Source organism: Muntiacus reevesi, chromosome 7, assembly GCF_963930625.1.
Source record: "Muntiacus reevesi chromosome 7, mMunRee1.1, whole genome shotgun sequence".
NCBI classification, from domain to species: Eukaryota; Metazoa; Chordata; class Mammalia; order Artiodactyla; family Cervidae; genus Muntiacus; species Muntiacus reevesi.
Window position 1 is genome coordinate 48,938,030 of NC_089255.1, and position 72,089 is coordinate 49,010,118.

The following is a 72,089-nucleotide window of genomic DNA, read 5'->3' on the forward strand; positions in this document are numbered from 1 at the left end:
TTGTACTTCAACTCTAAAGATGCAGAATAAGTTGTTAATGCTTTGGTGAACAGCAGTGCTGTATCTAATTTTGTGTAATCTCAATGCAGGAACTACAGTTGGCTGTGGGACAGTTCACTTTACTTATCAATTCCCACTTTTGGTTACCCAGCCCAGAAAGAATTAAAAAATCATTAACACTGGTAAAAATCATCATTATCATCATTAATCAATCAAACTCTGCATTTTTAATTGAAGGCGACTAGTTATTTGTATGTTTCTAATTTTGATGGTCATACTGCTAAAAAGATTTCGTATGTTAAAGGAGAGAAGGAAGAGTAAAATCTACTTCCATCTTCAAAATGAGTCTGTATTTTAGTAATAATCCAAGCATAGTAATACTATGTCTCATATGTTTGCAAAGGCATTAATTAATAAGTGGAGTAATACTTTGGAAATGACTCCTATTCCGGGTAGATGGATCTCTGCCCATCATCTTCCCAGATGACAATCATGACTCCCAGTCTATTTGTTGCCATGATTTTGCCAAAGTTTGTGCTTGTATGTTATAAAATATATCCCATCTGATAGTTTTAAACTCATTTGCCATTTCCTTTATGAGACTGCATCTACATCTTTTAAAAAGCACTTATTGATGTGACTGGACCCAGTGTTAGTTGCAGGGTGCAGGATCTTTTAGTTACAGCATACAAACTGCTAGCTGTGGCCTGTGGGATCTAGTTCCCTGGGATCAAACCAGGGCCCCTTGCATTAGGAGTGAGGAGTCTTAGCCACTCGACCACCAGGCATTAATATCTTCATATAGGACTTGAGTAGGGACTTTAAGCTTTGTTCAGTGTTAATTTTGATAATAGTCTAAGGTGTGCTGTGCTTTAGTTGCTCACTCATGTCCGACCCTTTGAGACCCCATGGACAGAGTAGCCTGCCAGGCTTCTCTCTCCATGGGATTCTCCAGGCAAGAATACTGGAGTGGGTTGTCATGCCCTCCTGCAGGGGATCTTCCCAACCCAGGGATCAAACCCAGGTCTCCCACATTGCAGGAGGATTCTTTACTATCAGAGCCACCAGGGAAGCCTAAGAATACTGGAGTGGATTGCCTATCTCTTCTCCAGGGGATCTTCCTGACCCAGGAATTGATCTGGGGTCTCCTGCATTGCATGAGTATTCTTTACCAGCTGAGCTACCAGGGAAGCCTAGTACTATTCCTTCCTAACTTCTATTGAATGAAATGCACAGCCCTACTGTCCCCAGTGGTCATGTATGGATGAGAGAGAAAGCTGAGCACTGAAGAATTGATGCTTTTGAACTGTGGTGTTGGAGAAGACTCTTGAGAGTCCCTTGGACTGCAAGGAGATCCAACCAGTCCATCCTAAAGGAAATCAGTCCTGAATGTTCATTGGAAGGACTGATGTTGAAGCTGAAACTCCAATACTTTGGCCACCTGATGCGAAGAGCTGACTCATTGGAAAAGACCCTGATGCTGGGAAAGATTGAAGACAGGAGGAGAAGGGGATGACAGAGGATGAGATGTTGGATGGCATCACTGACTCAGTGGACATGATTTTGGGTAAACTCTGGGAGTTGGTGATGGACAGGGAGGCCTGGTGTGCTGCAGTCCATGAGGTCGCAAAAAGTCAGACATGACTGAGCGACTGAACTGAACTGTCCCCAACAAACATGACCACATCCAGATCTGAACTCTTATTCTCATATGACTTTAACCCATAACCTAGCTATTTCCCTGAATGAGTTGAATCCTTAAAATCCTGCAGACTGAAATACTCCAGTAAATCAGCCTAATTTTCCTCTTAAATGACCATATCCCAACTCTATGCATAGAAATATTTCATAGGAATGTATACTGATGCTTCCTTGTATCTATCCTGTAGAATGTGGCAGCATCACCCAATAGTGAGGTGTAATGTATGTAGGCAGCCCAATTTGAATTTTCTGAAATTGGGAAGCAGAAATTTTCTCTGGAACAATATCTTTTACTGGTTCACTGTAGAAAAGAAACTTGTCACCATACCAAAGACAAAGCTGCTGCTGGGTTTAGTTTTGAATTTTATAAAGTGAATAAGTGAAAAATATATACACATTCACTTCAGACTCAAGTTATGAATAATTAAATGAATATATAATTGTATCCAGTTTTACCCTCAAGCTCAACTAGCAAATACATCTTCAGCCCATGTAAAAAGGATACTTAATTTTTTTCAAAAATTGTTAGTGAGCTGCCAAACATCACTGAATTTATATGCTCATAAGCAACAATAACAATCTGTCTATAAAATTATGCAGTGGAGAGTGCAGCAGTCTTGAAGAGTTTTATGTAATGTACATATGTCTTCTGAATTTACACGCACATTTTCTTAGCATTGTCTCAAATGTCCTCTTTATCACCCCTCATCTCACCTCTGATGCAAGACTGAGGTGGGGGTGGGGAGTAGGTTCATCACTTAAGTCCATTTTGACTGAGTGCTTTTGTTTTGATGTATGAAGTATGACAAAGAACATGAATAATTTTAATATATACACTAGAGCATATATTCCAATGAGGACTATCCCTCTCAAAGTTTTCTCTTAGGGCTTATCCTAATGAAGCTGCCATCGTGCAGGTCATTTTCAAGCTCTTCTTTTGGAGGGTAGTTAGAAAGTGGTAATTGATTGCACTTCCAGTTTGCTCATCATATTTATTGGCTTGGATAAATCCTTGGTATTAAAGAAACATTCTTTTTTACTCTAAAAAAATTTCTTTGAAATATAGCTGATTTATAATGTGTGTGAATATAGTTGATTTATAATGTGTTTCAGGTGTATAGCAGAGTGATTAAGTTATATACCTATAACTGAATATATATATATAATATATGTATACTTTTTGTGTTCTCTTCCATTATAGGTTATTACAAGATACTGAGTATAATTTCCAGTGCCAGACAGTAGGTCCTTGTTGGCTATCTATTTCATGTATAGTCGTGTATATATTTTAATACCAAACTCCTAATTTGTCCTTCCCCCACCCCTTTGGGAGCCATAAATTTGTTTCCTATATCTGTGAATCTGTTTCTGTTTTGTAAATAAACTCATTTGTATCATTTTTTAGATTCCATGTATAAGTGATAATTATATGTTTGTTTTTGTCTCACTTACTTTACTTAGTATGACAGTCTCTAGGTCCATCCATGTTGCTGCAAATGGCATTATTTCATTCTTTTTAATGACTGAGTAATATTCCATTGTCTGTAGGTACTGCATATTCTTTACCCAGTTCTCTGTCAGTGGACATTTTGGTTGCTTCCATGTCTTTACTGTTGTAAATGGTGCTGCTATGAACATTGAGGTGCATGTATCTTTTCCAATTATGTTTTTCTCCAGAGATATGCCCAAGAAGGAGTGAGGTTGCAAGATCATATGGCAGCTCAATTTTCAGGGCAAAAAAAAAAAAAAATTCCCTTTTTTATCTGGCCTTTAACTACTTATTGTTACTATAGCCATTCATACTTGCTCATACTCCCATTGCTTGTGCTTTAGTCACAATGAACACCAGGTACTCTATATGCCATTCCGTCTGCTTAGAAGATCCTCCTCTTAATCTTTATTTTTTTTAATGTTTATTTATTTCACTGCACCAGATCTTAGTTGCAACACATGGATTTTTGATCTTCATTATGACATGCAGTGTCTTTAGTTGGGGCATGAGAACCCTTTAAGTTGCAGCGTGTGAGATCTAGTTCCCTGACCGGGGATAGAACCAGCGCCCCCTGCATTTGGAGCACGGAGTCCTAGCCACTGGGCCACCAGGGGAGGAAGTCCCTACTGCTCTTATCTTAAGCTTGATATACCTCTTGCAGAAAGTCTTCCTTTCTTGACCCCATCTGCCACCCCCCAATCTGGTTAGCTCCCTTCTGTTTAGCTGCACCTTAGAAGTACTAAGATCACTCAATCTACCAAACTGTTTACTGTCTTCACGTGCCCTTTTCTCTGACTAGTCTACGAGCTCCTTGAAGGCAGACATTATGTCTTTTTCATCTTATCCTCAGGGCCCAACCCTCAGGACTCACAACATTGTCCAGTAAAGATTTGTCTAAGATCTGTGAATGAATACAAAGGTTTGTCAAAATGTTTGTGAATGGGTACTTGAACAAAGTGGGTGACCTTAGATGGTAACTTTGAAGGCTAACATTCACTTGATTGAGTCCTAGTCAAGTTCCAAATTTTACTATATTATTCAATACATGATGTTGGGTAGAATATTGTGTCAATTTAGTAAAAATAAAATTCCTTACCTCATATCATAAGCCCATATACAAAATTCCAGTTGGATTTAATGTTCATATTTTTTTAAAAAGATGAACTCTAAACAACTATGACTACTTGTTTAATTTTAGAGTGAGGAGGGTCTATTTAAACATAACACCGAAACCAAAATACACAGAGGGAAAGACCAATGGTGGCACTGAGCTAATGTATTGCTTTGTGCTTAAGGTCTGGAAGCCACACATTTTTCCTTTGTGGACTTAAAAAAACTCACAAGGTAAAAATTGCAAGTAGACTTTATTCGGTGTCTTTCTAAGAACTATAGCAGGAAGACAGCATTTCAGATAGCTCTGATATACTGTTCCAAAGAGGTAAAGAGGGAGGGGAGGTCAGTATATCTGTGACTTTGGCAAAGGGGGAATGTGCAACCAAGCATACATCTCAGAAGTTTGCTGCTAGCCACAAGGAACACATCTTAGTTAATGGCTTTAGTGCTTTTCTAAATATGGAAAGACACAAGAATCCAGGTTCATAAAAAATTTCTCCTGAAAATATCTAACTACCTAAAGGCTAATTCTGCCAGTTTTCCCAGATCATAAAGGGCCTCAATCCGGATCTCCACCCTGAACTCCTTTCAGAGTCTATTAAAAGTCAGCAGCTGCACTTCTAAGGATTCAATCCCTGTAGTACCACATGGCTAGCAGCATTCTTTAGTTGGACCTCTGAATTATTTTCCAATTTTTAGGAGTCTAAAATCTACCTATTCACGGAACCACATAGAAAAAGCAAGTGATTGTCACAGTACACTAAAGATAATTTGAGAAGTTTGCAAACACAGGGAAAATAGTATATTCTTTTTTCAGATTAATAATTGGACCCATTGCTTCAAGTTATTTTACCTAAAAGTTGAGGGAAAACATATTGAATGTATAATTTAAAAATGTAGCCAATATATTGTTTGGAAAATAAGTCAGTCCTATGTTTCTGACCTTTTGGATGCTCTGTGCAGTGTTGTCTTTAACACTAGATGTAGTATCCAAAACTGAGCAGCCTAAATGTTCAATAAGGAATTGTCCATACATAAATTATCCATAATAAAAATGATGGTATTAAATATACTTATTGACCAGAAAAGGAATTCAGGATATATTTTTAAATGAGAAGAAAAAATTAGATTATAAACTATTAGATAAATTATTTCATTTTTATAAAATATGAGCTATTTTTATGGTTATTGCTCTCTCTATATATATATATGTATACAAAAATCTGAAAGGCTATACATAATTGTGTTAATAGTGCAACTATCCTTCTTGTCTTATCCATAGTTTGTAACATTTCAACAATAAGAATGGATAATTCATGAGATGGGGATAAAAAGTCAAATAGTAGAATGGCTTACTCAAAATCCAAAACAAATACTGACCAAGCATATTTAAACAATAAAGTCAGTGAAATGAAAAAGAAACTAAAGATTGTAAAACCACATAACTGTTTATTTCAAATGATTTTCTGCCACCCTGTGGAGAATATTACACATTGCAGGACATGGAACTGAAAAATCTGTTAATTGAAGATGAAATTATTTTCTAAGGAGCATCGTCCAAGAAGTTGTTTAAAGCTCTATTAGTTGATCAGTTTTATTTTTGTTGTTCACTCTGCCAACAACTTAACAAAATTGATAGGAAAATAATACCTAACATATACACAATTACAGCATACCATACACTTGTTCTAATATACATATGGCTTTATCTCACAGAAGTCCTATGAAGTATTACTTATCCCCATTTTATAGATGAGACACACAGAGTTTAACCCCCTGCCGGCTGTGAGTAAATGTTTCCAAAGCAATGTAAACCCAGGAACTGCATTTTGGGTAAATGACTTAAAATTTTGAGCTTTTCAGTTCCCCTCAAGCCCCACCATTCCATAGTGTACTACCCAAATTGTTGACTACTGGGCCTTTGCAGGGATTTAGGATTTGGGATTTGAGAAGGGTCATTACATTCTCCAAACTAACCTTAGTTCATTGAAGCTATAGAGCAGTGTTGCTACTCAGGCCACAGGGAGACAAATACTACAGAGACTGAGAATAAATGTTTAGAAAACTTTATAGCAACTTGGCAGGTAATTTTATGGCTGTTGACTCTAAGGATGAAATTTTCCTGATACTTTTATCTTACTAAAGCATGGTCCACAACTAAATAAGTTGATCATTCTCTGAATATAGTTTTGTAAGCAGATAGGGTAGTGGGTCCTCTGAGGAAGGGACCTAGGTACAGCGTTTTAACATAAGAGAAGCCATTTTAGGCCAATGCCATTTTGTGATCCAACCCTGGCCACGATGCTTGCCTTTAAATGGCTGTCAGTAATAAGGATCTTTTTTCTTTTTATTGTTTTTAAATTATTTTTTGTTTTTTAAATCACTTTTTAAAATTTATTTTTTAATTGGAGTATAATTGCTTTACAATGTTTTCGTTTCTGCTATATAGGAACATGCATCAGCTATAAGTGTACATACATCCCTTCCCTCTTGGGCCTCCCTACCACCCATCTCGCCCCTAACCCATCCACCTAGGTGTTCACAAGCACAGAGCTGAGCTCCCTGTGCTACACGGCAGCTTCCCACTAGCCACCTGTTTCACACATGGTGGTGTGTATATGTCAATGAGAAAGTAGCACTGACATATATACATTACTATGAGTAATAAGGATCTTAAAGAAACAGAAGAACAAATGACTGGTATCCGGCAAAAGAAGAAACAATAGCAAAGACAGTTGTAAAGACTCCCAGTTCTGTTTCAGTGGTAAAAATTAACCTGAACACTCATCCACCAGATCAATGGGAACCTAAGAAATGATGATATTGTCCTTTTCTCACCATCAAATGACTTCAGCCAACTAAAGCTTGGACTCTGTCAAACTTTGCCCCAATTCTATGTTGCAATATACTCTGCTCAAGCCCCTTCATGCATATGCATGAATCCTTGGCTTACAACTTCCTATATTTCTCTGTTTGGAAGACACTACTTTGGGAAAGATTCCCTAGCATACTCCTTGCTTGGTGCAAGCAATCCTTCCCGTGATCTTTAGCTTGGTTATCTTTTGGCTCAATCCCCACAAAGAGGTGAACCCAGTTTTCTGGTAACAATTTGAGAAGCTGTTCGCCCAGGACAATTTTACCAAACTCTAAGGATTCTTCTGAGGTTTGTTGTTGTTTAGTTGCTAAGTCATGTCTGACTTTTTGCGACCCCATCGAGTACAGCATGCCAGGCTTCTCTGTCCATCACCAACTCCTGGAGCTTGCTCAAATTCATGTCCATTGAGTTGATGATGGCATCCAACCATTTCATTCTCTGTTGTTCCCTTCTCCTCTGGCCCTCAATCTTTCCCTGTATCAGGATCTTTTCCAATGAGTCAGCTCTTTGCATCAGGTAGCCATAGTATTAGAGCTTCAGCTTCACCATCAGTCCCTGTAATGAATATTCAGAGTTGATTTCCTTTAGGATTGACTGGTCTGATCTTCTTGCTGTTCCAGGGACTCTCAAAAGTCTTCTTCAGCACCACAATTCTTCAGCATTCATTCTTCTTTATGGTCCAACTCTCACATCCATACATGACTACTGGAAAAATCATAGCTTTGAACACGGACCTTTGTCAGAAAAGTGATGTCTCTGCTTTTTAATATGCTGTCTAGGTTTGTCATAGCTTTTCTTCCAAGGAGTAAACGTCTTTTAATTTCATGGCTGCAGTCACCATCTCCAGTGATTTTGGAGCCCAGGAAAATACGCTGTCACTGTTTCCATTTCTCCTCCATCTATGGATCGGATACCATGATCTTAGCTTTTTGAATGCTGAGTTTTAAACCAGCTTTTTCACCTCTTGTTTCACCCTCATCAAGAGGCTCTTTAGTTCCTCTTTGCTTTCTGCCATTAGAGTGGTATCATGAGAGTATCTGAGGTTGTTGATATTTCTCCCCACAATCTTGATTCCAGCTTATGAGTCATCCAGCTCAATATTTTGCATGATGTACTCCGCATATAAGTTAAATAAGCAGGGTGACAATATACAGCCTTGACATACTCCTTTCTCAATTTTGAACCAGTCTGTTGTTCTATGTCCAGTTCTAAATGTTGCTTCCTGACCTGCATACAGATTTCTCAAGAGGCAGGTCAGATGGTTTGGTATTCCCATCTCTTTAAGAATTTTCCAGTTTATTATGATCTATGCAGTCAAAGGCTTTAGCATAGCCAGTGAAGCAGAAGTAGATATTTTTCTGGAATTCTCTTGCTTTTTCTATGATCCAATGGATGTTGGCAATTTGATCTCTGGTTCCTCTGCCTTTTCTAAATTCAGCTTGTACATCTGGAAGTTCTTGGTTCACGTGCTATTGAGGCCTAGTTTGAAGAATTTTGAGCATGACTTTGCTAGCATGTGAAATGAGCGCAATTGTATGGTGATTTGAACATTCTTTGGCATTGCCCTTCTTCAGGATTGGAATGAAAACTGACCTTTTTCAGTCTTGTGGCCACTGCTGAGTTTTCCAAATTTGCTGGCATATTGAGTGCAGCAAGCACTTTAACAGCACCATCATTTAGGATTTGAAATAGCTCAGTTGGAATTCTATCACCTCCACTAGTTTTGTTTGTAATAATGCTTCCTAAGGCCCACTTGGTTTTTCCAGTGGTCATGTATGGATGTGAGAGTTGGACTGTGAAGAAATCTGAGCACCGAAAAATTGATGCTTTTGAACTATGGTGTTGGAGAAGACTCTTGAGAGTCCCTTGAACTGCAAGGAGATCCAACCAGTCCATCCTAAAGGAGATCAGTCCTGGGTGTTCATTGGAAGGACTGATGCTGAAGCTGAAACTCCAGTACTTTGGCCACCTCATGCGAAGAGTTGACTCATTGGAAAAGACCCTGATGCTGGGAGGGATTGGGGGCAGGAGGAGAAGGGGAAGACAGAGGATGAGATGGCTGGATGGCATTACTGACTTGATGGACATGAGTTTGCGTAAACTCCGGGAGTTGGTGATGGACAGGGGGGGCCTGGCGTGCTGCAATTCATGGGGTTGCAAAGAATCGGACACGACTGAGCGACTGAACTGAACTGAACTGAAGGCCCACTTGACTTCACACTCCAGGATGTCTGGCTCTAGGTGAGTGATCATACCATTGTGGTTATCTGGGTCATTAGGACTTTTTGGTACAGTCCTTCGGTGTATTCTTGCCACCACTTCTTCATCTCTTCTGTTTCTCTTAGGTCCTTGCCATTTTTGTTCTTTATTGTGCCCATCTTTGTATGAAATGTTCCCTTTGTATCTCTAATTTTCTGGAAGCGATCTCTAGTCTTTCTAATTCTATGGTTTTCCTGTATTTCTTTGCCTTGTTCACTTAAGAATAATACCAAACTAAGGGTTTTTCTGAGTTTTACTTCCCCAATGAGACATCAACTATTTTTCCTCCCCTTTTTGCATCCATTTTATTATATAGTGTAAATCATAATGCTCAGTAAAGCCAACATAAAGAATATAAAAATGGCTTTTTGAGGCTCAAGGGCAGTGGCCCAGCGCAGGAAGAGAATGCTCCTGCAGATGTGTAAACGACTGCCAACCTAACAGAAACGCTTGACAGCTCCGCTGGCCGAGCCGCGGGAGAAAACCGAAAGCGGCGGGAGCGGTCGTTCCTCCTTCGCGGCCCCGCCCGCCGCCGCGGAGGGTGTGGGCGTGGGGAGGGCCTCACGAGGACGCCCCGCCTCGGCCTGGGCTTCCTCCGGCCGCGGGGTCTGGAGAAGCTCCGGGTGTTGTCACTTCCTTCGGAGCGGCTCTCTGTATCCGGGTCGGCCGCCGCAGTTGCCGCAGTGGCTCAGGGGCTGGGCCGGGGTCTCGCTGCCGTCCGAGAGGAGCGGGCTGCGCTCGGCGCTACCTTCTGCGACCTGGCCGTCAGCCCCACATCGCCGGCCTGGCGGGGCGAAGGAGACGAGGAGGCCAAGGCTTCCTCCGGGGTGAGTGCCCCTCGGGAAGGCTGGGGCCGGCGGGTCTGAGCTGAGGGCAGGCCTCGGGGGCAGACATCCGAAGGGCGCCACCCGGGACGGTCCGAGAAAGGAAGCCCCGAGCTTTATCCGTTATAGGAGGCGCCCTAGAAACTGCCCGGAGGCGCTTCCCGGATCCCCGCCCCGCTGCGGCCCCCGCCCTTGGCCAGGCTTCTCTTTGCTTTTTGCCACCCTTGCTAGCCCCCCTTCGCCCAGCGCTTTTCCATTTGTGGTGGTTGTGCCCGGCCGAGAACCTGCCCTCTCTGCCGCCTGCACACTTCCCGGTCTGGGTGCAGTCACTGCGCCCTGGTAGCCCCTTATTTCTCACCAGCGTCGGTCCTGGTACAGAACAAAGAAACTTGCTGTCTAACGTGCTCCACACCCTTGGGGAATAGACAAGGAAGCGGCATTTGTCGTGGACCTTGATACGTGAAAAGCTGAGCTCCTGCATGGACGCTATCTTTTACTTAAATAGCTGGCACAAGTGGCGTGGGTCTCCCTGGTGCGCCTGATGCCACGGATGATCTGCTAGACCAACGCATATTAAATCAGAAACTTATTTGCGTCTATTACGTCGATTTGAAACTTCCCCTTGGTCTGCTGTGCTCTGGCAAGCTCTTTGAGAGCCCGGCTTTAGTCATCCAGGTAGTCTTAGCGCCTTCCAGATAATTTAATGAAATGTGTGATTGATTTTTGATGTTGCTTTTTTCCCCCCTTCTTCATCTTTTTAAAAAAAAGAATTAGGCTACTTCTCCTAATGCTTAACTACTGAATTGTTAAAATTAAACATATTCTTTATCTAAAATTGTATAGGAATTTCTACAATTTGTAAATGGATGTTTTCTCAGAATTTTAACTGAAGTTACTGTATCTAGTTATCCTGTAGACCATTTTCTTGATGATCTTGCATATCTTCTCCTTAGTTCTTATCATTTTACATTTTCTCCACACACTATTTTTAATTTTCATAATCTCTGTTGCAGCCTAATATTGTTGGTTTTAGACAGGAAGTATGACAGGTCTTCTGCAAACATAGGACTTGAATTCAATCATTGTAAGTTAGTGTTACTGTAGTCCTTAGGCATTACAGAATCTTGGAAGCTAAGTTTAGCCAAATCTAGCTTGACAGCCTTATTCTGTAGAAAGTTGCCAGTGAACTGGAGACAGTATGCTGTATTAGAAACAGCCTAGGTATAACCTGGAAACCAGGGTGGTTATTTGCCTCAAATATAAGCTAAAATGGGGATAATAACCCCAATGTTTTATATGTTTTATATGTTTGTTTTTATATGTTTATATATGTTTCTGTATGTTTTGTTTCTATATGTTTTTGTGTTTTTATATGTTTTATATGTTATATGTTTATATGTTTTATATGTTGGAATGTATGAGATAGATATACAAACAGTAAACGGGAAAAGCACTCTTTGGAAAGTGGTTCTGTTCATTCGTCTGGTGTAATGCTCACAGAAGGAGCAGCAATGGAAAAAGACGCCTAAGAAAGGAAATATATCTATAGCCAGATCAGATAATTTAACCTTGACTGACTGGATCCAAAGATGTCATCTTAGGCTTACACTCTGCAAAGCAGAGTGCTAGTATAATGTGATGATAATAATATTCCAAAGTTATACTTTTATATTACATCTAATATTTGTGACTCTAGAAAGTATTAGATCTCATTTATTAGACTTTAATATTTTTAAAGGTCTCAGAGCTCTCTGGTATGTTCTGCATACTGATAATATAATAAATGTACCTTTTATGGTTGGCATAATTGTCCTGTGCTTTGTCTTCACAATTGTGAGAAACAGCACTATTGTAATTTTTCTTGAATTTTGTATTAACATTTCTGATAGGGTATCACATTTAATTGAGGTATGTAATTGACAGATAACTTTTTTTTAGTTTTAGGTATACAACATCATGATTTCGATATCTGTATGCATTGCCAAATACAGATGATAAGTCTAGTTAACATTCATCACCATATTTAGTTATAAAAATTTTTTTCTTATCATGAGAACTTTAAAGATTTACTGTCTTAGCAACTTTCATATATCTAATACAGTGATACTAACTATAGTCACCATGCTGTACCTTTCCAGAACTAACTTATTTTATAGCTAAAAGTTTATACCTTTTGACCCCTTTCATCCATTTCACCCACTTTCCACCCTCCACCTCTGGCAACTGCCAATATGTTCTCTGTGTCTGTAAGCTTTGATTTTTGTTTTAAGATTCCACACACGTAAGTGAGATCATAATGTGTTTGTCTTTGTCTTTCTGACTTTCTTATGTTACATAATGCCCTCAAGGTCCACCCATGTTGTGGCAGATGGCAAATTTTTTTTAAATGATTGAATAATATTCCTGTGTGTGTGTGTGTGTTTATCCATTCATTCATCAGTGAATACTTAGGTTACTTGCATACCTTGGCTATTGTAAATAATGCTGCTGTGAACATAGGGGTACACACATGTTTTCTAATTAGTGTTTTAATTGCCTTCCGATAAATACTCAAAAGTGAAATTGCTGGATTGTACCGGAATTCTGGTTTATAATTTTTTGAGGAACTTCCTTCCTGTTTTCCATAATGGCTGCGCCAGTTTACATTCCCACTAAGGATTTCCTTTTCTCCACACCCTCACTACTGCTTGCTATTTCTGGTCTTTTTTATAATAGCCATTCTAAGGTGTTAGTGTCTTTGTGTCATTTCATTCTTTAAAACCTACATGACTCTACTCTGCTCTCAAGGAAACAGTGAGAAGCAGGCATGTAGGATCTTTACAGAGGTGTATTGGTGATCTTCCTGAACATATAGGCTGGCCAAAAGTATTTTCCTATATGCTACCAGTGTTGCCAGCTTCATAGGAAAATGTGAACATGAATATTTGAAACAAAGTCCTTTCGTTTAAATGGGGATGTGAAAGGCTTGCCTAAGCATTTCCTTTTGCCGAACAAAATTGATTTGAGTGTACATGTTGAGTACTAGCGCTTATTCCACCATCTGTATTAAACTACATAATAGTGAAGTTGTCATGTAAAATTTTAAGTTATAATTTGGGTGTTTCTAAATATGATCGTAATAGTTAATTTTTACTTATATTGTTAGGCTGCATGAGGAAATCCCCATTTTCATCTTGGTTGAATTTACCACCACAGATCACTGAAGTCAGCTACCATTTTGAATTTATCTGTATCACCACCACTGATAACTGGCATAAGTCATGATGTACCACCGCTACCGCAAGTTTGTTGAGAAATCAAGTTATTCCTGCTACATTTGGTTGTTTTGACAGTTAGCATCTTACACTATTACTTCCCCATTCTGATTTATTTATATTGTGAGTCAGCGATATCCTGATTTCCTTCAGAGTTATTGTGCTTATGTTGCTCCTTTCTTGCTTCCTGTTCTTACAACTGCTGATAATGTGATTCTAAGAACAGTCCTCTTTCAAGGACTTTTTAACTTTACCTAGTTTAAACTTTACCTAGTGTATCAATATTTTTCCCTCTAAAATTTGTGATGAAATGGTTTAGAGTGAACCTATTTTTCTCTCCCTCTAGGTCCTGTTTAACAAGCTTAAATAATTATTCCCAAACCAAATATCCATGTCCAATTCCTGGGGTATATTAACATCATGTGACTCAATGATACTAAAGTAAAAATTGAATGAATCAGCTTAGTGAGCTGACAGACTCTGGTTCTCTGTGTTTAAAGTAGTATTTTCATGTGATAGACTTACTGAAGTGGTAAAATAGCGAAAAGACATGGTTCATCTTTTAGAATTGCACTAGGTATGTATTTTCTCTTACAAACATGGAATATTTTTACCAACAGAAATGGACAGTTATGTTAGTTGCCCCAAATATTTTCTCTGCTCTTTATTGAGGTGTAAAACTTAACAGGAAGCCTATTTATGTAGTTTAATTAGAAAAATAAGCTTGAGGTTGAACAAAACAAATGCTTACTATTCAGTGTTACACCATACAGTTAAATATTTATTTTTAAATTTAACTAATATTTACAAGCTTGTTATGTGCCAGACGCTGTGCTAGATGTTGCGAACATAGTGGTAGCAACTTCCAGTCACTGCTTATATTTTTGAAATATTAAATATTTTTGAGTATGTGAAGTATGTGAAGAAATACTGAGAACGTCCTGTTATTTTTCCAACGCCCGGTACAAATGCGAGACTAAATAATGAAACTTCTCTGGTTATTAAATCTAGGATAAAACATTAGTCCACTTTATAGTGAATATCAAAGGCTTAAATAAGTCAAGATTATTCTGTGTGTTTTCCATTCATCTCTCAAAATTGCTTAGGTTTTTCCCAGAGAATTAAAAATGCCTTACTCCTACATATAAATTAACTGACTTTTCCCAGCAAATATGTTGGTGAAGAAAAGACAGCATTTGCTTTTTTTCTGTTTGCAAGTGGCTCCTCAAAAATGTAAACCTTTTGAAGATTTTTTAAACTCTTAAGCCAAAGTAAGAATTCAAACTGGGAAAAAAGCCTCCCAGTCTTGGCAGAGATAAGAATTTAGTTTCTTGTGTGAAATCTAACACTTTAGAAAACTTCTGTGTAATTTTGTTATTGTTGTTCTGGAACATAATGGTTTTTTGGTACAGCTTTGTGTGTGTTTTGAATGTTATAATGACACAGCAGATAGGCAGCCATTAAACATGACCAATGGTTACACATACATGGTTTTAAAAGTTAAATAATCTAGAAGGATTTACTGTGAAAAGCCTCATTCTCCCCATCCCACCTTCTTTCTTCTTCCACTGGTGTCAATCACTTTTACCTCTGTTTTAAAACTTCTAGTGATAACTAGTAATACTTTCTATCTCTTGAGATGTATGTGTTCAGTTCAGTTCAGTCACTCACTTGTGTCCGACTCTTTGCGACCCCATGGACTACAGCACACCAGCCTTCCCTGTCCTTCACTAACTCCCGGAGCTTGCTTAAATTCATGTCCATCAAGTCAGTGATGCCATCCAACCATCTTATCCTTTGTTATCCCCTTCTCCTCCTGCCTTCAGTCTTTCCCAGCATCAGGGTCTTTTTCGATGAGTCAGTTATTTCATCCGGTGGCCAAAGTATTGAAGTTTCAGCTTCAGCATCAGTCCTTCCACTGAATAAGCAGGACTGATTTCCTTTACAATTGACTGGTTTGATCTCCTTGCAGTCCAAGGGACTTCTCAAGTCTTCTCCAACACCACAGTTCAAAAGCATCAATTCTTCAGCACTCAGCTTTCTTTATGGTCCATCTTTCACATCCATACATGACTACTGGAAAAACTACAGCTTTGACTAGATGGACCTTTGTTGGCAAAGTAATGTCTCTGCTTTTTAATATGCTATCCAAGTTGGTCATAGCTTTTCTTGTAGGGAGCAAGAGTCTTTTAATTTCATGGCTGCAGTCACCATTTGCAGTGATTTTGGAGCCCAAGAAAATAAAGTCTGTCACTGTTTCCATTGTTTCTCCATCTATTTGCCATGAAGTGATGGGACTGGATGCCATGATCTTAGATTTTTGAATGTTGAGTTTTAAGCCATCTTTTTCACTCTCCTCTTTCACTTTCATCAAAAAGCTCTTGGTTCTTTTTCGCTTTCTGCCATAAGGGTGGTGTCATCTGCATATCTGAGATTATTGATATTTCTCCCTGCAGTCTTGATTCTGGCTTGTACTGCATCCAGCCAGGCATTTCACACGATGTACTCTGCATATACGTTAAATAAGCAAGGTGACAGTATACAATCTTAACTTACTCCTTTCTCAATTTGGAACCAGTCTGTTGTTCCATGTCCAGTTCTAACTGTTGCTTCTTGACCTGCATACAGATTTCTCAGGAGTTACTTCATTTTTTAAAGTTAAGTTTAGTCATCTATTGACTTACTGTAATGTAAGAGAACCAGATATTCCGTTTATACCTCCTGCCCCCTCAAGTTACCACAATTTTTGTTATACTGATAACCAGTTGATCTTAATGATTTCTTAAATATATTTAAACCTCTCTTTCATATTCCATCAACCTTGCCAAACTCTAGATCCATCATTTTTAAGCTGAGGATAACACTCATATCCTTCCTTAGAAAAACTGAAACTAAGTTAAAACATGTAGTTGCATGAATAGAAATATTCACTAAGATCATTGTCTGAAAACTCATGCTAAACTACATGAGAAAATCTTGGTATAGATATGAAACATAAAAATATGGCATCATTCATTTACTGAACAGGTACTGAATAGCCCTCTTTAAGTGGCTCAGAAATTGTGGCATTGGAACTATGGTGAAGTAGATATAAGAGACAGCACACCACTTGGGCTTTGCTGGATTAAGAGTATTAAATGCTAGTTACTAGTGTTCAATTTCCAGAATTAACCTCTCTACAAAGAACAGAAAATTTGATTATGGGTCTAGAATAGAGAGTATATTTATTTACTTCTATTATTTGTGCCCCTCAGCCCCAAAATTGCTTTTCCATAATTCACAGTACCTAATAAATTGTAAATCATGTCCTGGACACACACATGCATGTATACCTGTATAATAAATACTTCACTGCACAACACCCTTATTACAAACGGTGATTACTAGAATATATATACCCTGACTCTTTTCTGATTCTTGGGGCCGGGGGAGGGGAATGGAAAGCAGTAGTTGCAACCCACTAAATTTATTTCTTGACCAGGGTGGAAGTGTGAACTCAAATATAAGATTATTGCATCTTTTCGACAGATAATGTGGAAAATAAGCCTATGAAATTTTTTCTCTCTTTTTTTTTTTTAACAGGATTTTGGCCCTCTCGATTGTCAGGAGTTTGCAGTTGACATTGAGTCCAGACTGAGGATGGAAGGTGTAGAACTTAAGGAAGAATGGCAAGATGAAGATTTTCCAATGTGAGCAATGTTTTTAAATGAAAACAAATTCAAAACGGAACTTCACTACTTCTTTACTGAGGTGTCACTTAATACATGAATATTGATTGTGCTTCTTCAAGAAACCCAGTGTTGCAAAATGTTCATTTAATACTAGTAATAGAGTCTTTAGGGTTTCTAGAGGAAGATGGTCTTTAGAAGCCTGTAGGAATTACTGTATGCTTTTATTTTAAGACAAAACTTATTAAGTTAGACAAGGAAAACTTTCTATAGTATTTGGTGAGCTACCTTGACACATTTGTATTTGTGTTTACAATTCTGTCGGCACCGGTTAGGGTAAGATAAAAAGAGCAAGGGCAGACCATATATTTAAGGGATACTTCCGTGCCATTTTGGTTAGAAGACCATCTCAGTGCATAAGAAGATTACTTAGCAGTTGGAATGGGAACAGCTGGTGAGAGTACTGAGTCATTGCATAGCACAGCATGATGATCATAATATAGAAATGCTGAGCTCAGAAACATATAATCATCATTTTCATATTTCCATTGTGACAGTTTAGCTTCATCATACATTGTATTGTACATCCCATTAAATTCATGCATTTGAAGTATATTCGTTTTGTAAAGTAATGATTTTTTTAAAATTTGTTTTGTAGTTGTATTTAAGAGCTGTTTACATAGGGAATATATACCTACTTTTATGTGTTACTTATATAGATATGTAAATCAATTGAGACAGTTTGAAAATTTTCTTTAACTAGTTTGTAAATTACTCAAGCTTGAAACATTGCTTTATTTAGTTTTTCACATAAGTGTTTCTTTAAGCTATTTTAATAGATCTTTGAATGTCAAAAGATTTATTTTTTAATTTCTGGCTTAAAAATTATGTCTGTGTGTTTTAGACCTTTACCAGAAGATGATAGTATTGAAGCAGATGTATTAGCTGTAACTGGACCAGAGAGTCAGCCTGGTAAGAACTTGACACTTAGAAATAGACTTTTTTTTTTTTTTTTTCTTTTTAACACACTTCGTCAAGATATAAAATATACTCAGTTTTTGTTCCATCATAGGGTGCCAAAGGGTAAGTTGACTGTTTAGGAAAGCATTTTTGGAATGCTTTGGAATACTTTGCAAAAACATACCCTTGGGTTTTAGAAATTTTGATCATGAAGGAGAGGCAAGATGATTTTTAGTAGTAAATACTGACTGTAAGTTCTGCTTCTGTTATTTAAAAAGGCATATCCTTGCTGGGATGTGTCAGCTTGCTGTGATAGAGAAGCAGTAGCGATCAAAGTCCAAAGTTTGTAAGTAAGGGCTTTGGAATTGTTTAATGAATGTTATTTTCTCAAGAATAAAGTGATTAAAGTTCTCTTATTCGATTTATGCATCTAAGCATTTTTTCTAAATATATCTTTGATTTTTCTTTTTTAACCCATTCCAGGCTCCCTAGAAGTTACTGGCAATAAAGTGAGAAAGAAACTAATGGCTCCCGACATTAGCCTAACTCTGGATCCTAGTGATGGCTCTGTGTTGTCAGACGATTTGGATGAAAGTGGGGAGATTGACTTAGATGACTTAGATACGCCGTCGGAGGACAGTAATGAATTTGAGTGGGAAGGTAGGTGTTTCATTGATTTTACCTGACCTTTATTAATGAATGTTTGTGCTTATGTATATGCACAGTGGCATTTTCACTTCATCATGAAACCAACTAAAATCAGTGATTAAGGGATTTTATTGAAATAAGATGTTATCAATTCTAAAGTTCATGTATAGGTTGTAAAGATATAAAAATTGTCTAACATTGAATATTATGGCTTTCCAAACTGTTTATAGTAGATTACATGTGGTTTTATTTTTTAATTGCCCAATACTGTAAAGTTGTTTTTCCATTTTCTTTCCAAATATTGCTTGATAATTACAGTGTGTTCTTTTATTCAGTCGATCAGCTAAGAGGGAAAGCTCTGAAAAACATTTTAGGCAATTCTTAAAAATAGTTAAGAATTTGCAGAGAGAGAGTTCTGTAGGGAAGGTTTTGAGGTGTTTTTTTTGAGGTTTTTTTTTTCTTAGTGGGTTAATCTGATAGTGCTGCACTTTGTAAATGACCAACTTGAACTAATGTAGTCTCCTTGACTCCACTCTTATATTTGTCATCATTAGCTATTTGGAATTGAAAGGAATTGGCATGTGTTTTGCTTTGCACGCTTCCTTTAGTTAGATAATTGCTGTCTCATATCTTTGTTGTTGGGAATAATTTATATATGCATATTTCATCTTTTAAGTGACTTTTGCTTCCAAGCAGTGTTTAGCACTAGGTATGTTATCTGCAATAAAGAGTAAGATTCTTAATGTACTTTATCTTTTGTTCTTTTTTTTCCCCCATTTTACTGGTTCAATAAGCAATCCAGTAATAAACAATATTTAATAAAGATACTGAAATAGTTTTCTGCCTATGTGTTTTGTCTCTTCTTTCTTAATGCTGCTGTAGTCATTTCCTGGAAGGATATTTTCCGTTAACAGCTTTGTCTTGGAAACAAGCAACTAACATACAGTAGGTTCCCCCTTCCCCCATCTTTTGGTAAGGACTGTGATACTAAAATTTTGAAAATCATTACATCATGAACAATCAGCTAAAATGCAACCTTAAAATGTAAATTACACCTAATCACTGGTGCTTGTGCTTTGGCTAATGTCAATTTAAAATGGACTTTTGCATGTAACTTTGGAATATTATCAAATAATTTTCTGCTTTATGAAACTGATCAAATGGAAGTAACTGTTGACTTGTTAACCACTTTCTATCTGCTATTATAATGTTTGGGGAATAATTTGTGTGTTCAACAACAACAATAAACATTGGCCCCCAGAGAGTTGCTTTAGTTAATATAGTGGTAACTATCTGTCAAGGACAGTGTTGTCAACAGAATCTGCAAATTGTAGATGTACGTTGTACTGCGATTAAGTCCTCTGTGAATTAAGCAATACAAAAAAAGTTAAAGAACTATGATTTCCAAAAATAAAATGGCCTTATATCAAGAGTAAGCCTTTTCCTCTATTATGGAAGAAATATTTAAAATTCCACAAACAGGGAACTCTACTCAATATTATGTAACAACCTAAATGGGAAGAGAATTTGAAAAAAAATAGATATATGTATATGTATAACTGAATCACTTTGCTATACATATGAAACTTTTACAACATTGTTACTCAATTATATCTCAATATAAAATAAAAAGTTAAAAAAAATTCCACGGAAGGTATAATAAAAAATATTCTCTGAACAGTCTAATTAGATAGTAAAGTGGTTAACATGTAATTTGATTTTTATTGTGTAAGTAACAATCTGTGATTCAAAAATCTTTTATTTTGACAGATGATCTTCCAAAACCCAAGACTACTGAAATTATTAGGAAAGGCTCAATTACTGAATATACAGCAGCAGAGGAGAAAGACGATGGACGACGCTGGCGTATGTTCAGAATTGGAGAACAGGACCACCGGGTTGATATGAAAGCAATTGAACCCTATAAGAAAGTTATCAGCCATGGAGGTAAGAGTTACCAAAGATTTTTCAGATTTTTTAGTACACTATGAGACGTCTGAATGCTTAGAGAATCTTTCCTTTGAGATATTAACATAATTTTGAAAGTATAATAAACATCGTGTCCTTTTAGAAATGCAGCAGGTTTGAAGTAAAAATAAAACATTTAAAAATTGTTAATGTACACATACAGTAAGTTCCAAAAGTATAAGAGTATACAATGAAAACTATCTCCCTCCACCCTTATCCCTAAACACCCTTAAACTAGGACTTAACACTCTCCTGTTTTTATCCATTTATAATTTATATGGAGTAAAATACTCTAATCCTTTGATTTCTTTTTGCAGTATTTGCAAATTCCTTTTTTTATTTTCCATATCCATTGAGATAAAACTGACATATAACATTGTGTATAAGTTTAAGGTATAAAATATGTTGATTTGATGGCATTCTGTATTGGGAATGATTGCCACCATAGCATTTGCTGACACTTGCATCACATCATATAATTACCAGTTCTTATTTGTGGTGGGAACATTTAAGGTCTAGACTACCCTTTTAGCAGCTTTTAAGCACATAATAGATGTTGTTAACTGCGTTAACCATTGTCACCATGAGGTACATTAGTCCCCAGAAATTGCTCATCTTCTGACTGGAAGTTTGTACTTTGACTCTTATTTCCCCTTTTATCCTGTCTCTGGTAATTGCCGTTCTAATCTCTGTTCCTAAGAGTTTAGATACTTTAGATACAAGTGATATAGAGTATTTATTTTTCTTGTTTCCCTAGGAATGCTCTAATCTTAAGTGTATGATTCACTGAGTTTTGACAAATGCCTGTATAACCATATATACTCATATAATCTACACCCCCTAGACAGACAGAACATTTTCATTGCCCCAGAAAATTCTCTGGTACTCCCTCTCAATGAATACCCTCTCTGTAGTAACCATTATTCTAATGCCTACCCCATGGTTAGTTTTGCCTGTTACAAAATTTCATGTAACTGGAATCACAGTTTACACTCGTCTACTTTCACTCAGCATAATGATTTTGACATTTATCCTTGTTGTTGCATGTATCTGCAGTTCATTCCTTGTTACTGCTGATTTGTTTATCCATCTCTATTTTGATGGACCATGTGAGATTTTTTCCAGTCTGAGCTATTCTGATTAAAACTGCCGTGAACATTGTTGTACAAGTCTTTTGTGCTTATAAATACAACCTAGCCCTCTAAAATATGATTCTTAATATACCTTAAAACTGTGAACAAATCACTTAGCTTTACTACAATGTAGAGAATTCATTCCACATTTTCATGGAACACCTGCTCTGTGTATTTCTGGAATATACAAATATAAGGCTTGGTTCCTTAAGAAATTTACAAGTCAAATAGGAAAAGCTATGAAGTACAGCTATAATTTCTATCATTCTGACTGTCCTGTATGTAGAAGTTAACATACTCACTGTAAATAAATAGCACCAGAGTGTTACTCTGTAGATTGTGTCATATAACCTGAATTCCTCCTAATGCAGGACAAGGTGCCACATAGGTCAAGCAGATTGGTTTTTTCACAGTCTTATTTCTGTGGTCTTCATTCATTTGAAAACAAATCACTTGAATGTTTGCAGTTGCATTATTCTGCCTAATTTAGTCTTACTCAGTGAAGAAAATAGGATAATATGGATCAGGAAGTACACAGATAGTGTATTAATTCAGATCATTCATTGGAAGCAAGTTGTGAGACCTGCCTCATGGTTGAAACCTAATATTTTTGAGACATAGCACTTTATTTAAGACAAAATGGTAATTTGGGCCATTTTGTGCTGCTGAGTTATTCTGCAATGTGTTTTGTGACTAAGGGGTTAAGAAAGGTAGTGAAGATTCTAATGAAGTGTTCAACCTTTTCAGTGCATGTTTGCAAACAATAGGAATGAAAGTTAAAGCAGAAATACTCATTGTTGGTTACAGCTTAATATCTGTTATAATTAAAACATTTACATTTTAGAGATTATAATTAAAACATATCTTAGTGCTGTTTTTCTTCACTTAGTCTTATGTCAGAGATATAATCTTTTCTTACTTTGTAATACCCTAAAAGCTACAAAATGCTAGATATCATTGAATGTAAAACTATTTTTTAAGAAGCAGCCACTGTAAAAGTTGCATAAGAATGTTTTATTGCAGATGTACATTCTTGGATTATATCATTCTGTCTACTTGATAAAATAGGGCTAGCTTTCTGAGTATGCTAATTTAAGTGGATTTCTGATTTATATGGCCACCATTTCCTTGTCAAATTTTATTGTTTTTGAGAAGAGAAGATTTGAAGATCTTTGTAAGACTATACAGGGTCAGACCAATGACAGCAAAAAATATACTTTTTGATTCAGAAATGTGTGGAACATAAACCACTATAATTTATCAACTATAAATTATATCCCCTGAAAAGTCTTCAGAGTATAATAATGATGGTTTCTTTTTCAGGGTATTATGGAGATGGATTAAATGCCATTGTTGTGTTTGCTGTCTGTTTTATGCCTGAAAGTGGTCAGCCTAACTATAGATATCTGATGGACAATCTCTTTAAGTAAGTAGATCATCACAATATTTGGAAAGAATTGAGTAAATCAGATCTCTAGTTTAAAAAAGTGAACTTTATTTAGCTAGGTAAAAATTGTAAATATCCTGGTTCTGGTTCCTTAAGTCTGTTAAATTTGGCATTATGAAACTATTCCAACTCAACAGAAGAATTGTTTTAAAACTGGAAGGGATATTACACTACAGATTATTTGTTCCAACTTCTGTATTTTACATTTGAGAATACATTAAGTGCTTTATTGTGGGAAATTTCAAACATATACAAAGGTAGGGAGAAGTATATATTAAATCTTTCTCTAACTATCACCCACTTCCACAATTATCAGTTTATACATTATTCCCATAAATACTTCCCTCATGATATAATTTTGAAGCAAATCCCTCAAGTATTTATCATCTATAAGCGTTTCAATGTGTATTTCTAAAAGAAAGAATTTTTTTTCTTTAAATAGTAATAATATTAACTAATAGAGTTTTGAATTTTTGCTTTCAGTGAAGGGGAGGGAAGGGAATTGTGTTATTTGGATAAACCTGGTTTGGTTCTGCATAGTAGTGTTTAAGACTTTATTTTTATAGGTATGTTATTGGCACTTTGGAGCTGTTAGTAGCGGAAAACTATATGATAGTATATTTAAATGGTGCAACAACTCGAAGAAAAATGCCCAGTCTGGGATGGCTCAGGAAATGCTATCAACAAATTGATAGAAGGTATTGTAAATATAAGTTAAAAGCTAGTCTGAATAAATTTTATAATGTCCTTATTAGTTTAAAATTTATTTTCTTTTACCACTTATAGGCACCATGTATCTACTTCATAAATTGCATTTACTAATTTCATAGCAAATTTCTATTTTAAGACTTACAAAGTTGCTCTTTATTTCTCTTTTGTACCACATCAGACATTTTCCTATAATTTATATTTTGGGAAAGGATGAGGAATTCAGTACATTTCCTGTTTTATTGCATTCTGGCTTTTGCTTCATTTATAGTGCTTAGTTGAAGAAGGAAATGGCAACCCACTCCAGTTTCTCATCTGGAAAATTCCAATGGACCGAGGAGACTGGTGGGGTACAGTCCATGGGGTCACAAAGAATCGGCCACGACTGAGCACATAGTGCTTACTATATTTTGTTATTTATGATGCTTATTTATCTGTAATCTTTCTTTGGAGTGAGCTCTAGAATTGTATTCCTCTGAGAGTTGTCCATGCTAATAGAAGGTATTTTCATCCTCTCTTTGGTTTGATTTGACCACAGCTAATTCAAAGTAGTTTAATCAACTGAGGTCTGTGAATAGGTTTCTCTTCATACATGAACATGACATTGGCTGGTTCATGTAATTTTTTAATGTTTAGTGATTATGGTAAGTGTGAACTATAACAATAAAACAGCAGTTTTTATTTCATCATTTTAAGTTGTCTAGGATAATGCATTTAACTTTTTTTTTTTCATTTATTTTTATTAGTTGGAGGCTAAGTACTTTACAATATTGTAGTGTTTTTTGCCATACATTGACATGAATCAGTCATGGATTTACATGTGTTCCCCACCCTGAACCCCCCTCCCACCTCCCTCCCCATCCCATCCCTCTGGGTCATCCCAGTGCATCCAACCTGGACTGGAGATCTGTTTCACACTTGACAATATATGTGTTTCAATGCTGTTCTCTCAGATCATCCCACCCTCGCCTTCTCCCATAGAATCCAAAAGTCTGTTCTATACATCTGTGTCTCTTTTTCTGTCTTGCATATAGGGTTATCGTTACCATCTTTCTAAATTCCATATATATGCGTTAGTATACTGTATTGGTGTTTATCTTTCTGGCTTACTTCACTCTGTATGATGGGCTCCAGTTTCATCCATCTCATTAGAACTGATTCAAATGAATTCTTTTTAATGGCTGAGTAATATTCCATGGTGTATATGTACCATAGCTTTCTTATCCATTTGTCTGCTGATGGGCATCTAGGTTGCTTCCATGTCCTGGAATGAACAGTGCTGCAATGAACATTGGGGTACACATGTCTCTTTCAGTTCTGGTTTCCTTGGTGTGCATTTAACTTTTAATCAGAATTTTAGACTTGGTGTTGGTGGTGGTGGTTTAGTCGCTAAGTCATGTCAGATTCCTACGACCCCATAGACTGTAGCCCACCAGGCTCCTCTGTCCATGAGATTCTCCAGGCAAGAATACTGGGGTGGGTTGCCATTTCCTTCTCTATTTAGACTCCATAAGAATACATTAGATCTGATTCATGTTGCCTGTTCCCTAGGTGATTTCCCCTCTCATCTTTCTGCCTGCCCAGTGCCTTTCATGTTGTTGAAGAAATCAGTAACAGTTTCCCCTCCATTCCTGAGAAATGAAAAGAGCTTACTTTTATATTCATCATTGACCTCTACCTCTGACTGACAGAGTCCTGAAGACAAGTTGTATACTAGGAGACATTTAATAATAGGCTACACTGTAAAAATAAATATGAATGAAGTAGAATTAATTTCATGGCAGTGGGAAGGACCATTTCAATTTAAGAGTGCTTTTTGTTTGTTTTGTTTGTTATCTTTTGTTGTCTTTAGTAATATATCTAAATGACAGCTTTTGTATAGACTTGCACAAACTTATTGATGACTTAGCTTTTCTTCTAGCATTAGAATTTGTAGAGCTTTTTCAATTTTCTTTTTGTCTTTTTAACTCCAGGTTACGGAAAAACCTAAAATCTCTAATCATTGTACATCCCTCTTGGTTTATAAGAACACTTCTGGCTGTTACAAGACCATTTATTAGGTAATTTTCCGAGAGCCATTAACTCAAAAAAAAACCCTACAAACTCTTTGTATGAAGTTTTGTCAATTCTATTGGTCAGAAATATTAAGGTATTTATCTTTATTTTTTTCCATAGCTCAAAATTCAGCCAAAAAATTAGATACGTCTTTAATTTGGCAGAACTAGCAGAGCTTGTCCCCATGGAATATGTTGGAATACCAGAATGCATAAAACAGTATGTTGTGTTTTATTTATTTCATTGTATTTGGATCTTTATATTTTGATATACAAGAGGTAGATATTTTGGTACCTATTCTTTCTCCCTTCATATATTATAAATATTTTGTAATTGCTCTTTTTTTTATAACAAAGAAAAGGGATAAGAAGACACTTTTGAACACCTTCCTTTTTTTTTTCATTTATTTATTTTTATTTATTTATTTTTTTTCATTTATTTTTATTAGTTGGAGGCTAATTACAATATTGTAGTGGTTTTTGTCATACATTGACATGAATCAGCCATGGAGTTACACGTATTCCCCATCCCGATCCCCCCTCCCACCTCCCTCTCTACCCGATCCCTCTGGGTCTTCCCAGTGCACCAGCCCCGAGCACTTGTCTCATGCATCCAACCTGGGATGGTGATCTGTTTCACCCTAGATGATATACATGTTTCGATGCTGTTCTCTCAAAACATTCCACCCTCGCCTTCTCCCACAGAGTCCAAAAGTCTGTTCTGTACATCTGTGAACACCTTCCTTTTAAGTCACCATTTTCTTTGGGCTATCAGTTGAAGTAGGAGAAATTGTTTCTGGTTTGGTTCATTTATATTTTTAAAGACTAGTGACAGTCTAAGAGATGATTCTTGATTGGTCAGTACATTCTCCACACCCGAACATGCTGCTCTTCAAATTTAAGTAAGCTCATTATGGCATCAAATAATCATATTACTAGGGAAATAAAATATATTTATATCAGCCTAACCTTGATACTTTTCAGTGGCTATAATTTGTTCTATTTACCAAATTTACTTATCTAACTTCTAGAAGGACTTAGCAGAAGGCTGTTAACATAAATACTTGAGTATCACAGTGCTATAATATAGAAAAATATTTCTTTGTTCTAATAATCTGAGGTTTTGGTTTGTTGAATATATCAACGCCACATTTCTTATGTCAGTTCTGACTTTCTATATAGTGTATTAAACATTTTTGAGTTTGCCTACAAACTTGAGTTTGTTGTTAGAGCTTTTTTTTTAGTTTTTGTTCATCTTCGTAACATATATATTTACTAAAATAACTCTTCCCTACCAAGGTATGAAGAAGAAAAGTTAAAAAAGAAAAAGAAAAGGTATATGCACACCTTGACTGGGTTGCATCTAGACTAGTCCATTTGCATTGCACAGACTAACTCTTCCTTATTGGTTGGTTAGCTTGTAGACAAAGATAACAGCATTTGTAAATATAAATATACTCCAGGATCCAAATATGGAGTCAATCCAAAGTTCCTGCTGCTGAGTGTGGCTTGGATTCTCTCTACGTAGAAAATAAAGACCAGTTAGAAAATAAAGGCCACTTAATAATGCCAGTTAGAAAATAAAGACCACATCTCCTTCCTCCTTTTGGTATAAGTAACAGATGGTAAATTCCTAAGAATGCTCTTTGATAAACCAATTACTTATAACACCATACCAGTTTGTGCTTTTGAAATATTTATGTGCTTTTTTAATATATCAGATTTCCCCCCTGGGGTTGATAATTATATTTACAATGCAGATATTCTTTGGCTAACCAACATTGATTTCCTTGTATGCTTAAACAATGGCCTGCTAACTAGTCAAATTCTCCATGTGATAAAATACCTAAAAGTTCAATGTACCATTTGATAGTTAAACACTCTGCTTTCCATCTTTAATTTAATTTTGAATACTTCTGCTTTGAGCATAACAAACTGTCATCTGTTAATATGTTAGCATAGAAGATGAAAGGCGAGGGTATAAATTAGTACTATTTTATATAGTAATTTAGAAAAGTACAGGATTTAGATCTGACTTTTAATGGATTTTTTAAATTGTGACAATTAAATCAGCAAAACAGATTAATACAATCTTTCATAAGAGTTAAGGCGAGATATTTATTTATTATTTGGACCACTGTGAGGAATTAAAGCTGGAGTATTCTTAACTTCATATTTAACTTCAAACACATTTTGGCTCTATTGATGAGCAAGAATTCAGTTGACTACGTGATCAAATCATAGCTTTACATTTCTGTATGACACTTTACAGCTAAACATTTTAAGATAGAGATAAGAACAATGATTTTAGATCTTGCTCATTTCTCGCTCCTCTCAAGGCATTGGTGTGCACTTGCCAGACAACTGACTGAAATGTAGTCTGTAATTATAGAATATTTTGAAGCCAGGTGCTTTGTAGATTTCAAAATGAATTGCCTTTATGGATGAAATCTGCTGTGTTGTTATCTTTTTACAAAATTCTTAGTTAAATAACTTGGGCACCAGAAAAAAAGTGGAATTGTACTTTTTATTTAAATGTATTGTTTGAAACTTACAAATATTATTTTTATCTTGAATTTTTTTTTAAACTTTTGTTTTATCTAACCTTAAATAGAATCATTACATATATCTTTCAGGCACTTCTTAGTTTTTGTACAAATTTTCTTTAGCCTTCAAAAATAATCCTTGTCAGCTTGAAAATGGCAACATTCAAGTTTAAAAATAGAAGGGCATGTTTTTAATATCAAATTAACAGAAGCTACCTGTGGGGAACTTACTCAAGGTAAAATCTCTATAATGAGTATTGGTGATAGGAAGATTCAAAGCTGAGTGTGCTTAAATGTAGCAGTTTTAAATGTTGGTTTCAAACAACTCAGTGTAAGTGTAGCCAGATAGATGTTGACTATTAAAATGTTTGAAAAGAGTTTTAAAATAAAGCAATTATGAAATTAGCTCATACTGATATTTCATATGTTGAAAAGATTGATATATATATTGCATGCCTTATCAAGAATATGTACCTTTCAAACTTTTGATACCAGTATAACTAATATTTTTAAATGTTGGTAATCTGGCTTTGCCACAGGCCAAGGCTTTGATCATAGTAATGGAAACAAGTGTGAAAAGTATCTTCATATATCACACCAAGATGTTTTAAACTCTACTCCATCAGTGATTCAAAGTACTACAAATAAAAATATACAAATATAATAGTTATAAGTTATTGTACATTATCTGTGAAGGGTTGTCTGTAAGTTTCTTGTGGTTAATTACATAATTCTCCTAATTTTTAATCTACATCTAGATATTTCTGGTTATTAAATTCTGTGACTTCTTATTATCAAGATAAATGAAAAGCATTCAAATTCATAGAGTACCAGTAAAATTCTGGAGAATAATTACGGCATCCATAAATATGTACTTTCATCACTGAACTTAAAAATACAAATTGATCAGCTGGTGACAGTTGTGGCATTTAAATATATCAGTTAACAAAATAGTTTTTGACAAGTTATTTTTCCTGCCACTCAGATCACTTAGCTCCCTGCCCCAGCCATGTTACAGTTCAACATCTTAATATGCCTGTTGTAATTTGAACTTCTAATAAAATTTATGTGCATTTGTATATGAAGTTATCTTATACTCTTTAGAAAAAAAAACAGCAGCAGTAGTCACATTCTTGCCCGTGTCCTCTTGCCTTTAAAAGTTATCTTTTCCTGGTTGGGAGAATGTTTGGTAACCTTTTTACTATGTCTGCTTCTTTGCAAAGCTTTGTTTTTAACAGAATAATAATCTATGGTAAAATTAGTCATTATTTTTAAAAAGAAAATTGATCATTTGCTGCTAACTTATTATCTGTAATTTTTTTCATTAAACAGAGTTGATCAAGAGCTTAATGGAAAACAAGATGAACCGAAAAATGAACAGTAAGTTTGGCATCTAGTCCAAACACAACTGAAGAATGTGCTGATGAAGCAGCGCTTTTTTGCATTTATAATGCATTTATTGGTCCTGATTTTTATGTAACCTGATACAAAATTGACGACTTTTTCTTAATGGACTTTTGTATAAGGGACTGTTCACTGCTGTATTGGTTTGCAGATCTCTTGAATTTAGTTCTTTACTAGCTAATTATATTGTAATCATTTTATATTTTATATTACTAAATAGTAGAGAACCACACTTTATATAAAGCAGTTTTTGCATTTGTTTGTTAAATGATGCATTTTCTTCAGTAAAATATTTATATGCCTAAATGGAAAAAGGAAAGAGATAATATATATTTTTATGTTTTTGAGCAATATTTTTTAATGTATACCTTTCTTGTGGACAAATATGCAGGTAAATAAGACCATGATTTTTTAAAGTGCATGTTAGAAGTTTTGTTTTTGTAAATGGTTAAATATATTTCCTGGGTCACTTAGAATATATGCTTATAAGGTGAGGGACAGTTAAACTGGTTCTCATGAATACTCAAAGGTCGTGTACATAATCTAAGTAGATTAGTACTATTCTGAACATTTTTCTCACCTAACATTTATTGTTTCTTAATTCAGACACAAATAGAAGTATATTGCACACTTTTTTTTAAAGACAAATCAAAAAGCCATTTCTAGAATTAGAGACTTTAAAGAGGTTAAGAACTGGGGTTTGTGTATATATGTGTATATTTTGGACATTTTATCTTCTGGCCAAAAGTCAAAACTTCATAAAAATGTTAGGTTTGTTCACTAATGTGAAATAAGCTGTGTGTCCAGGATATCACTCTTATGAATTTGTGTGAATGCAGTGTAACATTTAGAGAATGTGATGAGTTACTCACTGTCACTTCTAGAAAACAGGGCTGCTTTTTTTAACTGCTTTCAATGTGGGCACTTTACCAAAATACTTTCCTATCAGGTGTTTGACCTAGTTAGATGTGGTGTATTTTCACATTTTCTGTTAAATTGTGTTGACAGTACTGTAAACAAAGTTATTTTGTAAGTCTTAGAGCATTGTCATACTATGGTGTTGTGGATGACGCATTTGGTGTAAGCATATAAACTCCTTGTTTAATTTGGTAAGTACCTTGACTCTACACTGAAATTGTACTTATGCTCCCAGGTAGAACTTAATTACCCACAAAATCATCCAAAAGCAACAAATTGGTCTAATATACTTGTGGGACTCATATATTTGGTGAACTCAGTACTTTCCTAATTTAAGGGTCATACCAGGCTCCAGCCCTTCACATAAGGTAATTTATGTGAAAAGAATAATGAAATTGAGATGAAAGCTCAATGAAAAGTAATGAAAATTACTTTTGAAAAGTAATGAAATTGAGAGCTAAACCTTCAAGATCAGCAGCCTTCTGACTTGACTTGGATCCAGCAACTCTAGGCAGATCCTGAACTATTGTCATTACAGTGACTAAAACCAAAACCATATTGCTTGCTCAGATCTTCGAAATACTTTGTGTTGCCAATGCAAACTAACAATTTAGGCATTCCTTCTGAATTTATTATATGAGAATTATGAATAAAGGATCATACTGAATTTATTTTTGATTAGAGTGTATATTTGTAGAGTGCTTTAAGTGATTATTTTTTCATCTGAAAAGTAGTCTCAAACTGGGCTGAGCTTTTTAATATGTGACTTTCCTCCCCACTTAGTACCCAATTCTTCAGTTTCGACATGTTATTGTTTATTGACTTTTGCTTTCACCAGCATTGTTCCTGACTATAGATACAACTTGTTGCAAAAGTGGTGCATATTCCTACTTTTTTTTTTGAAGTAGAGGTAGTCTATATTCTATTAGAACATTAAAATTCAGAGGGAATGTGATACAAGCAAAGGGGTGTGCTATCAATCATTAGATTTAAAAGAATGCCTATTCTAATCTATACCTTAATGGAATCTGGTCCAGGGACATGCCCCATAATGTTTCATAACTATGAGACTGAAGATCATAACAAGTAGGCTAGAGGAAAAGTATTTATTAAATTTGTTATTTATAAATAGTAATGTGACTTTGTGACATTAGTAGTTATGTGACATTTTCCCTGTATCATTCAATTTTAATTTTCCATTACTGATTAAGGTAAATAGATATAATTGTGTTGTTTTATCTTTCTGCTGGGATCATGGATTTAACTTGTTTAATTTGATGCTTCTGTCACTATTTTTTGTTGTATTTGAGTTCAGAGTGTCTTTTTCTTTGTCAAAAGTTTCTCATAAACTAATTTGTGTTTCTTCTTGGACATACTCCTTATTAGTACCAAGGGTAGTCAATATATGGATCCCACAATTTAAGCTTACTAGTCTTTTTAACTTTTTAACTGGGGGTGGGGGAATATGTAAAGAAATATGATTCTAAGTAGGGCCTAGGGATAAAGTTAGTTGTTATCGAAGATTCCACTGAATGTGTCCTTGTTAAGGGAAGTACTATATATGGCAGCTGTTGGTACCATTTTTTGTATCAAGCAGGAATTTACAGAATATTGCAGGCTGCATACAGAATACATGAATAAGGAGTCTATGGAGTGAAGGGTGTGAAGGCTGGTAATACCTCCAATGAGAAAGCATATTTCCTTCTGTTTCTTTGTCTTTTCATACAGAAGCAAGTTTAAATAGGGAATGTTGGCAATTACAATGCTCAGATTAAAATGTAGGGTTATGGGAGAGGTTACTTTTGACATTTCATGGCTGGTAAACATTTAATGTGTTGTTCCAAAATGGACATCATTACTTAGTAACTATACTGAATATTGAAATTTGTTGATTGATAGGTTTATATAGGTAGCTGGACTGTCTTTCAGCTGCAATTATAGAACTTAAAAAGGTAAGGAATCCACTTTTTTGATAGATCCTTCTTGTAAATGACTCTGTTACTCTGGCTATTGTTATGTGAGTGCTCAGGGAATTTGAAAGTATTTGAATTAATACAGAAGTGGCTTTTTAGATTTCTTCAGTTGACAGATAAATTAGCATTAGGATTATCAGGTAGAACAGTCCAGTTTCCTAATGAGATTGGAAAGGTTGTATATAAGGTGACCGTAGTTTCATCCTTTGCCCCGTTTTATGTGGAGAATTGCTAACATTGCTGAATCAGGAGGAGGAGGAGATAGACTGAAAATAGATAGATAATGGCTACCCCATTCTGTTTTTTCATGCCTTATGTTTTTTCTTATCCCGTATAGATATTTGAGAAATGGATCACAGATCTCAGAAGGGTGGGATATCTAGAAGAACTAATGCACTTAAAAGTTAGACCAAGTACTGTGTTGGGAATAGGGATTGTGGAATTTGAGTTGCTGGCAGAAAGTTAAGGACTTAGACTTGCATGCTTGCATGAGAAGGTCAGCTGGGTAAGAGAAGTGGGAGATTATTAGTGTTGCGATAGTAAAGAAGAATTACGTGGGGAGCCTTTCACCCTTCTCTTCCTACCCCAAGATTCTGAATAAAGTAGAATCAGAACGGTGATGAGTCCTAATAATGTAACTTTCCTTTGAAGTTGTAAATGGTAATTGAAACTAATGTTTTGACCAGCAAGGAGTGACACTAAAATTTGAAGAGAACTGTTACTTTGCTGAAGCTGTATATGGTCGATCTACCTAATTTCTTATGTTTTGAGAACTACTTTAAAAATGCTATGGAAAGTCTACATAAAGCACTTAACACATCATACAACAGAAGAAAATCAAAGGTTTAGTGCTTTCATGTTACTAAAGAATTATTATGTCTTTCAGATAGCTAGTTCTGCTTTATAAGACATTCTGCAAGAGGTTAAAACATTTACATTTTGAAATTTTGATATATTTTCACATTCATTTTAGCTAAGGAGGAACTTGGAAAGTAGTGTTAATTAGCTACTCCATTGCACTTTTTGTATTTGAATTTTCTAAAGTTATGCCCCTTAAACAGTTTTATTTACATTAACTAGCTAGTAAATATTTGTGATGTTCAGGGCACTGACTTGCACAGACCTTGGGGCTCATGGAACACAATTCAGAATTGTGACACTAATGCACTTTGATATTTGTATCTCAAGAATTCGAACATTTTTCTGACTACACGTTCACATGCTGTCATTTAGACACAATTAACCTACTGTGATCATTTTACCACTATTCACATAATGTGTAGCCTAATCCTTTTACAGTGAGAGAGATTCACTTCTAAAATCTGTGTGTGCAAGATGTTGATGTGGTTGGTCCCTGTAAGAAATACTAGGATTGGTCTTGATTTATTGATACTAAAGATGTAATATTTTCTTTGACTTGTTAGGAATACAGTAACTTGTGTCCTGATTTGTTGCACATCTTATTTTTGCAACGTTAATGAATTTAAATAAATTAATTGTAAAGTTTGTTTTTGACTCATTTTATCACATTTTTCTGTCTCCCAGTTCACTACATAATTTTTTACAAAGTTTATCTTGCAAGCTTTTCAAATAGTTTTAGACCTTCACTCTTGTTTCTGTAGTTTGGGTGCTGCTTCCTATTCAGAGGGGTGAAGAATTCATCCTGCTTTAGTTTTAAACATTATCTTAACTATAATCACACTTTGTATTTGATAGTTTGGAATTAGTTCAGTCATGAGGAATCCACCAGTGAAATCAGTTCACTAAGTGGCTGAAAACATAGCATAAATAATAACCTGTTTACTCTGTGGACCTGCTCAGAGGTTCCAGATGGTAGCCCTTGTTTTGCATTTACTCCTCTCATCACTGTTCAGCTGCTTAACGGCAAACAGCTGTGCACGTTCCCGCTTCCTTTGTTCCACAGTTAGGATACCACTTGAGATTACACAATGCGAATATATATTTAAGTATGTGTCTTGTATTAGGCACAGGTTTTAAATACAGATTCTCCCAAATCAAAATACTGTATGGTTCACAAACCAAGCGCTTCCTAGGTTTAGTTAATTGCCGCATTGTTTTGAATTAAGAAATTCTTGCTATAAACTTATTTAAGAGTTTGTCTTCAGTTTACAGGGTCTTCAACAGTATTACGCTAAACACACTGCGGGCATTAAATGTGACTGCCTTAGATTTTCTAATAGTGAAGAACAGCCTGTAAAGTTATAATTCTCTTGCTCATTATGTAGTGAACCTGGTGAGTTACTCGGGATGTAAGTGGGTTGAGCGGTGTAAGCTTGAAAACTGCCGCTCCAGCTCCTCTCTCCGCACCCCCGCCTTCTCAGGCGTGAGTGGATGGCGGGCGCGGGAAGGGGCGGGGCTTCTCGGCCCACCCTTGTGTTGTCACTTCCAGGTTCTGCGAGCGCTTCCGGGTCGTCGCCCAACCTCTGCGATCTCGGCTGCGGCGGGAGAGGTGGTCGGGGAAGTAGGTACCTTTGACTGAACTGCCGGCTGCGCCACGCCTGTCCGCTCCGAGGCGGGAAGCGCCTATTCCCCAGGTACTGGGTGAACCAGCCCGCACTCCCTGCAACTCTCCAGAGCAGGCGTTACGTCGACTCGGTCTTCTGGGAGGGTCTTTTCGGCCTGGCCCGTTACCGATTTCGATGCCTGGATGATCCCGCGGCGCTCCCGGGATGGGAAGGAAAGGGAGGCGGCCAGGAGGCTTGTTGTCCACCGGGTGCCAAGTAAACAATCCAGGGGACACGGGGGTTTGGGAGAAAGGTCCTCAACCTAGCACCGTATATTTAGCCAGGTGAATGTCTTAACACCCCCCCCCCCCCCCAATATCGAGGGGTCGCTTTCTTTAAATGTCTTTCTCTTGTGTCTTCGGTCACTTGAATCCTTTCAAACCCCTTGTGAATTCGTCCTAGAGTGAATTTAAACTGGATGGTCTGCTCAAGAAAGACTAGCACTGTCGGGTTACTTCCGAACGTGGCGCCTTCTACTTTTCTAAACTGTAAAATGGAGTAGTACTAAAATTTATGTGGCTCAAACTACATCTAGAACATCTCACAAGCAATTTTTGGGAATCTAAGATTATTAATGCAAGTAATTTTAACAAATATTTAAATAATTATTGGTAAAACTATTTTTTGAGGTATAATAGGCATATAACTACATGAGTTTCAGGTGTGCAACATGATTCGATGTTTGTACATATTGCAAAAGGATCAATCCAGTAAGTCTAGTTAGCATCCGTCACCATGGTTGCAAAAAAAAGTTTTTTTATGAAGGATTAAGATCTGTCTTAGTAACTTCCAAATATGCAATACAATATTATTAACTCTAGTCATCATGCTGTACCTTATATCCCTGCGATGTATTTTATAATTAAATTTTATTAATTTATAATTTTATGATTTATATTTTATAATTAGAAGTTTCTAGTTTCATCCATGCTTTTATCTTATCCCTAATCTTCTGTGAGCTTAATTTTCTTTTGTTTCTTGGTTTCCACATGTAAGTGTATTTGTCTTACTCTAATTCTAATTAATTAGAATTACTAATTAATTACTCAAATTCTAATTAATTTGACTCGGTGTAATTTATTTGACTTGGTGTAAAATGGCAGCCCACTCCAGTATTCTTGCCTGGAGAATCCCAGGGCCGGGGGAGCCTGGTGGGCTGCCCTCTGTGGGGTCGCACAGAATCGGACACGACTGATGCGACTTAGCAGCAGCAGCAGCAATGCCCTCAAAGCCCATTTCACATTGGCTCAGATGGCAAGATTTCACTTTTTAAGTGTCTGAATCATCATCCCATTATATATAGCAAGCCTTTTCTTATTGATTTATCCATGAATGAACATTTTGGTTGTTTCTGTGTCTTGACTGTTGTAAATAATGCTGCAGTGGAAGAGTATATATATCTTTTTGTGTTTTTTTTTTTTTTTTTATTGGAATATAGTTGATATAGTTGTGTTAGGTTCAGGTGTACAGTAAGTAGGTTATACATATGTCTACTTTTTTTGTAAGATTTCTTTTCTCGTGGTCATTACTGAATATGAATAGAGTTCCCTGTACTTTACAGCAGGTCGTTATCAGTTTTTTTTTACTTTTTTATTTTTTAACTTAAAAGGTTATATTTTCTATACAACAAATACTAAAATACCTGCAGTGCTTCTTCATTTTTATTAACATGCAAAACCATCACAATGCAAAGAAATACAAAATGTAAGATGAATCTATTGCCTGTTGTCTGAAGACGACACACAGCAATGACTAAATTTTAAGCTGCTCATTTGTCTCCAGAGGTTTATTTAGCTCATCAGAAATATCTTTTCTCTTAACATAAAAAAAGACAGTGAAATGTGCACTGTTAGCAGTTTTATGTACAATAGTGTATATATGTCAATCTTCATCTCCCAGTATATCACTCTCCCTCATCCCCCTGGTAACCATGGTTTGTTTTCCACATCTGTGACTCTATTTCTGTTTTGAAACTAAGTTTATTTGTACCATTTTTGTAGATTCCACATAGAAGTGATATCATGTGTTATTTGTCTTTGTCTCATTTACTTCACATAGTATGACAGTCTCTAGGTCCAGCCATGTTGCTGCAGGTGGCATTATTTTGCTCTTTTATGGCTGTGTAATATTCCATTGTATATACCTACCACATCTATATTTAGGACTGCTTCCATATCTTGGCTTTGGTCCCGTGGTCCGGAAGATCCCCTGGAGAAAGGAATGGCTACCCACTCTGGTATTCTTGCCTGGAGAATTCCATGGACAGAGAAGCCTGGCAGGCTACGGTCCGTGGGGTCACAGAGTCAGACATGACTGAGTGACTAACACTCTTAGCTGTTATAATAAATAATGCTGCAATGAACATTGTGTGCGTGCCTACTGTGTGACCCCACAGACTGTAGCCAACCAGGCTGCTTTGCCGTGAGATTTTCCAGGCAAGAATATTGAAGTGCATTGCCATTTCCTACTCTAGGGGCTCTGCCCAACCCAGGGATCAAACACACTTCTATTGCGTCTCCTGTGTTTGGCAGGCAGGTTCTTTACCATTGCACCGCCTGGGAAGCTCCAGTGAACATTGGGGTGCATGTATAGGAGTGGGAGCACTGGATCATATGATAGGTTTGTATTTAGTTGTTTGTTTTTTTTTTAAAGAAGCTCCACACTATTGTCTGTAATGGGTACACTAATTTACCTTCCCATCATCAGTGCGGATAGTTTCCTTTTCTCCACACCTTCTGTAACATTTATTGTTTTCAGATCCTTTTGCTGATAGTCATTCTAACTGGTGTGGAGTGGTACCTCATTTCAGCTTTGACCTGCATTTCTCCAATTTTAACCATCTTTTCCTGTGCTTCTTGGCCCTCTGTCTGTCCAGTTTGGTGCTGATGGTTTAGTTGCTAAATCATGTCACACTCTTGTAACCCCATGGATTGCAGCCTGCCAGGCTTCTTTGTCTATGAGATTTCCCAGGCAAGAATACTAGAGTGGGTTGCCATTTTTTTCTCCGGGGGATCTTCCCAACCCAACGATTGAACCCATGTCTCATGTATTGCAGGCAGTCTCCTCCATTGCACGTGGGCTCTTTACCAACTGAGGCACCAGGGAAGTCATATTTGGAGAAACATCCATTTAGATCTGAGCATTTTTTGAATGAGCTATTTGTGTATTTCGGAGATTAATCTCTCGTTGGTCTTTTTGTTTGCAAATATTTTCTTCCATTCTGTGGGTTGTCTTTTAGTTTTGTTTATGGTTTTCTTGTGGAAAAGCTTTTGAGTTTAATTAGGTCTCATTTGTTTCTTTTTGTTTTCATTTCACTGCAGGGTGTGAATCCCAAAAGATACTGGTGTGATTTATGTCAGAGTGTTCTTCCTATGTTTTCCTCTAAGAGTTTTATAGTACGCAGACTCACATTTAGGTCTTTATGCTGAGTTTTTTGTGTGTGTGTGTATGGTGTTTGAGAATATTCTGATTCCATTCTTTTACATGTAGCTGTCCAGTTTTCCCGGCACCACTTTTCCCCCCTCCCCTCCCCCTTTTTTTAGATTACTGTCATTTATATACTTACTGATTTTTGGTTGCATTGTCTTGATTGCGCTGGGCCTTCGTTGCTGCACAGATTCTGTCTAGTTGCAGAGAGTGGGTGCTCCGCTCTAGCTGTGGTGCACAGCCTCCTCATTGCAGTGGTTTCTCTGGTTGGGGAGCACAGGCTGTAGGTGCCCAGGCTTCAGTAGTTGCAGCACTTGGGGTTGCAGCACTTGGGCTCGGTAGTTGTGCCCGAGCTTAGTTGCTCCCAAGCATGTGGCATCGTCCCTGACCTGGGATCAAATGCATGCCTCCTGCATTGGCAGGTGAACTCCTATCCATTGCACTGCCAAGGAAGTCCCCCTCTTCCCCCACCTTTTTTTTTTTTTAAGATATTTGAGTATTTGAAATTTTTTTGGCTGCACTGGGTCTTTGTTGTGGCACAAGAGTGTGCAGGCCCAGTAGTTTTGGTGCAGGGGCTCTCTAGCTATGGATGCGTGGGCCTAGTTACTTCACAGCATGTGGGATCTGAGTTCCCCCATTAGGAATGAAACCTTAGTCCCCTGCATTGGAAAGCAGATTCTTAACCACTGGACCACCAGGGAGGTACCCCCAGCACTACTTGCTGAAGAGACCATCTTTCCTCCATTGTCTGTTTTTGCCTCCTTTGTCATAGACTACTTGACTATGGGTGCATGGTTTTTTCTCTGGACTTTTATCCTGTTCCATTGTTGTATATTTCTGTTTTTGTACCAGTACAGTCCAAATTCAAGGAGCCTGGTTGCCCCAGCTCTATCTTTCTTTCTCAAGATTGCTTTGGTTATTCAGGGTCTTTTGTGTTTCCATACAAATTGTAAACTTTTTTGTTGTGATTCTGTGAAAGATGCCATTGGCAATTTGATAGGGAGTGCATTGAATCTGTTGATTGCCCTGGGTAGTATAATAGTTTTGATAATATTGAATCTTCCATTCCAAGAACATGGTATATCTCTCCATCTGTATCATCTTTGCTTACTTTCATCAGCATCTTAAAAGTTTTCAGAGTACTGGTCTTTTGCCTTCTTTACTCCTGGGAATTTTATTCCTTTTGATGTGATGATAAATGGGATTTTTATTATTATTTATTTATTTTTTGCTGCACAGGATCTTCCTTGCTGCTCATGGGCTTTCTCTAGTTGTGGAGGGCAGGGACTACTCATTGTTGTGGTGCGGGGGCTTCTCATTGTGATGACTTTTCTTGTTGCACAGCACAGGCTGTAGGGCACACAGGCTTCCGTAGTTGTGGCACATAGGCTTAGTTTAGTTGCCCTGTGGCATGTGGGATCTTAGTTCCCATATCAGGAATTGAACCCATGTCTCCTGCATTGCCAGGAGGATTCTTAACCACTGGACCACCAGCGAAGTCCTGGGATTTTTTTTTCCCTTAAATTCTCTTTATTTTCTTTCGTTGTTAGTGTATAGGAATCTAAGAGATGTCTTTGTGTATTGTCTAGCTTTACCAAATTCACTGATGAGCCCTAGTAGTTTTCTGATAGCATTTTAGGGTTTTCTATGTGTAGTATCGTGTCATCTGCAGTGGTAGTTACACTTCTTTTCCAGTTTGAATTCCTCTTCTTTCTTTCTTCTCTGATTGCCATGGCTAGAGCTTCCAAAACTGTTGAATAAAAGTAGCAAGAGTGGACATTCTTGTTTTGTTCCTGATCTTAGAGGAAATACTTTCAGTGTTTCACTGTTGAGAATGATGTTAGATGTGGCTTTGTCATGTATTGCCTTTATTATGTTGAAGTAGGTTTCCACTCTGCCCACTTTCTGGAGAGTTTTTATCATAAATGTGTGTTGAGTTTTGTCAAGAGAGTTTTCTTCATCCAGTGAGATGATCATATGACTTTTATTCTTCAATTTGTTAATGTGGTATATCACATTGATTTGCAAATGCTAAAAAAAACCCTTGCATCCCTGGGAAAAATCCCATTTGATCATGGTGTATGATCCTCTTAACGTGTTGTTGTATTCAGTTTGCTAGTGTTGTGTTGAGGACTCGTGTGTATGTTCATCAGTGATGTTGGCCTGTAATTTCCTTTTGTTGTGGTATCTTTGGTTTGGTATCAGGGTGATGGTGGCCTTGTAAAATGAGCTTGGGAGTGTTCCTTTGCATTTTTTTTTTTTTTTTTTTTAAGATTCACATATTTATTTGTCTTTGGCTGCTGTGGGTCTTCGTTGCTATATGCAGGCTTTCTCCAGTTGGGCAAACAAGGGCTACTCTTTAGTTGCGGTGCATGACCCTCTCATCGCATGGCTTCCCTTGTCACGGAGCATGGGCTGTGGGTGCAGACTCAGTAGTTGTGGCACACTAGCTTAGTTGCCCTGTGGTGGGAAGGATCTTCCCGGACCGGGGATTGAACCTGACCCTGCACTGGCGGGTGGGTTCTTAACCACTGAACCACCGAGGAAGCCCCCTCTGCAGCTTTTTGGAAGAGTTTTAGAAGGGTAGAAGAACTGGAGAAGGAAATGGCAACCCACTCCAGCATTCTTGCCTGGAAAACTCCATGGACAGAGGAGCCTGTTAAGTTACAGTTCATGAGATCGGAATGAGTCTGACATGACTGAGCGACTGACTTTCTTCTTTCTCTCGGTAGAAGGGTAAGTGTTAACTCTGCTCTAAATGTTTGATAGAGACAGATTCATCTGTGAGGCCATCTGGGCCTGCACTTTTGTTTCTTGGGAGTCCTGCTTTAATCAGTTTCAGTACTTGTGATTGGTCTGCTCATATTTACTGTTTCTTTCTGGTCTTGTCTTGGAAGGTTGTACCTTTCTAAGAATTTATCTATTTCTCCTAGGTTGTCCATTTTATTTGTGTATAGTTGCTTATAGTCTCTTACGATCCTTTGTATTTCCGTGGTGTTGGTTGTAACTTTTTGCTTTCTCATTTCTAATTTATAGCCTTCTTTTCTTTCCTGATGAGTCTAGCTAATGATTTGTCAATTTTGTTTTTCTTTCCAAAGAACCAGTTTTTTGTTTCATTGCTCTTCTCTGTTCTCTCTGTCTCGATTTCATTTATTTCTGCTTTGATCTTTATGATTTCTTACCTGCTAGTAACTTTGGGTTTTGTTTGTTCTTCTTTCTCTAATAGCTTTAGGTATAAGATTAGGTTGTTATTTGAGATTTTTCTTGTTTTCTGAGGTAAAATTATATTGGTATAAACTTCCTTCTTAGAACTACTCTTGCTCTTTCCCATGGAGATTGGATCATCATGTTTTCTTTGTCATTTATTTCTTGGTTTTTAAAAATTTGTTCTTTGACTTCTTCAGTGATCCATTGGTTGTTTAGTAACATATCAGCTAGCCTCCACATATTTGTGGGTTTTTTACAGGTTTTTTTTTCTCCCCCTATAATTATTTCTAATCGTATACCATTATGATCAGAAAAGATGCTTGACATGGTTTTCATTTTTCTTAAATTTACCAAGGCTCAATTTGTGGCTCAAAATGTGATCTATCCTGGAGAGTGTTCCATGTGCACTTGAGAAGAAAGTGTATTCTCCTTTTGGATGGAATGTCCTGTATCAGTTCAATTCAGTCGCTCAGTCGTATCCGACTCTTTGTGACCCCATGAATTGCAGCACACCAGGCCTCCCTGTCCATCACCAACCCCCGGAGTTTACTCAAACTCATGTCCATTGAGTCAGTGATGCCATCCATCCATCTCATCCTCCGTCGTCCTATATAGGTTAAGTCAATTTGGTTTAAGGTATCATTTAAGACCTGTGTTTCTTTACTGATTTTCTGTGTGGATGATCTGTTCATTGATGAAAGTGTGGTGTTGAAGTTCCACACTATTATTGTGTTGCTGTCAATTTCCCCTTTTATGGCTGTTACCATTTGCCTTATGTATTGAGCGCTCCTATGTTGGGTGCATATATATTTACAGTTCTCATATCTTATTGGATTGATCCTTTGATCATTATGTAGTGTTCTTCCTTGACTCTTGTAACAGTCTGTTTTGTCTGATAGGAGTGTTGCTGCTCCAGCTTTCTTTTGATTTCAATTTGCATGGAGTATCTTTTACCATCCCCTCACTTTCTATATGTGTCCCTAGTCTGAAGTAGATCGCTTGTAGACAGCATATATACAGGTCTTATTTTTTTATCCATTCAACCAGTCTGTGTCTTTCAGTTGGAGCATTAATCTATTTACATTTAAGGTATTTTGATGTGTATGTTCTTCTTGCCATTTTCTTAATTGTTTTGGATTTGTTTCTGACAGTCTTCTTTTTTTCCTTCGTCATTCATTCTCCTGTGGTTTGATGACTGTCTTTAGTGTTGTGTTTATGTTATTTGTGTGTGTGCATCTGTTGTGCTCTGCATATAGCATTTTGAATTAGTGTTTCCTTTTCCTTCAGATAAATACCCAAAAGTGGAATTGTTGAGTTATATGATAATTCTATTTTTAATATTTTGAGGAACCTATATACAGTTTTCCATATTTGTTGTACCAGTTTACATTCCCACCAACATTGCACAGTGATTCCTTTTTCTCTGCATCCTCACCAAATACTTATTTCTTGTCTTTCTGATTATAGCCATGCTGATGAGTGTGAGGTGATATGTCATTGTTGTTTGATTTGCAGTTCCCTGGTAATTAATCATGAGTAGTTTTTGGCCATCTGTATGTCATCTTTGGGAAAATGTCTGTTCTGATCCTCTGTCCATTTTTTAATCAGGTTACTTTGCTTTTTTGCGCTTGAGCTGTGTGAGCTCCCAATATATTGGAATATTAACTCCTTATCAGATACATGATGTGCAAATATTTTCTCCCAGTCTGTATGTTGGGAGTTCCCTGGTGGTCCAGTAATTAGGACTCCACACTTCACTGCCTGGGCTTGATCTCTGGTCAGGGAAACAAGATCCCTCATGCATCCCTCAGTGTGGCCAAAAAAAAACAAAACATCTACGTTGCCTTTCTGTTTAGTTTTTGGCATAACTCTATATGTTACATCACTTTGAAAACTCCTAATTGTATTTTGATAAATTCAGTGTTTTCAGAATATCAATTCATATGTTCTCTGATCAGCTCAATATAATTTAACACATAACTCATTATGTATTTTTCAGTTCAGTTCAGTCGCTCAGTCATGTCCGACTCTTTGCAACCCCTTGGACTGCAGCACACCAGGCCTCCCTGTCCATCACCAACTCCTGGAGCCTACTCACACTCATGTCCATTGAGTCAGTGATGCCGTCTAACATCTCATCCTCTGTCGTCCCCTTCTCCTCCTGCCTTCTGTCTTTCCCAGAATCAGGGTCTTGTCAGATGAGTCAGTTCTTCACATCAGGTGGCCAGAGTATTGGAGTTTCAGCTTCAGCATCAGTCCTTCCAATGAACATTCAGGACTGATTTCCTTTAGGATGGACAGATTGGATCTCCTTGCAGTCCAAGGGGCTCTCAAGAGTCTTCTCCAACACCACAGTTCAAAAGCATCAATTCTTAGGCACTCAGCTTTCTTTATAGTACAACTCTCACATCCGTACATGACTACTGGACCACTGGAAAAGCCATAGCTATTACCAGATGAACCTATGTTGGCAAAGTAATGCACCTGCATTTTAATATGCTGTCTAGATTGGTCATAACTTTTCTTCCAAGGAGTAAGTGTCTTTTAATTTCATGGCTGCAGTCACCACCTGCAGTGATTTTTGGAGCCCAAAAAAATAAAATCTGTCCCTGTTTCCCCATCTGTTTGCCATGAAGTGATGGGACCAGATGCCATGGTCTTAATTTTCTGAATGTTGAGTTTTAAGCCAACTTTTTCACCCTTTCATTTTCATCAAGAGGCTCTTTAGTTCTTCTTCACTTTCGGCCATAAGGGTGGTGTCATCTGCATAGCTGAGGTTATTGATATTTCTCCGGGCAATCTTGATTCCAACTTGTGCTTCCTCCAGCCCAGCGATTCTCATGATGTACTCTGCATAGAAGTTAAATAAGCAGGGTGACTATACAGCCTTGACGTACTCCTTTCCCTATTTGGAACCAGTCTGTTGTTCCATGTCAGGTTCTAACTGTTGCTTCCTGACCTGCATATAGATTTCTCAGGAGGCAGGTCAGGTGATCTGGTATTCCCATCTCTTTCAGAATTTTCCACAGTTTGTTGTAATCCACACACTCAAAGGCTTTGGCATAGTCAGTAAATAAGGCAGAAGTAGATGTTTTTCTGAAACTCTCGCTTTTTCGATGATCCAGCAGATGTTGGCAATTTGATCTCTGGTTCCTCTGCCTTTTCTAAATTCAGCTTGAACATCTGGAAGTTCACGGTTCATGTACTTTTGAAGCCCTGCTTGAAGAATTTTGAGCATTACTTTACTAGCATGTGAGATGAGTACAATTGTGCAGTAGTTTGAGCATTCTTTGGCATTGCCTTTCTTAGGGATTGGAATGAAAATTGACCTTTTCCAGTCCCGTGACCACTGCTGAGTTTTCCAAATTTGCTGGCATATTGAGTGCAGCACTTTCACAGCATAATCTTTTAGGATTTGAAATAGCTCAACTGGAATTCCATCACCTCCACTAGCTTTGTTCATAGTGATGCTTTCTAAGGCCCGCTTGACTTTACATTCCAAGATGTCTGGCTCTAGGTGAGTGATAATACCATCGTGATGATCTGGGTCATGAAGATCTTTTTTGTTCAGTTCTTCTGTGTATTCTTGCCACCTCTTCTTAATATCTTCTGCTTCTGTTAGGTCCATACCATTTCTGTCCTTTATTGAACCCATCTTTGCATGAAATGTTCCCTTGGTATCCCTGATTTCCTAGAAGAGATCTCTAGTCTTTCCCATTCTGTTGTTTTCCTCTTTCTTTGCATTGATGACTGAGGAAGACTTTCTTATCTCTCCTTGCTGTGCTTTGGACTGCATTCAAACGGGTATATCCTTTCTTTTCTCCTTTGCTTTTTGCTTCTCTTCTTTTCTATTACTTTCCTCTATTTCTTTGCATTGATCACTGAGGAAAGCTTTCTTATCTTTCCTTGCTATTCTTTGCAACTCTTCATTCAAATGGGTATATCTTTCCTTTTCTCCTTTGCTTTTCACTTCTCTTCTTTTCACAGCTATTTGTAAGGCCTCCTTTGACAGCCATTTTGCTTTTTTGCATTTCTTTTTCTTGGGGATGGTCTTGATCCCTGTCTCCTGTACAATGTCACAAACCTCCATCCATAGTTCTTCAAGCACTCTACCTATCATCACATCTAATCCCTTGACTCTATTTTTCACTTCCACTGTAAAATCATAAGGGATTTGATTTAGGTCATACCTGAATGGTCTAGTGGTTTTCCCTACTTTCTTCAGATTTAAGTCTGAATTTGGCAATAAGGTGTTCATGATCTGAGCCACAGTCAGCTCCCAGTATTGTTTTTGCTGATTGTGTAGAACTTCTCATCTTTGGCTGCAAAGAATATAATCAGTCTGATTTCAGTATTGGCCATCTGGTGATGTCCATATGTAGAGTTGTCTCTTGTGTTGTTGGAAGAGGGTGTTTGCTATGGCCAGTGCGTTCTCTTGGCAAAATTCTTATTAGCCTTTGCTCTGCTACATTCCGTACTGCAAGGCCAAACTTGCCTGTTACTCCAAGTGTTTCTTTACTTCTACTTTTGTATTCCAGTCCACTTTAATGAAAAAAAAAGGACATCTTTTTTGAGTGTTAGTTTTAGAAGGTCTTGTAGGTCTTCATATGTTTTTTTAGCATATATGTAAATATGTACGGGCTTCCCAGGTGGCACTAATGATAAAGAACCTGCCTGCCAGTGCAAGAGACATAAAAGACGCTGGTTTGGTCCCTGAGTCAGGAAGATCCCCTGGAGGAAGGCATGGCAACCCACTCCAGTATTCTTGCCTAGCAAACCCCATGGACAGAGGAGCCTGGTGGGTTACAGTCCATAGTCCAAAGAGTTGGATACAACTGAGGTGTCTTGGCATGCATGCATGCATGCATAAACATATACAACTATGTATTATAAGGTCTGCCTTTTGAATATGATTCAAAATTTCTGTTGTTTTGCAGTTGCATTTTTTTTACTCCCTTCAGCTCTGGCAACTGTCAGTCTGTATCTGTGCACTTAGGTTTTTTGTTTGTTTTATAGATTGCACAAACAAGACAGAGCATTTGGTATTTTTTTCCTCTCTGACTTTTAATTCACTTAGTATCATGCCAAGTTCCATCCCTGCCATAAGTGACAAGATTTCATTCTCTTTTTCTGACAGAATGATCATTGTGTATAGATACCATAATTTCTTTATTTCTTTAAATGTATATTTTATATTATAGTTGAGCTACAATGTGTTAGTTTCAGGCGTATAGGAAAGAGATTCAGTTATAAACTCTAAATTTATACCTTCCTTCCACCATTCCCTTTTGATAATCATAAGTGTGTCTCTTAAGTCTGTGAGCTTGTTTCTGTTTTGTAAACAAGTTCATTTGTATTATGTCACATGTAAGTGATATCATATGATATTTGCCTTTCTCTGTCTGAGTTAACTTAGTATGATAATCTCAGGGTTCATTTATGTTGCTGCAAATGGATTATATCACTTTTTTAATGGCTGATATTCCATTTTATATTTATATATGTATATATATATCTCACTCACATCTTAATTCATCTGTCCATGGACATTTAGGTTGGTACCATGTCTTGACTCTTACAAACGGCACTGTGTTGAACATTGGGTTGCATGTATCCTTTTGAACAACGGCTTTCTCTGAATATATGCCCAGGAGTGGGATTGGTGGATCATATGATAGTTTTATTTTTAGTTTTTGTGTTTTAACACCCACTTTTATTTATTTTTTTAAACTTTTTGGCTATACAGCATGTGAGATCTTAGTTCCCCACCAGACATCGGACCCGTGCCCCCTGTATTGAAAGTGTGGAGTCCCAACCATTGAACCACCAAGGAAGTCCCTAGTTTTAGTTTTGTAAGGAGCCTCCCTATGTTGTCAATAGTGCCTGCCAGTTTATATTCCCACCAAGAGTGTAGGTGCATTCCCTTTTCCCCGTATACTCTCCAGCATTTGTATTTGTAGACAACTTGATGATAGTCATTCTGACCAGCCTGAGGTGATATCTCATTGTACTTTTGATTTGCATTTCTCTAACAATTAGTGGTGGTGAACATCTTTGCATGTGTCTCTTGGCCATCTTTGTGTCTTCTTTGGAGAAATGTCTATTTAGGTCTTCTAGCCATTTTTTGATTGGGTTGTTTAGTTGTTTGATATTGCCTCCTTGAGCTTATAAATTTATATTTTTATAAGGTTATATAAATTACAAGTTTATATAAGTTTATAAATTTTGGAGATTAATCCCCTGTTGGTTGCATCCTTAGCAAATACTTTCTGCCATTCTGTGGGTTGTCTTTTTGCTTTTTTATGGTTTGTTTTACTGTGCAAAAACTTTTAAGTTTAATTAGTTCCCATTTGAGGGCTTCCTGTGGCTCAAACAGTAAAGAATCTGCCTGCAATGCAGGAGACCCAGGTTCAGTCCCTCAGTCGGGAAGATCCCCTGAAGAAGGAAATCACAAGCCGCTCAGGTACTCTTGCCTGGAAAATTCCATGGACAGACGAGCCAGGTGGGCTACAGTCCATGAGATCACAAAGAGTCGGACACAACTGAGCTACTAACTTTCACTATTTTTGCTTTTATTTTCATTACTCTTAAGAGGTTTATCCCAAAACATATTGCTGTGGTTTATGTCAAAGAGTACGCTGCCTTTGTTTTCTTCACTTTTAGTCTATATGTGTCCCCTCATATGAAGTGGGTGTCTTGTAGACAGCGCACATACAGGTCTTGTTTTTGTATCCATTTAGCCAGGCTATGTCTTTTGGTTGGCACATTTATCCATTTAATTTAAAGTATATTGATATGCATGTTCTTATTGCCATCTTAATTGTTTTGGATTTGTTTTTGACAGTCTTATTTTTTCTTCTTTTGTTCTCTTGTGATATGATAATTAGAATTGTGTTTGGATTCCTTTTTCTTTTGTGTGTATGTATGTATCTATTGTAGATTTTCAGTTTGCAGTTACCGTGAGTTGCTTTTCTTTTAATTTCAAATGTGTTTCCATTATCCCGCATTGTACTCTATTCATGGTTGCTAGATTTAGTATCATATTTGTGTGTGAATGATTTCCTACTTTTGTGGTATATTTACTTTACCTGTGAACTTCCCAATCATAATTTTATTGTTTCTAGTTGCAGTCTTTTGTTTTCCACCTAGAGAAGTTCCTTTATCAACTGGTCTGGTGGCGCTGAATTCTCTTAGCTGTTGCTTATCTGTAAAGCTTTTGATTTTGCTGTCAAATCTGAACAAGGACTTTGCTAGGTGAAATATTCTTGGTTGTCGGTTCTTCCCTTTCATCACTTTAAATGTATTGTGCCACTCCCTACTGTAGAGTTTCTGCTGAAAAATTAGCTGATAGCCTTACAGGATTTCTCTTCTTTTTCATTCGTTGTTTTCCCCTTGTTGTTTTTAATATTTATTCTTCATCTTAAATTTTGTCAGTTTGATTACTGTGTGTCTTGGTGTATTCCTCCTTGGGTTTATATTATATGGGACTCTGCTTCCTGGACTTGGGGATATCTTTTTATTCTTTCCCATATTAGGGATATTTTCAGCTACTACCTCTTCAAGTACTTACTCAGGTCCTGTCTCTCTCTTTTCTCCTTCTGGAACCTCTATAATGCGAATGCTGGTGCATCTGTTGTTGTCCCGGAGGTCTCTTAAACTGTCCTCATTTTTTATTTTCATTCTTTTTTGTTTATTCTGCTCCATGGCAGAGATTTCCACCATTCTGTCTTCCAGCTCACTTCTCTGTTCTTCTGCATCATTTATTCTGCTATCGATTCCTTCTGGAGTATTTTTCATTTCATTTTATTGTATTGTTCATTTTAGTTTGTTTGTTTTTTAGGTCTTCTAGGTCTTTGTTAGGCATTTCTTTCATCTTCTTGGCCTGTGCCTCCATTCTTTTTTCAAGATCTTGAATCATCTTTACTGTCATTACTCTGAATTATTTTTTGGGTAGATTACTTATCTCCCCTTCTGGGGCTTTACCTTGTTCCTTCATCTGGGACATATTTCTCTCCTGTCTTATTTTATCTGACTTTTTGTGATTGCAGTTTCTCTTCCACAGGCTGCAGAGTTGTAGTTCTTATTTCTACTGTCTGCTCCCTTTTGGATGTGGCTGATTTAAGAGACTTTTACAAGCCTTCTGATGGGAAGAACTGGCTCCTGACCATTGATGGGTAGAGCTGCGTCTTGTTCCTCTGGTGGACAGGGCCGTGTCAAGGGGTGTGTTTAGTAGGAAACTGTAGGCTCAGGAAGACTTTAGACAACCTGTCTGCCAGTGGGTGGGGCTGTGTTCCTGCCCTGTTGATTGTTTAACCTGAAGCGTCCCCATACTGGGGCCTACAGGCTGTTTAGTAAGAAAATGTCAGCCTCCAGAAGGGCTCACACCAGTCAGTACTCTCCAGAACTCCTGCCACCCTTGTCTTTGTCATCGAAATGAGCTGCTGTCACTACTCACCTCTGTCGGAGGCCCTCCAGTACCAGCATGCAGGTCTGACCTAGTATCCTATGAGTTTCCCAGTGTCCTGGCTTCTTTACATGTGGATATAGAAAATTTGTTTTGGTATTCCAGTTATTTAACTGTGATTTTGGTGTTTTTGTGAGAGGAAATGATCTCATGTCCTTCTACTCTGCCATCTTGTCTCCCATCCCACAGTTTCTTTATCCATTCCATTTTTGATGGACACTTAGGTTGTCTTCATATCTTGGCTATTCTGAATACATGTGAACATGGGGCCGCATATATCTGTCCCAGTTAGGGTTTTCTTTTTCCTTTGATAAGTACCCTAAAGTGGAATTGTTGGATCATGTAGGAGTTCTATTTTCCTTCTTTGAGAAACCTCCATACTGTTTTCTATAGTGACTGTACCAGTTTACATTCCTGTCAGCAAGTCACAGGGGTTCCCTTTAACTCACATCCTCGCCAGTACTTGCTGTTAATTGTCTTTTTGATAACTGCTAATAGTATACACTGGAATATATGAAATAGACTATATTACATATGTAATTTATAATTTTTTTTACTGGGATTGTTTGGGTTTTTGCTGTTGAGTTTTGTGTTCTTATATGGTTTGGCTATCAGTCTCATATGAGATACATGATTTGAAAATGTTTTCCCTCATTCAGTAGGTAACCTATTCATTTTTTTATGGTTTCCTTTGTTGTGCATAAACTTTTTTACTATGATCCTATCCCACTTATTTATTTTTGCTTTTATTGCTTTTGCTTCTGATGTCAGATTCAAAAAATCATCACCAAGATCTGTATCAAGGAGCCTACCATCTCTGTTTTTTTCTTAGGAGTTTTAAGGTTTTATAGTATTAGGTCTTAAATTTTAAGCCTTTAATCCATTTTGAGTTTAGTTTTGTGTATGGTGTAATATAGTGGTCCAGTGTCATTCTTTTGTCATGAGGATGCCCAGTTTTCCCAGCACCCTTTATTGAACAGACTGTCATTTCCCCATGTACAACATTCTTGTCTCTCTTATCATAAGTTAATCAACCATACACACATAGGTTTATTTCTGGGCTCTTTATTCTCTTCCATTCATCTGTACGTCTCTTTTTATTGGCAGTGGCATACTGTTTTCATTATGGTAGCTTCATTATAGAGTTAGATGTCAGCAGACATGATGCCTCCAGCTTTGTCCTTCTTTCTCAAGATGAATTTGGCATTTTGGGGTCTTTCTGGTTTCATACAAATTTTAGAATTGTTTGTTCTATGTCTTTGAAAAATGCCATTGGAATTTTGATAGGAATTGTGTTGAATCTGTAAATTGCTTTAAGTAGTATGGACATTTCAATAATATTGATTCTTCCAATCCACATGCATGGAATTTCTGTTTATTTGTATCATATTCAGTTTCTTTCATCATTGTCTTGCAGTTTTCAATATCCAGATCTTTCACCTCTTTGACTAAATTTATTTCTACATGGTTTGTTCTTTTTGAGGCATTTGCAAACAGGATTATTTATTTCTCCTGATAATTCATTAGTAATGTCTAGTTGCTTTCTAGGTAACTCTTGGACTTAAATGGGAAGTGGGGAGGACACGAGATTCTATACTCTTTCTTTTGTCAAGTTTATATCTTCCTACTGGTACTCCTTCTTGCCTTCTTAATCCCCCTAACCTACTCCACACATTATGCTTACTGGTTTTTTGCCTTCATTTATTTTTTGAACAGATGTTTAATTTTCTTCCATTGTGTGCCAGGTAGTGTTTATTCTTGTTGCCTGGTTTACATCAGTGAACAAAAGCAGATAAAAGCCCTTGCTCTGGTAGGCTTTACATTTTGCTGAAGGATGCAGAAAAGTAAACATAAAATAAGAAAACTATATAATGTATTAGAAGGTCATGGTGCCATCAAAGAAACAGAGCAGAGTGAGGGAGATTGAGAGCTGCAGAGTGGAGGTGGGGGTGGGATTTTAAATAAGTGGTCTGTTTAGGCCCATTAAGTTCTTAAAGGGATTAAGAAACCCAAGTGGATATTCAGGGGAAGATCATTCCAGGTAGAAAAGACAGCTGTCACAAAGGCTTATATAAGCAGGAACATGTATGTCATGTTCTAAGAAAAATAAGGAAGCCATTGTTTCTGGAGAAGGACAAGAACAAGGGGGAGATGGTGGATGAGGTCATCGAGAAAATAGGTGATGGCGTTTAGTCACCAAGTGGTGTCTGACTTTTTCGTGACCCCATGGACTGCAGCACACCAGGCTTCCCTGTCCCTCACCATCTCCTGGGGTTTGCCCAAGTGAATCAGTGATGCTATCCAGCCATCTCATCCTCCATCACGCTGTTGTTCTACTTTCAATCTTTCCCAGCGACAAAGTCTTTTCCAGTGAGTCAGCTGTTCATATCAGGTGGCCAAAGTATTGGAGTTTCAGCTTCAGCATCAGTCCTTCCAGTGAGCACCCAGGACTGATCTCCTTTAGGATGGACTGGTTGGATCTCCTTGCAGTCCAAGGGACCCTCAAGAGTCTTTTCCAGCACCACAGTTCCAAAGCATCAATTCTTCAGCGCTCCAGGTCTTCTTTTTGGTGATTGTATACACCTTTTCTGTCTTTAGTTACAAGGAATGCTATCAATCTGATTTTGGTATTGACCATTTGGTGATATCCATGTGGAGAGTCATCTCTTGTGTTGCTGAAAAAGGGTGTTTTCTATGACCAGTGAATTCTCTTGGCAGAATTTTGTTAGCCTTTGCCTTGCTTCATTTTGTATTCCAAGGCCAAACTTGCCTGTTACTCCAGGTATCTCTTGACTTCCTCCTTTTGCATTCCAGTCCCCTATGATGAACAGGACATCTTTTTTTGGTTTTAATTTGGTTTTAATTCTAGGAGGTCTTCTAGGTCTTCATAGAACTGATCATCTTCAGCTTCTTCAGCATCAGTGGTTGGGACAGAGACTTGGATTACTGTGATATTGAATGGTTTGCCTTGAAACAAACCAAGATCATTCTGTTATTTTTAAGTACTGCATTTCGGACTCTTGTTGATTATGAGGGCTACTCCATTTCTTCTGTGGGATTCTTGCCCACAGTAGTAGATACAATGGTTATCTGAATTAAATTCACCCATTCCCATCTGTTTTAGTTCACTGATTCCTAAAATGTTGATGTTTCCTCTTGCCATCTCCTGCTTGACCATGTCCAGTTTACCTTGATTCATGAATCTAACATTCCAGGTTCCTATGCAATACTTGTTCTTTACAGCATTGGATATTACTTTGATCACCAGACACATCCACAACTGAGTGTCATTTCCACTGGGGCCTAGCCACTTCATTCTCTCTGGAGCTGTTAGTAGGTGTCCTCCACTCTTCCCCAGTAGTATATTGGACATCCTCTGACCTCAGGGGCTCATCTTTCCATGTCTTATCTTTTTGCCTTTTTATATAGTTCATGAGGTTCTCACAGCAAGTATACTGGAGTGGTTTGCCATTTCCTCCAGTGGATCACATTTTGTTATAACTCTCCACTATCACCTGTCCAGCTTGGGTGGTGCTACATGAGAGTTCTGCACAAAGAAGAGAAATATTGTGTTCTAAAAGAGCGCCTGACTGCTGAATTGGGATTACCATGTAGAGGGCAAGCATGGAAACTAGGAGACCAGTTAAGGAAGCTATTTCAGTAATTCCAATGACAGTTGATAGTGGCAGACATCAGGGTGACAACAGTACAAATGGTGAGAAACAACTGGATTCCGAATCCATATTGAAAGTAGAGTTAACAGGTTATGCTAGAGATTGGATGTGGACGTAAGGTGGCCAGACCAGGGGTAGGAAAAGGTGATCAGGAATAGCTTCACAGGTTTTTGCCTAAGCCCATAGAGGTATGGAGTTTTATCAACTGAGATAGGAAAGACAACAAATAGAGATGCTGAGTAGGCAGTTGGATCCAGGAATGAGTTCAGAGCAAGGTCTGTACCAATATACAAATTTGGGGATCATCAGCAGTGGTGTGTAAAGCCATGAGACAGAGTGATAGCAGCAAGGAATGAGTGTAGACAGAAAGTCAGAGAACCAAGGAGGTGTCTTGTGAAATTATGAGTTAAGGGAGAAAAGCATCAACTAGCAAACGATATTGAGGAGGAGGGACCAGTAAATTTAAGAGAACGACCCTAAAAGTGTACTAGCCCAGAAGCTAAGACAAGATCCTTTATCAAAGAGGAGGGAACAATCAGCTTTGCCAAATGCTTAAGTCTGGTGAGAACTAAGAGTTGAGGATTATTAGTTGTAGCATTGCCAGTGATAATCTTCACAATCTGTTTCATTTAATGCTTGAGGCAAAACTGTAACAGTAAGTTTAAGAGAAAATGTGAGAAAAGGAATGAGAGACCGTGAATACAAATAACTATTCGGCGTTTTTGCTACGTAGAGGAATAGAGAAATAAAGTGAGGCTGGCGGGAAAAGCAAGTTGAGACTTTTTAAGATGAGAGATAGAGCTCCTGTTTGTTCATGGGAAAGATCCATAGACAGGGGAATTTGATAGAGAAGGAATAATTGAATTCTTGGAACAATATCCTGTCCTAGAGAGGTTAGGGCCTGGTACACAGGTAGAAGGATTGTATTTAGGTAACAACATGGATAGTTTGACTTTAGTGACAAGCAAAGTATGTAGATACTGATAGGTGCTTAGATGTAGTTTTGAGAGTTAAAGTTCTCACTGCTTCACTTCCTTCAGTAAAGTAGAAAACCTATTATAAATGCACCTAATGGCAATACAATGTGATATTGGCATTTTGACATATCACCAAGTTATTTATTCACGAACAGATACTGAATTCATGCTGTGTACTAGGCATTGCTCCAGATGATAAATATATAAGTGAATGAAAGTCCTATCTTTAGGGAACATCTGTTTTAGTGGGGATGGAAACAGGATAAGCATATTTATATCAGCTTCAGTTTGTGGTACGAATGAAAATGAAGCAGTGCAAAGGGAAAGCGGGGAAGTTCTTTTTTCTAGGTTGGCCACAAAAGTCATTTCCGATGAAGTAATACCTGAGCAGAGATCTGAATCAAATGAGAGAGTAAACCATGCAGGTACCTGCACAGAACATTTGAACCAGAAAGAACAGCCAGTGCCGAGGCCCTAAACAAGAACGTCTTGCCATATTGAAGCAGAGGAACTGGTACGGCCGAAGCAGAGTCAGTGAGAGAGTGGGTGGAAGAAGTCAAGTTCCAGAGACATAGCAGAGGGCCCAGATCATTCAGGCCTTGAAAACCATTAGGAGGACTTTGGTTTTTATTTTGAAGTAGGATGCTGCCATGAGAGGTTTTGATGGATGAGTGATGTGATTTTATTTCTGTTTTTAAAAGTTCACTGTAACAAATCAAGGGGCAGGCAGGGGTGGGACAGACAAGGATAGAAAGAGGGTGACCCCTTACTTGTTCTGTCACTGTAAATCTTAGTGACAGATGATGATGATCTAGTACTAGCAATGGAGATGGTCAAAGTTGTTTGATTCTGGCTGCATTCAGAAGGAATAGCTGAAAGGATTTGCTGGTAGCTTGCATGCAGGTGAGAGAGAAGTTGACTGTAAGGTTTTGGGGCTATCTTTCTGGAAGGCTAGATTTACTATTAATTGAGGTAGGCAAACCAGGGGCAGAAACGTTTTGAAGAAAGAATATCAAGAATTTGGTTTTGACTAATTTAATTTGATCTATTTGATATTTCCATCCTGTGTCAAGGATGCCATTTTGTGTGCAGCAACATGGGCATATGAAAGGTCAGGAATGGCAAAAAGTTTGCCTGTCACCAGCCGATAAATACAATGTATTTAAAGTTGTAGCCTAGATAGGATAATTAAGGGAGTAAACAAATACAGAGGAGACATAAGAAGCCTTGGGGTACTCAGGACTTAAAAGTCAGAAGTCAGGTTGCTAAGGAGCAGGCCACCAAAGGAAACAAGAAACTAGTACCCAGTGCGGTGGGAGGAGGCTGAATGTGGGGTCGCAAAAGCCAGAGGAGAGATGGAAGGCAGGAATGATCGGGTGTATCAGATGCTCACGAAGTATGTAATGTGCAGGCGGCTGTTATTTTTTGCTAAGTTTTACTTGATGGTTCCTCTTGTGTACAGCTGTCTCCTGTCCATCTCTAGACTGGAAGTGTCACGAGGTCAGGGATATTACACGCAACATGTGGTCGAAGCTCAGAGTTTGTTGAATCTGTACTCCTCGTCAAGCCCTCATCCCTCATCTCTCTAAACTTGTGTTCAAGTATGTCCTTTACATTGCTGCCCATTTGTCTGACCTTTCCTGCCTAGAAAGCTTTAGGGGCTCCCCTTACCTTCACTATAAAACTCTGGCACCTTTCCTGACAAATCCATCTTTGTTATCTTTTTCAGCCTCATGTCCTACCACTTCCTATTCATATACCTATACCCTAATATGGATTAATTTGCAGTTCTCTCTGTAGACTGTATGATTTCATCCTTCCATGGCTTTACTCCTCCTGTTTTTTCAGCCTGAGGTGACTTTCCTCCTTTGCTTGGCTAAAGTCTAGCTTGAAGAAATCAGGAAGGTTTTGTGAGCCAACTCATTCAATCAGCTTCTGTGTAATCTATCACAGTTCTTATTCTCTATTAAATTTCTTTTGTATGTCTTTGTATGTTTACCTTCCCAAAACTATAAATTATCTAAAATCAGAGTATATCTTTATCTTCCTCTCCCATGATACCTGTCACAGTGCTATCTTCTTGGTAGGCACTATAAATACCGCATTTTAAGAGAACAGGAAAATGAAGGGGAAGGCACACAAATGTGAGCTGGAGATTGAATCACTGCCTTGGCAGTAAGTGGAAAAAAATGGTGCATGGTAAAGTCCAGAGTAGATCAAAAGGTAGATGTTTGAAAGAAATGATAGAGGTGTACATTTATATATATATACACACACACACTTTGTATAAAGGAGTGTAAATGCCTATGTTGAAATAATAGAAAAACAGAAAAATCATTTTTAACCATTCCTTGTAATTCCTAAGTTATTATATAGTATATGTAGTATGTGCTGAGTCATTCAGTAACGTCCAATTCTTTGTGATCCTTTGGACTGTAATCCACCAGGTTCCTCTGTCAGTGGGATTTTTCAGGCAAGAATACTGGAATAGGTTGCGATTTTCCTCCTCCAGGGGATCTTCCCTACCCAGGGATCGGACCCATGTCGCCTGTGTCTTCTCCATCACAGGCGGATTCTTTACCCACTGAGCCATCAGGGAAGCCCACTAATAGTGTATATTTGAATATATGAAGTAGACTGTATTACATATTTTATAATGTTTTTTTAATATTTTCATATTAAATTTTTAGGACATCAATGCAAGCCTGAATTAAAAAAAGAATTTCTCCCTCCTAAGCCATGGCATATCAGTTGTATAGAAATACCACATTGGGAAACAGTCTTCAGGAGAGCCTCGATGAGCTTATACAGGTGAGAAACTAAAAATCAACATTTTTATTTTTATGAAAATAGCATACTGTATGCAGCTTTAACTTTAGACAAGTTAATGCAAGTCTTGAGATGTAAATTAGAATTTTGAATTCATATTTTTAATTTTAGGAAAATTAACGTTTTTTACATAAACTCATCCAAGTACATATTGTGTATTTCCATTGTTTTTCATAGATCTTGAACTTTGATAGTTTATTAGATTTTTTTTTTTAACATATTACTGATCCCAAGTTTTCTCTCAAGACTTGGTTCCTTCAGTTTATCAGTGAAAACTTCTTTCCAGACACTGTGAAGGAGTGACACACAAAAGTTTTGTCCTGATGTTGTAACATCACTGTATGTTTTCTTTTCAAAATTATGTTTATTTCAAGATAGTGTGAGAAAATGTCAGGTTTTGCTTATTAATTGCCTGTTATCACAAAAAAAAGAACAAGGGATTCAAGTTCAGAGGCTCTGATTAACCTTAGTTAAATTTTAGATAACTCATGTATTTTTATTTTTGTCTTTAATGTTCTTCCCAAACAGGATTCATGACCTTTATTTTTTCTCAGTCTCAACAGATTACCCCCCAACTTGCCCTTCAAGTTCTACTTCAGTTTGATAAGGCTATAAATGCAGCATTGGCACAGAGGGTCAGGAACCGAGTCAACTTCAGGGTAAGGATATATTCTTAAATCTAGAAGCTGCACCATGGTTGTTACAATAGTGATTTTACAGTACCTCCATATTTATTAATCATAAAAAGAGATGACTTAAACTAACTTTAAAACTTATTTTAGAACAACTGAATCCTGTTTTATATTTAAATGATATATCTACCAGTTCATCCACTTAATGTGAGACACAGTTGTTTTTGGATTTTTATTCCATTATTTCATAAATCAGCCTGTGTATGTTTGTCTACCTTCCCTGAACAATTACTGAGATTTCAAACATCTGAAACAGTATCTTCAGGATTGAAGGTAAGTGAGAGTAATCTCTAAGGATCAGTTATGATTTTTAAACTCTGGCCAGGGAAGTATAATGTAATTTCTAGAAACTTCATGTTGCATCCCACCTACTCTTAGATAGCATGGCTTATTGGCAGACCTGTTGGCAGATAATGATCTCTTCTGGTAGCTAGGTCTCATAGGAATCATTTATACTTTGAACAGTAAGCCCAAACCAAACAAAATCTTAATTTGATAGTAAATTCAGATTAAAAGATATGAAAATCATCATATAAAAAGAACATATATGTTAATTTGCGTTTAAGAGAATGTCAGTGTTTGGGGTTTTTGGTTTTAGCTGGTGATGAAAAACACAAAAGACAAAATGCCATTTATTCAGCAAACATTTCAATGCCTGTTAGTACAAGGCATTGTTCTGGCTATTGGGTATAGAGGGCAAAAGAAGACAAACAGCGCCACATTTGACTTAGTTACGTGAAGGGATAAAATCTGCATGTATTTTATATTTGTAAATAAGTCACACCAGTTTCACATGCCTAATTATCTAGAGTAAAATATGTCTTTATAAAATTTCATCATTAGATTCTTGAACAGTAGTAATTCTGGCAAAGTTTGCTTTTTTTTGTATGGTCATACATACATATCTGCCTAGTTTTTTATTTCAAAACTTGATCCTTTAAATTGAGCCATGTTGGTACATAAACTTTAGCTCATGTAGAGAATTTGTTTACAGACTCATAGGGTTCATAAGGTCTGAGTGATCACCTACTTATTGTAGATTTCTAGTATAAATCTACTTAAAGGATTTAAAAAGTGTTATTCAGTTATAGATACAGGTAAAAAAAAATGTGGGAAAAAATGTATATTAAAGATATAGTGTAACTGCATATTATCATATACAAGGCGTATTTTGAATATAAAGTATTGAATTTCAGCATATTTCAATGTTCACATGCTAATTGTAAATCACACCTAGTTCACATTATTGACACAGCTACCACCAACTGGATATGACAGTAACCTACATGTTCATAGGATCATGGGTTATACACACATTCAGGGATGCCAGAAATGAACACTGAAGTTGGCATTTGGTTTTTCAGCCTTCCAAAAGCCTCAAACTATAGTCAAAAGAACAGATCTAATTTAAAAATTATTTTTTACACTTACAACTCTGTCTTTTTACTTAACAATATGTTCTGAGTGATTTTCAATGCATTAATCCCACTCCTCTACTGAAACTTCTCTTGCCAAGGTATTGATAAATCCAATGTACAATCAGTAATACTGTTGATTAATCTCTTGAAACCCATACTTCCCTTGAAACCATACTGTTCTAGCTTTCCTTCTATCCTCTGACCCCTCTCTCAGGCTGCTTTGTAATTTTCCTACTGTATCACTTAATTGTTGGTTTTCTTAAGGGGTTATCTAGGGCTTCACATATGCTCCTTTCATGATCTCATCCAGTCTTTGACTTTAAAGCTGATATTCTCCCATGCTTGCTTTTTACAGTCAGCTGTTCACTAGATACAGTAAGTTGTAGCTCAAACTCAAATTTAACTTTCCTCTTAAACCAGCTTTTTCTATGAATGCGTTGTTACACGAGCCAGAAACTTGGGAATAACAAAGACTTCTCTCTTCACTCTCCGACCATATCCAGTTGGTTGTCAAGTTTTGACAGATGTACTTTCTAAAACCTCTCCACTTCTCAGGACCCTTTGCTCCTGCTATTGCCCAGCCTCTTTCACCTATTTGACACAGCCAGCTAAAGTATCAGTGTCTTAGGGGCTCTCCTTCCTCCAGGCAGACTCCCCTCTAGTCTGGTCTTCATGCCATCACCAAAAATGCAATTTTGGTACATTACTGCTCTGCTTGAAATCCTTCATTGACCTCCTAATACCCTCAGGATATGAAAGCTTTCCCAAGGTTCATGATCTCTTTTACTTAGGACCTCCTGTCATATTCTGGTTTCTGGAACTTATTATCCCATCCCAAGTATTCATCTTCATTTCTGCTATCCCACCTTTCTTTCCCTTGACTCCTTAGTCTTTGGAACTCAAGCATTCTCTGTCCTGTCTTCTACACCCATAGCTGCCCCTGCTAGACTCCAAGTAACTCAAGCTCAGATAGCACTTCACATTATGTATTTACTTGTTTTAATGATCTTCCCTGCTCAGCTAAACCTCTTGGGTGGCAGGGATCATATGTGTATTGCTTACCATTGTATCCTAAGTACTTAGGATGGTAATTATTCCTATTATTTAATGAATTTAGTAAATTAAGTCATAGCCATTATAGTTTCCCTAGTCATCCTAACTTTGTGAGACATTAAGTTATGAGACATTAAGTAAATGAGAACTCAAATTTTGGTATTATAGGTAACACTTTTTTCTGGTTTGAAGGTTGTAGGCATATAACTTATCTTACCAAATACTAAATTTCAGTGTTTTGTGAATCCATGTGTGTGTGTATGTCGCTCAGGTTTTGATTATATTCTGCTGGCATTCATCCTTGCACCTTTATCACACTCTTCCAAAAGACCTTTTTAATGTTCAGACACACATTTTTCCTAAAAGAAATTAGTTAGAAGAATGTCAGTTGCACAGGACAATAATGTTATCATCTTAGTGGCTAATATAGTAATGTTTCTAGGAATTCCATGGATTTGTACAAATTTGGAGAATTAACATACACAATAAAATAAGTTACTTTTTAAAAGTTATTTTTCATAAAAATTCAAATGCATTTTCATAATTTCACCACATGAGGGCAGTAGAAATACAAATTCAAATTTCCCTTCAGCTTTTCTTCAGATTTCAGGTAATTTGCTGGCTCTTCCAGTGCTGGAAATAGTCTGCTAACTAAAATAAACGCTTACCTTGGCATATTTATCTAGGATTTTTTTTTTTAAGTAATAGTATGGTATTTTAACACTTAGCTTGCTTGCTTTATTTTCCTTAATTTTCATCCTATTTTGAGAATTATGTACTTGTAGTTAGGATTTCTTAAGTTGTCTGGAGAAAAATGTGAGGGGGGAAGAAATGACTTTTCATGGTTTGCCTCAATGTTTTGTTTTAAAGGGCTCTCTAAATACATACAGATTCTGCGATAACGTGTGGACTTTTGTATTGAATGATGTTGAATTCAGAGAGGTGACAGAACTTATTAAAGTGGATAAAGTGAAAATTGTAGCCTGTGATGGTAAAAGTAAGTGTCTACCCTAATTATTATGAAAGCAAAGCTACTTGAAATCTTGTTTTCATGTGTCTTTAGACAGTCATCTGAAAGTAAGGGGGGGAAGTTGGCTAATGATCTACTCCCAACTAGAGACCTGGCTTCTTTCTCAGATTCTAAATTCTGGATCTCAAATAGTCCTCTTACTAACTTTAGGTATAAACATTTCATATGACACATAGACTACTTGCACAGGTTGAATTTGTGTTGGGGGAAAGGGGAACAAATTGGTAAGCTTTTCTTCCCTATTTGTTACTGGTTTGAAGTATTTCTCAAACTTTTTCTTTTTCTTTAAGGAAGTGTTTAATTTCAGCAATTTACCCTATGGTTTCTGTGTTGTTGGATAGCTATACATTTTAAAGTGATTATTTAAAATCTTTTAAATAATTATAAGAGCCCCATCAGTCATAAAGGTAAACATTTAGTCTTCTCATCTGTTACTCGCAGATATTTTCACAGCAGACCTAGGAACTTGTTCACGCCTTTAATGTTTCAGAAACTTTTTCTCTGCTTTCTGTCCCATGATTAAATTCAATTAGCAAAAATAAATATAAAAATTGTATTTTAAATATACTTACTTTTACTTTGTATTCTGAACAGTTTGTATTTAAAGCAATTATTCCTGAAATTCAGTAGAGAAGACTGTCACATTCCAAGAAGGGGAGTTGTGAAAAGCAAGAGAAAGACAAATGTGGAAAGCAAAACCCTATATTTCTTGGGTTATAGGTCTTTATTGTTATAATTTGCGTTTGAAAGAAATGCTCTAATCACTGAAAAGATACAAAGACAGAAAACCACACAGAAGAAAAGACATCATTTGTAACATCATCTGGAGATAACATATCACTTGAGTATATGATCGTCTAGCCTTCGCTTATATATATCTTTATAGTAATACTCATTTGTGAATACATCGTTTTTCACACAACTCATTAACTGTTGTTCTCTTAAACCTGATTTTTGATAGCTGTCTGAAATTATACCTTTCTCTCTTTTTAAAGAAATTGTCTTTTCCAGATGTCAGTCTCTCCAAAATGAGCAATGTTATAGTGGCTTGTACGTTTCAGAAGGTTAACTAGGAATAATCATTCTAAGAACTTTAGGATGACTTTATATAGTTATCATATACTTTGATCCTTGTTATAACAACAACAAAAGTGTTTAAAAATAGCTCCTGGATCACAAGTGATAACATTTCTGTACGTCAGATAATGTATTTTTTTTTCCAAGTCTTTCTTATAATTTAGGCTAATAGCATCCTTACAACCCTTAGGTTTTCAAACTTTTACTATAGAATTTGAGCACTACTGTGTAATTTCTAGACCTCTACCAAAATGAGTTAATTATATGGAGCAGTATCCTGATGGAAATTTTCTGTCTGTACTCTCCTGTAGCTACATCTGATATTAAGCACTTGAAAGGGATTAGGGTAGCTGAGATATTTAATGGTCTCATTTTTATTAGTTAACCTTTAACCACACATGCCTAGTCAGTGACTACCACATTGGACAGCACACATACAGACTAGCAGAGTGTCAGTTTCAATTGTTTGAAACATATTTAATAGCCCAGTGAAGGCCCCTGAGCAAACTTAATATCAAAGAGTCCATGTAAGCATATGTATTTTACTTATAAGTGGTCCTTAAAGTATATTTCTTTTGTTTCTTAAAGATAAAAGATGTATCTTATTTTCTCAAACTTTAGTGGATGTAAAGTACAAATCAGCCTTACCTCCTTCAGTGGCTTCTGAGGCTTGCTTCACTTACAGCACAGTATAAGTGATTGCTCTTCAAAGAAGAAATTGTTGAGTATTCAAGAAAAGTTTAGATTGTGTTTCATGTTCCTCTATGTCAGCAGAAAAAAAGTCATTATAAATGGCTATGGCAGTTAGAGGTAGATTAAGTAATAATACCATTCCTAACCAGATAAATGCAGTGCTACTGTGAAATAAAACCATTTTTTCTACAGGTCAACTTTCTGAAATACAGTTCAGTTCTTAACAGAGAAGCAGAGAAAAAGTGATAGTGGTTAGAATTTGGGTTTTTTTTTCTCACCGGGAATTAAATACAAATTTCTTCTGATTATACATTATTGTCCTTTGTGGTTTTAAATTCTGGGAAAGTAGAGAACCTGAAAAAAAGTATATAAACCAAATGTAATATAACATGATTTTTCTTAACATAAATATGGAGGCTAAAGGTTGACTTTCCCATTAAGGTAAAACAACATTTAAGTACAGAAGATACTATTGTGGTCAGCTTTTTGTCTCCCCTTCTTCACCACCGTTAGTTCCTATTTTACTTTTGAAAGATTTTCTCGAAATATTTAAGTTGCTTCTTGAATTTACTCTTTTTCTCCTCTGTTTCCTAGATACTGGCTCCAGTACTACAGAATGAATAGAAAAAAGAAATGGCTTTTTTAATGCCATCCTGTTACTGTTCATCGCGTTTTGAAGAGAAGCATAGAAGAGACTTTTTTTTTAATTTATTCTAGCATTGCAGAAATGACTACTCTGTGCTATACTATCAGAGAATTCCAATAGAAAGAACCTCATAACTCTGTACCCTCTTTAGTATACAGCATGAAAAAACAGAACTTTTTTTTTTAATGACAAATCAAACATTGTTGCCTTCCTAGGACCATTCCTTAATAAATTCATTTTAAAACTCAATGTGAGTAATAACTGCTACAGCTACTAAACTCACAATATGAAGATACTAGTTAAGCATTTTGAAAGAGTACCATGTTCCTTACAGAGGAAATTAGAACATGCATTCATTTCAGTAGAGTCAAGTTAGTTATCAATTGCAAGTTTAACTGATGAAACCATTAGCAGGGCAAAACCAAAATTCCAGACTGAAACTTTCCTTATAAAAATCTTTTTTTCAAAGTGCAAAAACAAGGGTAATCACTGGTGTGAAAAACTCAACTAGGAAAAAATTAGACCATCTTTAGACAGCTTATATAGCTAAAATAAGGGCTTCCCTTGTAGCTAAGCTGGTGAAGAATCCACCTGCAATGCAGGAGACCCGGGTTCGACCCCTGGGTTGGGAAGATCCCTTGGAGAAGGGAAAGGCTACCCACTCCAATATTCTGGCCTGGAGAATTCCTGGGTTGCAAAGAGTTGGACACGACTGAGTGACTTTCATAGCTAAAATAAAACCAAAAAACCTATTTGCAACAGCATAAAATAGTTTTCACATGACATATAATTAAATTGGCTGTAACAGTCAAGTTTCATTTCTAGAGTGCTCTACATCTTACCAGTTATTAGACTTTCAGTAAAAAGTCCTATAAACTGTCTGCCATATCTTTGTGTACCTGAAGGAAAGGTTTTGTCAGTCTAGGAATACATGATGAAGAATGTGGCATTTCTAAAATGTCTCGCAGAGTGTTTATCATTTAGTAGAAGCAGGCTTTTATAGCCCCATCCAGTGGTCCCCCCAATTCAACCCTTTTCAGTGTGACGCTGCCTTTTCACTCTCCATCATAAAGTTGTTAAAATATTTAAGAGATCTTTATATTGCACACAATCCCTCAGCTTTTGTTGTTGAGAAAGCATGTTACTATAGGTGTCATCATTTTTTAACTAATCAGTGCTCAAGTCTGATCTGTGTAAGAGAAGGGCCAACATCACTAACTTCATTATGGTAAACACTAAGGTGCTGTATGTGTTTTTCTTCTAGATAATCCTCACAACTACCCTGGAAGAACTTTGTTCCCCTTTTACAGATTTAGAAACTTAATTACCAAAGGCTTTATGTAATTAGGATTTGTCTTAACTGCAGTTAGTCAAGATCAATACCTGTTTATTTTGAAGGTTCAACATAAATGTTACAAGACAAGTAATTGGTTACAAGACAAGTAATGTTGATAGTAGCCTTAACAATGGTTATAGAAATTTCTGTTTCCTAAGGAATAATGGTTTAAACTTTCATGTTATGAACAGTCATGGAGATCTTACAGAAGGAAGTCTATGACTGGAGGTGTATACTTTTGGGAATTTTAAATCCTGTAAATGATGTCACTAGATTGTGTTTGCAAGATACAGAAGCATGTTGGCCTAGGTCTTGAGTTCCTTGTAGGAAATGGTTGAATACTGTAACCTAGTAATGGTAGGAAGGACTGGGTGCCCCTAGTGTTACCTCAGTATGTCAGCGTTTGTTAACATTAAAAGTTAACTTTCATTCTTGCAGCCCATTCTGCATAATCTATTCCAGTGTTCTCTTCCTAATCTTCCGTACCAACTATCGCATAGTTTGCTCAGTTAATTTGAGAAAGACACAAAAAAAGATTTCTGTCTTTGGTTATTCAGTTTCCTTCATTTCTCATGACTTACATTTCAGAATCAAAATCCTACCCATCCTTCAGAACTTAAACCCACTTGTATTGAGTGTAACCCATATTGATCTCTTTCCTTATGAGTTCTTAACAAAGAAGTCATGAGAAGACACAGCAAAGGACAGGAAGGACTTGCATAGGTTTCAGTACTCCCTCATATTCACCCAGGTAACTGGTACAGAGTGCCATGTGTTTAAGATATACCTGTAATGCCCCAGGTGTAGTCTGTAGGGATTATACCAACATTCCACAGGTTGAAACCAGTTCTTGTATTTAGCTCAGCCACCATACACACACCTGTTTTTCCCTGGGCACGAGTGCAGAAGTCACAGCCTGACAGTCCCTCTCAGTTCTAATTATTTGCATACACATCACATGGCTAACATTTGCATAGTGACATAGGTGTTCCAATCTTCCCACCATGGTGGTACTCAGACTTTACTAGAGATTACAGGAGAGACACAGCCAGAGTGTATACCAATTTGTGCTCTCCCACGGGCTCTAGTGATAATAAGTTTACTTGCCTCTAATGTGCAAGAAAAAAATCTATTGCTTTATTAGAACTAAAATAAGAATTTGCAACCTTAGTTTTGTCAATCCTTTCTAAAAATGCCCTCTAAATTGGTGAAAATTCAACCATTTTTTATATGCTGTAGTAACAATAGAATCTTATTTTTCTAGTACACAGGTAGAAAAATGTGCACAAGGTTTGAGGCAAGGCATTTACCTTGCCTTAAGCATGCAGCAAGGGATTTAGCAGGATTAGTTCAAGAGAGCCTTGTGCAAGAAAACTGTCAACAGTATTCTCTCTTGAATATTCCAACTGTCTTATTCTCTAATCCTTTCTTCCTCTGCTTTTACTCATTCTGTTCCCCAAAGTGAACAAAACACCTTCAATAGCTAAAGCAAGAACGACCCTGAAATCATCACACTTTCTGCTTTCTGACTATATTATGAATCTATAGTAATCAAAACACTGTAGTACATTGGCATAAAAACACACACACAGATCAATGGAACAGAATAGAGAGCCTAAAAATAAACCCACACATAAATGGTCAATTTATGACAAAGGAGGCAAGAATATTCAATGGGACAAGGACAGTCTTGTCCATAAGTGACATTGGGAAAACTGGGCATCCACATACAAAAGAACAAAACTGGACCACTGTGTTACACTACACGCCAAAAAATTAATTCAGAAAACACTAAAGAACCTAAGACCAGAAGTCATTGGCCTAAAAGAAAATGTAAAGCTCCCTGACCTCTGTCTCGGCAGGGATTGTTGGTTTAGTTTTTTTTTTTTTTTTTTTGTATTTGATACCAAAGGCGAAGGCAGCAAAAGCAAAACTAAGTGGAACTACATCAAACCAAAAAGCTTCTCTGTACAGCAAGGGAAACCATCAATAAAATGAACAGGCAGCCTAAAGAATGGAAGACAACATTTGCAAATTACATATCTGATGGATTTATATCCAAAATATAACAAACAATTCAGACAACTCAATAGCTAAAAGTAGAAGATCTGAAGACATTTCCCCAAAGAAGATATAAGTAACACCAACAGGTACACAAGAAGATGCCCATCATTAACCAGGGAATTGCAACACAGAACCACAGTAAGATATCGCCTCACACCTATGAGAATACTACAATCAAAAAGACAGACAAACATGAGCAAAGATGAGAGAAAAGGGAACCATCATGCCTTGTTGGCAGGAATGTAAATTGGTGTAACAACTATGGAAGACTTTGGAGATTCCTCAGAAATTTAAAACCTTAGAATATGATGCAGCAATTCTACTTCTGAATATTTATGTGAAGTAAATGAAATCTTTTATCTTAAAGAGAGAACCTGCACCCATGTTTAAAGCCGCACTATTTGCAATAGTCAAGATGTGAAAATGAGTGACCGTGGGTGGATGGATGCGTCCAGTGTTATCTGTGGCCCACAAGAAACAGATGATTATTCAGCCATTTTTTTAAAGGAAATCTTGTTATTTGCCACAACATGGATCCTGAGGGCATTATCCTAAGTGAAAAAAGAGAAAGATAAAGACTATATAAACTCACTTATATGTAGAATCTAAAATAAACTGAACTCATAGGTACAGAGAACATTTATTGCCAGAAGCAGGTGGTGACCTGCGTGAGCAAAATGAGTGGAGGTGTCATAAGATACAAACCTGCAGCAATATAAACAAGTCCAGAGGACATACGTACAGCACAGTGACTGTAGGTAACAAGTGAAGGAGAGAGTGGAGCAAAGGAGAGTAGCGCTGAAATGTATCCACATCATGTGTTAGAACAGCTAATGGGAAGTTGCTGTACCGCAGGGAGCCTCAGCCTAGGGCTTAGTGATGACCTAGAGGGGTGAGATGGGGAGAGGGAGCTCAAGAGGGAAGAGAGATGTGTAAACTTACAGCTGACTCACATTGTTGTACAGGAGAAACCAATGCAGCATTGTAAAGAAATTCAAGTTTTTTTTTAAAGTACTGTCATTCACACCAGTATGAACTGTGCAAGTCCACTTCCACAGGGATTTTTTTTTTTTTTTTTAATAGTAAGTACCACAATGCTGGAGAAGGAAATAACCCACTCCATTATTCTTGCCTGGCAAATCCCATGAACAGAAGAGCCTGGTAGGCTATAGTCCATGAGGTTGCAGAGAGTCAGACACGACTGAGCACACACACACAACAGCGCTACACGATGCACAGTGGGTTGAATCCACAGATGTGGAACCGCAGATTCAGGAAAACCACATACAAAAGGCCAGCTGTAAGTTATACAGGTCAATTGCAAAGGGTCATCAACCCTGGGCCTCATTGTTCAAGGGTCAACTGGGTGTTTAAAAGTTGCTAAAAGTAGATCTCCAAGCCAGGCTTCAACAGTACGTGAACCATGAACTTCCAGATGTTCAAGCTGGATTTAGAAAAGGCAGAGGAACCAGAGATCAAATTGCCAACATCCGCTGGTTCATGGAAAAAGCAAGAGGAGTTCAAAAAAAAAATCTGCTTTATTGACTACGCCAAAGCCTTTCAGTGTGTGAACCACAACAAACTGTGAAAAATCCTGAGAGAGATGGGAATACCAGACCACCTTACCAGCCTCCTGAGAAATCTGTATGCAGATCAGGAAGCAACAGTTAGAACTAGACATGGAACAACAGACTGGTTCCAAATAGGGAAAGGAGTACATCAAGGCTGTATGTTGTCACCCTGCTTATTTAACTTATATGCAGAGTACATCATGAGAAATGCTGGACTAGATGAAGCACAAGCTGGAATCAAGACTGCTTGGAGAAATATCAATAACCTCAGATACGCAGATGACACCACCCTTATGGCAGAAAGTGAGGAAGAACTAAAGAGCCTCTTGATGAAAGTGAAAGAAGAGTGAAAAAGTTGACTTAAAACTCAGCATTCAGAAAACTAAGATCAGGGCATTTAGTCCCATCACTTCATGGCAAATATATGGGGAAACAATGGGAACAGTGACAGACTTGATTTTTTCGGGCTCCAAAATCCCTGCAGATGGTGACTGCAGCCATGAAATTAAAAGACGCTTGCTCCTTGGAAGAAAAGCTCTGACCATCCTAGACAGCATATTAAAAAGCAGGGACATTACTTTGCCAACAAAGGTCCGTCTAGTCACAGCTATGGTTTTTCCAGTAGTCATGTATGGATGTAAGAGTTGGACTATAAAGAAAGCTGAGTGCCAAAGAATTGATGCTTTTGAACCGAGGTGTTGGAGAAGACTCTTGAGAGTCCCTAGGACTGAAAGAAGATCCAACCAGTCCATCCTAAAGGAGATCAGTCCTGAATCTTGATTGGAAGGACTGATGCTGAAGTTGAAACTCCAATACTTTGACCACCTGATGCAAAGAACTGACTCATTGGAAAAGGCCCTGATGCTGGGAAAGATTGAGGGCAGGAGAAGGGGACAACAGAGGGTGGATGGCATCACCGACTCAATGGACATGAGTGAGTAGGCTCCAGGAGTTGGTGATGGACAGGGAGGCCTGGTGTGCTGTAGTCCATGGCATCACAAAGAGTTGAACACAACTGAGCAACTGAACTGAACTGAAAGTAGATCTAACTTTTAAGTCTCGTCACAAGAAAAAAAAATTTTCTGTCTTGATGGATATTAACATCATGGTAATCATTTTGCAATATACACATATATAAAATCACTTTGTGCATCTAAGATTAATAAAATGTTACCTGTCAATTATAATGTCAATTTTTTTTAAGTTGCCATCTTCAGAGACTTCAAGTCATGCCAGAATAACAAGGACAGGACTCAACTTCCTTCTGTAAACAACTGGAAAAGTACAAAAAATGTATGAAACTGTGTTCTTCAGACAGTAGACCACAGGCAGGACACAAGGCTGTAATCCCCGAGAATCAGGCGGGGGTTAGGATGAGTTCCATAGTCGCCCAGCTGTCTGCATGCAACAATATCCAGACTAAAGACACAGGGAGAAGGGGAACCCAGAGCCTGGCAACCCTGCTGAGCTGAGAAGACACAGAGTTTAGGAAAGCTGTGGTGATTGAAAATTGCAGCATTTTAAAAAGGAATGAAACGTAGTTTATACACACACCATAGAACAACAACAACAAAAAAACATGAATGGCATAGTCCTCATTTTTATAAATTAGCCATCAGGCAGATCTTTTTGACACAGCCCATACCATTTTCCAGTTGCCTTCAGTCAGCACCTTGGCTGACTGGGGTTCTTTAGGAGACCCTAAACTTCATTGCTGAAGTATTTAAGTTCTTAGTGAATTGCTACAGTCTTCCTTTAACTTTTACAACTGAATATGGGGGCTCTAAGGCACTCCAGTGAGTTACAGTGTTTCAGTTCACTTGCTCAGTCAGGTCTGACTCTTTGCAGCCCCATGAACCGCAGCACGCCAGGCCTCCCTATCCATCCCCAACTCCCAGAGTCTACCCAAACCCGTGTCCATTGAGTTGGTGATGCCATCCAACCCTCTCATCCTCTGTTGTCCCCTTCACCTCCTGCCCTCAATCTTTCCCAGCATCAGGGTCTTTTCCAATGAGTCAGCTCTTCGCATCAGGTGGCCAAAGTATTGGAATTTCAGCTTCAGCATTAGTCATTCCAATGAATATTCAGGACTGATTTCCTTTAGGATGGACTAGTTGAGACTCCTTGCAGTCCAAGGGACTCTCAAGAGTCTTCTCCAACACCACAGTGTTTAGCAGCGCTGTATGTCCCTTGATAATTGGGATCAACCACCCCAGTCAATGGGCTTCCCTCGTGGCTCCGACAGTAAAGAGTCCACCTGCAGTGCAGGAGACCCAGATTCAACCCCTGGAGTTGGGAAGATCCCCTGGAGAAGAAATGGCTACCCACTCCAGTACTGCCTAGAGAATTCCATGAACAGAGGAACCTGGCGGGCTACAGTCCACGGAGTTGAAAAGAGTCAGACATAGTCGAGTGACTCACCTTTCACTGCAGTCAATATAATAACACCGTTGTTTTCCCAT

At 37.4% G+C, this 72,089-nt stretch overlaps 2 protein-coding genes across 4 annotated transcripts; both read left to right on the plus strand.

Annotated features, from left to right (window-relative positions):
- The first annotated feature begins 10,057 nt into the window (after positions 1-10,057).
- On the plus strand, positions 10,058-35,486 carry BNIP2 (BCL2 interacting protein 2). Of its 3 annotated transcripts, none has more exons than XM_065941645.1 (12): positions 10,058-10,267; positions 17,101-17,207; positions 18,091-18,158; positions 18,630-18,806; positions 20,565-20,741; positions 23,219-23,321; positions 23,909-24,040; positions 26,024-26,110; positions 26,226-26,324; positions 27,404-27,439; positions 29,983-30,030; positions 35,356-35,486. In XM_065941645.1, the coding sequence occupies exons 2-12, from the start codon at positions 17,158-17,160 to the stop codon at positions 35,429-35,431; spliced, it is 1,053 nt and encodes a 350-aa protein (XP_065797717.1). In that variant the 5' UTR covers positions 10,058-10,267; positions 17,101-17,157; the 3' UTR covers positions 35,432-35,486. The 3 variants fall into 3 exon arrangements, with proteins under 3 accessions (XP_065797717.1, XP_065797719.1, XP_065797718.1); XM_065941646.1 differs by lacking the exon at positions 10,058-10,267 and adding an exon at positions 13,441-13,595; XM_065941647.1 differs by lacking the exon at positions 27,404-27,439.
- A 22,417-nt stretch (positions 35,487-57,903) lies between these two features.
- Positions 57,904-64,905, plus strand: GTF2A2 (general transcription factor IIA subunit 2). Its single transcript, XM_065941649.1, has 4 exons — positions 57,904-58,029; positions 58,602-58,706; positions 62,081-62,207; positions 64,605-64,905. The coding sequence occupies exons 1-4, from the start codon at positions 57,958-57,960 to the stop codon at positions 64,628-64,630; spliced, it is 330 nt and encodes a 109-aa protein (XP_065797721.1). The 5' UTR covers positions 57,904-57,957; the 3' UTR covers positions 64,631-64,905.
- The last annotated feature ends 7,184 nt before the right edge of the window (positions 64,906-72,089 follow it).

Coding starts and splice junctions, on each gene's coding strand:
- BNIP2 (XM_065941645.1), top strand. CDS start 17,158: ATGGAAGGTGTAGAACTTAAGGAAGAATGGCAAGATGAAGATTTTCCA. Junction 18,159..18,629: donor TGGACCAGAGAGTCAGCCTG/GTAAGAACTTGA, acceptor AACCCATTCCAG/GCTCCCTAGAAGTTACTGGC. Junction 30,031..35,355: donor GATGAACCGAAAAATGAACA/GTAAGTTTGGCA, acceptor TGTCACTTCCAG/GTTCTGCGAGCGCTTCCGGG.
- GTF2A2 (XM_065941649.1), top strand. CDS start 57,958: ATGGCATATCAGTTGTATAGAAATACCACATTGGGAAACAGTCTTCAG. Junction 58,707..62,080: donor GGAACCGAGTCAACTTCAGG/GTAAGGATATAT, acceptor TTTGTTTTAAAG/GGCTCTCTAAATACATACAG. Junction 62,208..64,604: donor TGTAGCCTGTGATGGTAAAA/GTAAGTGTCTAC, acceptor TCTGTTTCCTAG/ATACTGGCTCCAGTACTACA.